Source organism: Gymnoscopelus microlampas (assembly GCF_963454915.1).
Source record: "Gymnoscopelus microlampas genome assembly, chromosome: 21".
NCBI lineage: Eukaryota > Metazoa > Chordata > Actinopteri > Myctophiformes > Myctophidae > Gymnoscopelus > Gymnoscopelus microlampas.
In genome coordinates, this window is record NC_139958.1 from 25,566,999 (window position 1) to 25,620,057 (window position 53,059).

The window sequence follows — 53,059 nt, forward strand, 5'->3', positions numbered from 1 at the left end:
CAACGTATACTATAGAGCACCGAAGTCTGACGTAATTTACACATCCTAGGTTTGTCTACCTGGTTCGTGGTTTTCCACCCCTTTTCTGAATCCCCATAGACGTATTTAATATCGCGTCAAATAAGAACTGTGTTCCAAAAATAAACAAATGACCCTGGCGGTTTTACTCTTATGGATATGAAGCATCAACTGATACTTCCGCCGAATTAGTTACATTTTCGCCAGAAACAGACTGTATCAAATATAAGGGACTGACTATCATAAACGATACAGAACCTCCTCCCTGACAATATCGCCAGGACAGTTTGTTTATTTTTGGACCACAATTCACAATTCAAAAACAAGACGATTCTATGATGACCCAATGTTATTCTCCATAGCGAAATTACTTTACGAACCTGGGGATGAACGAGTGATGTCAGGACTTCTGTACTGTAAAATATGGATAAAGTGGTTAAAGTTACTGTGATGCTATATTAACACATTTAGCTGAGGAGCTCACAACACGTCGCTTGCCGAAGTGTTGTGAGCTTGTAGATCTGCTATTTTCAAAGTTGTTTTTATACATTTTAAAACTTGTGAAATGGGACATTGTGCATAATGAGTAATTTTATTTTTATTATTTTGATATTTATTTATATTGATGCCAATACTTTTGTACTTTTACTCAAGTACATTTTGAATACCGGTACTTTTACTTGTAACAGAGTATTTCTACATTGTGGTTTTGCTAATTCTACTTAAGTACAAAATGTGAGTACTTCTTCCCCCACTGGAAATGGACCATGATTTTCTGCAGCAGGTTGAATTTCTTCACCTGCTGCAGCAGGAAGGTCATCCTGTGTTGGTGACGGGAGGTGATGTTCTCCCACTTGAGGTCCTTTGAGATTACTGTTACCAGGAATTTGAATGACTCCACAGTGTTATCCTGAAAGCCACACAGAACAAGAAGGTCGTTATTCATATGTTATTGTAATGTATACACTCACCAAGTTAGTTGAAAATGTTGCTTTTATGTTGAATTTAAATACATTTGTCAATTTGATTGTGTAGAAAAGCAACACTGCTCAAATGAATGAGAAACACTATAGTATGGTTAAATTAAAGGTACATCTAATTTGATGACCGGCTCCGGTAGGAGACTCAAATGGTCAACTCTGAGTCTCCTACCGGAGACATTAGCATCTTTCCGCCGGTCATCAATGTATTGGCTTAGGAATGAGACAAAAACTAAAATGTCTCCGTGAATTCAAGGCTTCATGGGGTGTGTAATTGATAGAAATAAAGTATTTTTGGGGGTGAACTATCCCTTTAAGTACTGTGATTGGTACAAGTGTAACAATGTTGAATAGTGGAATGAATGCTGTGACGTTGCACTCCCTGGCTGTAAGAGTGGTGTAACTACTCCTGGAACCCAGAAGGCTCCTTACAGTTGAGATGATGGTCAAGCTCAATGGTTGAGATTCCATAGCCCGGAGGGTTGGTCGTGCTGTGATTAGCTGATTAGTTGCTAGGCAACTGCTGACGCCTGCTCCATTTAGTCTTTCCTGCAAATATAATTTGATCAAATACATGACATTCCTAGATCAAACATTTCGAGAAGACAATTTTGTCCGCATCCATTCTGTAATCTAGTAATGTACACACAGCACAGAGTGGCCAGATAAGGGATTATTTTCTCTGTGAAGTCTTCTTAACTATAATTTCATCTCAAAATGGTCTTTGAGGGGGTTCCAGGGAGTCCCCAGAAAAATGAGCAACACACTTTAACCCTTATATTTGAACATAGCCGATCTACAAAATCACAATGCATAGCGAAGCCATGCGAAGCATTGTGAGCTTGTAGATCAGCTATTTTCCAAATATTTTGAATAATTTTGAAAAACATTTACACAACTCTTACCCTGGCATATTTTCAGATGGGGGTTCTCGCTCAAATTGGGGGTCCTTCCTTGACATGGAAAATGTTTGAGAACCACACTGTTTACTTTCACACATTCCTGACAGTGTGTTTTCTATGTATGGTATGTTAACTTTACGCAGTAGTTACCCGTGACAACCAACTAGCCAATCACAGCCTTGACCGTCCCTCTGGGATATGGGATACAGACTACTACTACCACCAGCGTTGCCATGTCCGCTTATTATAAGCGACTTTGTGCTTGTTTTTCTGTAAAGTTGTTAGTAAATATTGGCAGTTGCGGGTTGCGTTTTTTTTGGGCTTGTTTCTGTGTAGTCGCTTATTTGGGCTTGTTTGCTAAATGTTTTTTGAACCAGTGTTTCTCAAGCATTTTCAAGTCAAGAACCCCCAAATTGATATATATTTGTCGATCCCCATCCTAATTCATTTCATGCCAGGGACCCGCAATCCATACAAGATTTATGTTGTTAAAATGTCAAATTGTTTTCAAGATTTTTTTTTTGGGGGTGGCAGATCTATAAGCTCACGACGCGTTGTGAGCTTGTAGATCGGCAATTTTCAAATAATGTTTAAAGGGCGAAGGGCTCTTTTGGTTTCTCTTGTTTCTCTCTCAAAACCTGGCAACGCTGACCACCACCACCACCACCCTACCGCAGCAGAGGGCCTTGTCACTGCCGGGTGGAAACTGCCGAGCGGCGGGGTTCACTCTCGGTCGAAGAGGCGTAGGGCCGCATTTCTCTGACACAGCCTGCAAGTCCCGCCCCTCTCGACAATGTTGCCATGTCCGCTTATTATAAGCGCGTTTGGGCTTGTAAATATTGGTGGTTGTGTTTTTTCGGGTTTTTTTCTAAAGTGTATAGTCGCTTATATTTGGGCTTGTTTTCTAAAGTTGTTTAAACCAGTGGTTCTTGAACATTTTCATGTCAAGGACCCCCAAATTAATTAAACTCGACCCCCCCCATCTGAAAATATTTTGTGCCAGGGACCCCATACAAGATTTGTGTTGTTAAAATATTTCAAAAATGTTCCAAAATTATTATTTTTTTTCCCAAGATAATTTGTTTGTGTGTGTGTGTGTGTGTGTGTTTTTTTTAAAATAGCAGATCTTCATTGCGACGCGTTGTGAGCTTGTATCTCGGCTACTTTCAAACAGCCGTAGCATAGTCGCTTCTTTTTGGGCTCACTTTTCATAGACCTGGTTGCCTATTTCTCTCGCACAATCTGGCAACGCTGCCTCGGATGCAATGTGGATAAGAAGATTTGACTTGGCCGCGCATCTGTCCGTCACCGCCTCTTCCGCAACACACTGGTGGACGTTGCAGTGGTGGGCGGGCGTTGTGCTAAGAAAATTATAAGGTCATTTGAATTACTGTGTGGCGAGCGAGCTTATCGGGTACAATGAAAGAGAAAAAGGCGATAACGGCCATGGCGATGACCAGACCATGTTAATAGGGGCAAAGTCGAACCGTGGGAGCAGGAGAATTTGATCCCAATCCCCATCACCGGAGGGGCGACCGTTCGCTCTTATTTATCAGGAGATCCCGGTGTGTGCGTGGTGTGTGTGTGCGTGTGCGTGCGTGCGTGCGTGCGTGTGTGTATACGTTTCTGTGAGTCTCTCTGTCAGAGCAGCAGAGAAGCTGGTGGACCAAGGCTGGCCTATAAGCCGATCATCAAGGTGGAATCGCACAGGACGGGGTTCCGCGTCTGGAGTGTGTCCGTGTGACCCGCAGTGGACCCCATTACAAGGTAAGGTCTATGTACAAGCAACGGTCACATCCAGCGTCAATGGAGGGATTCCACAATGGTCGCTTTCCCCCGGATGGGTCCGTTATTATTTACTATAGCGTGGCCGATGGGAGAAAAGAGGCGACGCTGCTGGCTCCCTTGTCCTCTGCCAACCTAACCTTGCCCCACGATCAGTCTATAAATGAACGGATATGGACACAGCTATTGCGATGGCAAACGACTGGAATGTTACGATTGACCAAAAACGGTCATTTCTGAAGCCAGCGTACTGTGTATGTCAGCTCATTTTTTTAAAGAAGCTGCCTCTGTCAAAACTGCTATAAGCCGATGCGCGCAAAAGGCTGCGCATCCAAATTGCCAACCCCGCTCCTGTTACAATAGAACAATCAGGGATCCCACTGCACTATGATTAATGGGTTTATATGTTTAAAGAGACACATCAAGGCGCACATGGCATTGGTTGGTGGTGAGGTGTTCGCCTATAACCAACAGTGTGGGTTGAGCCATCATCTCTACGCTTTCTCCTTCCCCAGCAAACTACCCACTACCGCAATATGCTGTTGGTACGCGCTGTTTAAATGTCCGGGGTGTAGCAACCGTGACTGATGATGATTTTTTGTATTTTTCTTTGTATTGGTCTGAGCATTTTATGATCATTTTGTTTACTAAATAGGCCTATGTTGTCGATCTGTTGTCTGTTTAAGGTTACAGTAAACCAAACGCATTACCCACCGCTGTAACACTCTTCATTTTACATGAGTTGATACACAGTCATTCATCCACTGAGAGCAGCTTGATGTGCCATCATAATATAGGCTACTCCCCTAGCATAAGAAATCAGCCGTTAAATGACAGATAGGGTGATGATGAATGCATAGGTTTTTTTTTCTTTCTCTCCCTACACTGTAATAAATAGATAATAGAGTGGCAGTCACCTCTTAAGCCTATCGCTTACTAGTTGTGGGCTCATCTTCCTGGCTATCAGGTAGCATGGTCACTCGACTCATGCCATGTAATGTAAACACACTGACTCCAGTTCTTATGTGGCCCTGTCTCCAATACATTCCATTTGAGATTCCTCCAGGTTCTTCCATCTAGGACAGGGGTCTTCAACAGGGGGTCCCGGAACCGTAAGGGGTCCTCAAAGTTATTACAGGGGGGGCACCAAATCTTTGTCTGATAGGATTTTTTCATTTACATTAACCACTTGAACCCTGGCATCCCGTAGTATTCTGAGAGGAACATTAGTCGAAATTAGCAGATCTACAAGCACACAACACCTTGCGCTTGTAGATCAGCTATTTTCTAAAAAGTGGTTTGGTGATGGTGTAGAGGGGGAAAAGAGCAGATCAAGTACAGAAGCGATGGTGAAGTTTACTAAGTAGCCTATTAACGGTTTAAAAGGTTAAATGGCCCAAAATACACTGATGACAGTGCTGTCAAACAAGTCTATGAAGCTATCTATGAAATCTACCCAAAAAAAAGTTCTGCTTCATCTCTCTCTCTCAGCTAAGGGGTCCTTGGCCTGAAAAACGTTGAAGACCCCTGATCTAGGAAGATGTTATAAACATCAACTCAATGTTGCCACTAATTAACAGCCCCATCCTAAAATAATAATGTAATAGATTGTCAGTGGACTACATTGAGCGGGATGTGTAAATACAATCATAAACATTTACTTGTTATGCTGTTACGCATAAGAGCATCAAGATTCCGGGCTCGTTCCTCTAAACTCCAGATTCTATATTTAAAATTACATTCAGTGTTTTTCCCTGGCAGCTTGGACCAACTCCATTATGCTTCCTTTGTCAAAAATTAACTCTAATAATACACTGATATTGAAACTGAGGCGAAATTGGTTGCCGTGAAAGAAGCTAAAAATATGTTTTTTTTAAATGAGTTTGTGTCTCATGGGTGAAAAGGTAAATTATGCCTATACTGTAACTGAAATGTAAACGGACCCACCCCACCCTGCCAAGGTATGACCAGGCTGACTGGGTTGACAAACCTGACAAATCAGGTTTGGTATGACTTAGTAATTTATCATCTCTTTGAAAGTTGACAGCAACTCTTCTGTACTATTGCCAATAGAATTTTGACAAGTGCTATCATTTGATTGAAGTTGCTCTTATTTCAGTTAAGGGAGATAATTCAATGCTTAACCTCTTTATATTTATATCTTTAATTATATTCTGAGATGACATGTTAATGCTGCTCTATGCTTATTTTTGTTCTACCAAGGTCTAGTATGTACTGTATAGGCCAATATTTATGTAATTTTATCTCTCACTGTAGGGTGAAGTGCATAGAAGGTTGCAGAGTCCTTTGCACCATGCAATTATACACTTTATCTACAACTACAAGTACTGGAATAGTGAGCTAGTTTTAGTTTTCTTTCACTGTTGATTTAACAGTGTAATATGGGTTGAATTCATATTAAAAGAACAATATGGAGCAAAGCAACAGACACATAGGTTTTATTTGTAGGCCTATTCATAATATTTTTATTTAAAATATTTAATTTAAACAAAAAAGACCTGGTTAATCCTACCCTTTTCTTTTTCCATCTCATGGCATAGTTCTTAGTACTGTACCTCAATTGTATGACATTTTTATCAAATGCACAGTATGTAAAAAAAAGTTTATCCTAACCCTAATCTAAACCTTAACCAAAATTGAATTATAGGGGGAAATGGTTATGTAATGAAACAACAGTTCCATAGTTTAAATTACAAATCCCATTGCCATTACTTTTCATGGTGGATACTGGGTAGTGTGGCGAACGAACAGCCCTACTGCTTTTGCTGATACACCTGTACCCAGGCAGGTGCCAGGTGCTGTCCTTGTATTCAATTTCTAAATCAGGTGTGTGTGTGTGTGTGTGTGTGTGTGTGTGTGTGTGTGTGTGTGTGTGTGTGTGTGTGTGTGTGTGTGTGTGTGTGTGTGTGTGTGTGTGTGTGTGTGTGTGTGTGTGTGTGTGTGTGTGTGTGTCTCTCAGGATGATGCGTCTAGGATGCTGCACAGCCCTGCTGTTTGTGCTGAGGCTGCCGCTGGGCCTGCCTTGGTACCAGGTGCTCCCTGCCACCCTCATCTTCTACCTGGGATCTGGAGGATGGAGTTTTCTACAGATCTTTGCAAAGACAATCGGCAGAGACTTACAGTGAGTCTGTTTGTGTGTGTGTGTGCACTCGCACTCACTCCTGCATGCGTACCTGAAGCAAAGTGAGAGATGGCACTGTAGGCTTTAAAGGATTATGGGAACGTTCAACATGTCAAAAGTTTTGTTAATTTGTTGATTTAAAAACAAAGGCAGAGTCATAAGTTACAAATACGACCATGGAAATGTATTTGTGTGACTGAGGAATCCAGTAATGCGTGTGTGTGTGTGTGTGTGTGTGTGTGTGTGTGTGTGTGTGTGTGTGTGTGTGTGTGTGTGTGTGTGTGTGTGTGTGTGTGTGCGTGCGTGCGTGCGTGCGTGCGTGCGTGCGTGCTGAACGTTTTCAAACAACACTGATAAGAGCGAAGGCTCCTCAAGAAGGGATTTAGTTTCATTATGTATCATGAATTGCAAAAGTCAGCAGTCAGTTGTATTATTAGAATTAGAAACTAAAGAAAGAGGCTTTCCTGTAATAACACGCTTCACTCCCCCAGGTGTGTTTTAGAAGGAAGCTTTGTTGTCAATATCAAAGGGAAAAAGAAGGAAGAATGAGGGTGGGGGTCTCTCTACCATATAATATTTACTGTTGTGGGTTACCAGGGTAAACCTTTTATCACCAGCTTCCTTTTTGTTAACCAGTAGTTTCACTGATGATGAAACAGGAAATAGTAAAAGCCAAGCTCACTTGACCTGCCCCCTGAGAAAGCTACAGAAAGGAGACAAAAAAAAAAAGCAATAGTCTTTCTTGTCCCATAAAAGGAAAAATGCAGTATCTGGCATTTAAGGGGGTGGGGGGGGGGCAGTTATTTATTCAGTAATTTTGATCATAGGATATTAGGATTTGAATGCAAAGAAACAATACTAAATATGTATAAAATATGCCCTTTTATACAACTACCACTACCCCTGGAGACTTCTGCAAGATCCTTCAATGTAACAAAACTAAGATAGGAAGAAAAAACAAGCAAGATGGCAACATCATCAAAGGTACAAAGGACCTGCCAATAATAATAGAAAACACGGAAATCACCCTTATCTTTACACCTGCATCGTAAAAGTAGTTTTAGTGAGCTGTGGGTATAAAATGTTCTACTTTGCCCGGTGGACACACCCAACCATCTTTGTTGTAACATTTTACAACTCCAAACTCCACCACTTGACAAATAAATATTCTGCATCGGGATGAGGCTGGTTACACGGTTAACTGTGCACACAGAAATAAATCACTGTCCATTTAGGACTGATTAACCAACATTTTAAAATAACTCATAATGTATATGATTAAAATTAATGTAATTGTAACTCATAGCATTCAGCATTACACTGTCGGTAGTTAGCAGACTGGATTTAACACATTAGTTCTACAAGTGCTTCATTCTAATAGGGTCGTGCTCTCTAAGATGTTCTGTTTGGTAGTTTGCCAACAACATGCGATGACTGATAATGCAAATTAATAATGCAAATCCCAGAGTTCAATTCCAGTTAGCAAATGACTAATGAGCTAGTAGCAGTAGCTCATCTTCATTCTTGCTACTGCCAGAATATGTTAATAATGCGATTTAGATAGTTACTTAAAAACTGTAATGGTTTGTTTAGGTGCGCTCTGGGCCGTTAGCCTAGTCGTTAACCACCGTCTCTTCTCTTCCGCATTTCACATAGCCTACTTTATTTCCTGTGCATGCATGCATCATTTCCTGTGCAAGCACTACATTTGCACATCTGTTGGGATTGCACGGGGCAGGCAGATAGTCACAAATATAGTTTAGACTACTGACTAGATGTCCCGGTTTGTCCAAGTTTGTCCTGGTTACAAAATTGCTGTCTCGAGTCCTGACAATATCTGTTAGACTCTAAAATGTCCTGGTTTTCAAAATTCATCACCAAATTGTCCTCATTCTCACCATAAATATAATAACAATAATAACACTAATGGCAATAATTATAATAATATACTTGTTTTCAGTGCTTACATAGACATTTACCGTGTTCTGTCCCACTGATAATGACCTAACCACTATCAATGGTGTTGAAAGATGCCGTCACCAGGTGTGCTAAGTCCTGATGAATACGCTTATGGTGTGTACACCATGACATGACATCACTCTAAGGTTATCCTTGGATAATCTTACTTTAGTACTTACCCATGAGTACTTTTATTATAGAGTTGTGTAATTAGTAATTTGATTGAGGTCAATTTCCACTCATGTCACTTAAATGAGTAGACAGACTTGGTCATCTGCGCAAGCGAAGGATGAACATGAGTTCTGAGGATTTGATCTGTTCTGCATATGTTCATTAAGTTAACATTGTCTGTATTTCATTATTTCACTGTTTATTAATGGTATATCAATGTTTACAGATATTTTTTTCTAGGCGACTAAAAGAACCTTTAGCCAAGTGCCTACAGATGAAAAAGAAAAGGAAAAGGAAAAAAGGGGGGGTAAAGGTGGATAGGCCAGGGTGCCAGTTATACTTTGATTACACTACTGGGAATGTGCAAAGCCTAATGTTTACCTTGTATGTTGACTACTGGATATTAATTGTATGTCTTCTCTTATTGTTCTCACAATTCCCTTATGGACAGAATCACTACTTGTACTTTCTCATTAGCTTTCTCTCTTTCCTCCACCAGTGCTGCAGGAGTATTATTGCAGGTGAAGATGAATGTCAGACGCCACCTCAAAGAGAAAAACACCATCCCCAAGATCTTTGCAGAGACTGTGCGTCGCTACGGGGATAAAACCGCTCTGATCTTCGAGGGTACTGGAGAGACAGAGAGGTGGACTTTTAACCAGTTGGATGAATACTCTAACAAAGTGGCCAACCTGCTGCTGGATAGAGGGTTTCAGGTAAACATTTGATTTATAAAGCATAAAAATGTGTGTTTTGCCAAGAATTGTTGTGGAACCATATTTGGTTATGATCAAACTGTTGTACAATTTGCAGTCAGTTGTGACTTACAATTTACTAGTAAATGTCCATTATAAGTGCAGTGCCATGATGTGATCTAGGGTAGATACAGTAACATTAACCTCCATGCTCATTATGCTCTCCCAGGGAAGCTCCTTGCTGTCAAGGGGAAAGAAGTAGCTGGGGATTAATATTTGTATTGGAGGAGACACATCGTGGTAGTCTACAGCTTGCCCAGACCCACAGTGAAAGATGGCAGTGACAGGGACCAATTCGCAATGACGAAATTGAGAGAAATTGCAAAAAAGAAAGAAACAGGGCGAGGGGTAATGGGATTAGAGTGTAATGAAGACATGCTAAGATGGTACAGTACATTAGCAGATCCATAAACGTTCTTAGCAACTAAGCTACATTTATGACAAATACTGTACAAGTGCAGATGCACACAGTAAGTAAAGACAGGACAAGGTAGAGGCGTGGTAGGAGGGAGGAAGACTGAATAGAACCCTGGCTTCCGTTTAGGGGCGTAGGCCGGTGATGAAGTGAAGTCAGAAGAGGTGAGTTTTCGGGCTGTGTCGGAAGCTGGGGACTGACTCTGCAGTCCGAGTTCATTTCACAGCTTGGGAGCCAGGAGGGAGAATAATTTAGGTTTCCTGGAGCGTTGGCAAGGTTGTGGTAGGGAAGAGGGGGATGAATGACCAATAGTGGCTGATTACAGAGAGTGGGAGAGCATGTATCGTTGGATCATGGCCGATAGGTATGTGGATTGGCTGCCTTGTAGGTTATCACCAGTGTTTTGAATCGGTAGTGACTCTAGTGAGTATAGTTGCTCTTTGACCCAAAACCGCTTTTGTATATTATATTACTATTTGTATAATGTGCTTGAAAATAAGCACTTGTAGCAACAGTTCTCCTCAGATGACAAGCAAAGAAATTCTGAATGACAACTTATTCTAGGGATTATTTTAAATATTTATTGCATGATTCGATTGATTGATTGAATATTCCAGTATTTTGGTTAGGGTTATGGAATTATGTGACATAATACTGTTTTGTTGTTTCAAGATTCAAGTGGTCAATAACGGGGTAACTTTGAAATGTACTAGTCCATGGCTATATCTGTAAGAATGTTCCATGGTGCAATGGAAAGGTCAGGATGAATTAATAGACAGAAGGTGACACTGGGCTCTCAGAGATGCCCATGTGAAGAAAGCATGACCAAATAGACTATAATAAGTTATTCTGGTAATGATATCTGATTGGAAGGGCAGAGCATTGTTCTGGGAGGAAAGGTGGGGAACTTTCACCTATAAGTGTCTGTCACACTTGAACCAAATCAGCTGACATCGTCGCCAACTGTCCTTGGACTTGCTTTGGCACTGCTCTGTAAATACACTATGATTAATCTACAAGGTTTGTCTGTCATATATTTAACCCATTAAGACCTGAGGCCGATTCTTCAAATGCCTTCTGAATCAGTGGTTCTCACATTTTCAAGATTTTCCAAACATTTTCAAAAATATCAGATGTACAAGCTCGCAGCGTGGCATGAAGTGACGCGTTGTGAGCTTCTATATCTTCTATTTTTGAATAGCCAAAATGACACAGATGCTTTCCTGGTTTTAATGGGTTAAGTCTGAATTTTTTTCCTCAAAAGATCATCAACAGCTGTCACACTTTTAATATGAAAAAGCCTTAAAGGATGTGGAATCAATCACTATCTGCAGTTTTATGAAAATATATTATCAGCCGTCAGCTCCCATTGGACAATTGCCAGAAACAGTCAGTCAAGACTGGGTAAAATGTATATATATATATTTTTGGGATGCCTCACGTGTCTAACCATACCATACTGACAGTGACCAATGTTAACTTAAATTAATGAATTAAACCACTCCCAACCCCATGTCTAAACAGTTACTGTACCTAACCTGAAACTCAGGTGCAAGCTATGACCTTGTAATTGCCCCTGACCAATCAAAGGGCATACATCGTGGTGGGTCTGATGGCTGAACATCCTCTATATTCGAACAAGACTCTTGACTGATGTTTATTTTCTAGGACGGAGATGTGGTGGCCCTGTTCATGGAGAACAGGAACCAGTATGTGGGCCTGTGGCTGGGCATGGCCAAGATTGGAGTCGAGGCAGCCCTCATCAACTTCAACTTGAGAATGGAGGCGTTAGTCCACTGTGTCAACATCTCCAATGCCAAGGCTGTGGTGTTTGGATCAGAGCTTACTGAGGGTAAGAGTGAGGGTTCTTTACACAAGGGATGCGAGCACGACTGCAACTCGTTTCAACATGTTACTGAGCTTTCTTACCGGGTGCATGGTCTAGAAGAGTTACTTTACAATAATAGAGAATCCCAGCACTCACGGAACTGTCCGTTAAGGCAGTGGTTCCCAAACCTTTTAGCTCGAGACCCAAAAGAGAAATTATGTCTCAGCGGGATCTACAAGCTCACAACAATTCGCAATGCGACCTGTTGTGAGCTTGTAGATCTGCTATTTTCACTACTTCTAGTATTTTTTCCCCTCTAATTAATGGATAACATTTTTTTTATGTAATTCTTTAGAAAAAACGTTTGAATTTGTTTTTAACTTTCTTTGGGAATATTTTGAAAATCTTTAGAAATAACGATAATTAAAATCAAAATGTAGGAAACAAAAAATAAATGGGTGTTTACTCGCAACCCATAAAAATTGTTGCGTGACCCACATATGGGTCCTGACCCACTGTTTGGGAAACTTTTTATTTATATGTTGGCATGGTAAACTATAGACCAAACAACGTACACGGTCCGGCGTCAAGCCTTCATCAGCGCTGTGTCTGTGATAAGTGTGGTTTCACATACATACATGTATCCCATACATGTCAAATGGTTAGGATTCCTGGTTTTCAGCCAGGCAGTCCTGGTTCAAGTGCTGTATAATTGAGTTTGGGTATAGCCGGTGCACTGGTGGCTCAACCAACTAATGATTCTAACATCCAGGGAATTAAACCCAAATTCAGTACCCATGCTGATGTTATCGCTGCATGTTATCCCTTCTCTATGCCCTCACCTTGTCACTATTTACGTTCCTATGTCAAAAAAGTTAAAACTTACATACTGCAAGTAAGGACTCACACACAGAGAACCACATTTTTTTTAAACTACTGTCTGTCTGTTACACGGTGCAAAGGTGCATAGAGTAAAAAGAACGAATGTTTTAGTCCATGTTGGACTTAGCACTGAGGAAATTTCAACAACTCTCACACACATACGCCTACTCTAGATATTTAGTGAAATAGATGTTAATGTTATAAACTGTGTGTGTGTGTGTGTGTGTGTGTGTGTGTGTGTGTGTGTGTGTGTGTGTGTGTGTGTGTGTGTGTGTGTGTGTGTGTGTGTGTGTGTGTGTGTGTGTGTGTGTGCGCGTGTGTGAGAGAGATAGAGGGAGCATGAACGAGAGAAAGATACAGAGACACAAGTTATGTTATGAAATTACTTTTGTAACTTTAGAATCTTTTTTGATCTTTTTGACAAAAACTGAGTGGGTTATACAACTTTTTCATGCTTCACTTACTTCGATTGTAAGTTGTTATGTCGCTCGGTGAAGAAAAAGCTTCAATACCAGAGAAAATGAAAGAAAAATCATCTCTGTATGTACTTTATGCATTTCTTTGTACAAAAAATACTGGCAGGGATTTGGTTGCCCCACTACCAAACTGAACACATTGTCTGTCTGGTATTCTCAAAGGTGATTAAGTTATTTCAGATGCTGCAACAATACCTATCTACACGGCATGAAATGAGAGATTTGTCCCTTTGTTGAAAACAGTTAAACGTTACCTAAGGACCACCATGGGGGATGGCAGACTAACTCCCATCTCATTCTCAAGTTAATGGCTGTGGAACCAACTGTTGTCAAATCTCTGAATCCTGATAAACTACTAGTGAATGACTTTGATAATTTGAGGCCTTCATCAGATCAATTATTTTTGCCTCATCAGATCAATTCTTCAATCTGTATTTGTTGTGTTTGGACTTTTACCTGGGGATCTTGTTTGCATGGATGGAATCAGTCAAATTGATGACGTTGCTCGATTACCGGTGGCCCTTGCTATGTTTAATGTGTTGCAACTGAAATGGGCATTGCAACTGATTAATGACTAATTGAAAAAGAAGGGTGGAAAAACGTTTTCTGTAAAAGCAATTCCCCACAGTGAAAAACCTTATTTCTCTCTCTTCTGCTCTCTAATCATGACACTCATTGTCCATGGTGTTGAAAGCCGCATATCAAAGAAAAGGGCAATTATTATTGTTTAGCCTACTACGGTACATGATTTACAAACCATTCATAGTAGAAGGATGAGACTGCACATTTGTCATGTTACGTTGTAGCCTGTGCAATCAAGCCTATTACTGTATAGCCTATGTCGGAAATGAGTGTTTGCTAGCCTTAGATATATTGATGCTGTTAGGCGACCTTGCCACACACCTTAGCGTTTTCTGAATTGATGCCACTGTTTACAGCATGGGCCACCTTGAAATGTTTGGGTGAACTTAGAGGATGCGCACTTCTCCAGACAAAACTACACCACTTTGATATACTTTTTTTTATCCTTGACTTTAAATACATTTTTTTTAAACATTTATAGTGATTAATTCCTTCAGACAATGCAGCAACATAGGTAATAAAATAACAACAATAATAGTAAAACTGTAAAAAAGGAAAAAAAAGAGTGCAAAAAAATAGCTGTGTGTGTATATATAGTGAGCCTATATGAACGATCCTACTATTAGTTGTTGGCCCTTCCCCTGACCCAATCTCGACAATTTTGCCATTTGTCTCAGGATTGATGTCACAGACTTTGCACTGCATCCTATATTTGTCATGTGGTTTATGTCTTTAAGTAATTGGAAACCCAGCTTCCTTGCTACTGAGCAAGCCAATGCCAGTCAGCAGCCTTAGCACTGAGCCAGCATAGTGAAAGGCTTTTACATTAAGCAAAACTGTCTATTTGCCCCCCCCCATTCTATTGTGTTGTGAAGCAAGGACTTAGGCCTTCTAGCCTGCCAAATAACCCATTTTAAAGCAATATGTTATGCCTATGAAATTCGTGCAGTTTTAATATAATTCAGCACTCTGGGTTTCACATTTCAATCAATTGTCCATTTGTCCATTGTATGGCCCTTCATGTTTTTTGGGCGGTGCAACCGCCCCTATATGTGAGGTTTGGACATCGACACCCATTGCACCCCCCCCAACCCTGCGCTGTGATTGGCCACCATTGTACCCCCCTAACCCTGCACCGTGATTGGCCACCATGACTCTATTCAGGACTGTGATTGGCTAGAAACACATGACACATGTGCATAGCCCTATAAATAGGACTATGCACTTAAGTGAATCACTTCCATCACTGTGATGACCACTGTGACCACACCGCCCACTTCACACTGGGTGTGTTTTTATTTTTTTTATATTGTTTTATCTATGGTCAAATGTGGATGTGGTCTTATTTTCATCTTCCTCTCTTCGTGCACACTGGGCCAAGGGTCAATCTGTCTGTTTCTTGCATTCCTCCCCTCTGTCGTGCTTCACCTCTCTCCCCGGTGACCTCCTCATCACCCTTTCTGTCCTAGCAGTTTGATCTGGGTCTCACCTTCTGTCTCCCCCCCAACCCTCCACTGTTCTGCCTCTCTCTCTCATCATTCTCTTTGTTGTTTATGGCATGTGCCCTCTCTATCCTTTCAGACTTCATATATATCCTCATATATATCCCAATAATTATCTTTTTCCCTTTCCCTTTTTTGTTCTCCATCCCTTCTGTATTCTCTTCTACACTTCTACCCCTGCACCCTCTTCTCACCGTTCCTCACCCTCCCTTTACCTCACTTCCAACCCTTTCGCATTCTCTTCTCTTCCCATCCCCTTTTCCCCTTTCTCCCTTCCTAACCTTTATATCAAGTGGGAGACCCACTGTGCATTATCAAGCTATTTGTACTATGTGTAAACATCATCTTTGTTCGCCTATTATGACATGCCCAGGGTGCTAGGGTTCATGTGGTTTCAAAGTGGAATAATGCAACAGATCTATTTTATTCTATTCTGTCTCCCTCTCGCAGCGATTTGTGAGATCCATAGTTCCATGGGGAAGACCACTCAGATGTTCTGCTCTGGGGATTGGGATGCCAAACGGGTTCCAGCGGGAACCGAGTGCCTAGAACCCCTGCTGGATGCCAGCGCTACACATCTGCCGAGCCGGCCAGACCGCTGCTTCTTAGGTGAGCGCTCATGTCTGTCAAAACTCTCAGCACCAACCAGGTGCTGGTCTTCCCAATAAAAGCAGTCTTAAGATGGTATTTTAAGAAGAACCTTTTGAAACAAACCAACAGCTATAGTGTGGGCTGTCTGTGCTAGAACCATCAAGGCAGCATGTCAAGTTAAAGTTTGCAAACCATGGACCAATTGAGGTCACTGTCGATGCATCTGGTGGCCAGTTTGCTTTTGTTACAATGGAAAATGTTGGTATAGTTGTCTTTAACTACGTCTAAAATAGTATGCTGTGTGAAAGCATGCATGGGGAGGTTTACACGTATCGTTTTTGGGCAAGTGAAGAGACTTTTTTTTTCTTCTGCAAAGTTTGTATGGAGAATCCTTAATGGAGCAGCACAAGAGCCTTTAAGAGAGACAACCAAAGGGGTCTGTAACACCAGGGCAAGGTGGTACTCACTAGGCGAGCATCACAAATAGAGAAAGAGCATCTGTCAAATTCAATATGTCTGGGATAAGAGGTGCTCAGAGTAAAAAATGAGTGATGTTTTCTCATTTGATGCTCACTCACTACATATGCAGTTACTAGGCGGTTAGGTGTTTCTGTCTCCAACCTCTCAATGACCTCCACTGACTGTCCTAAGTAATTGGTATTATCACTTGTTAACTTTGTAAAATGCTTTAACTATACATGCTACAGTAGGAAAGCATTATTTATTTCTTTAATCTGCAATCAAAATTGGCCATGGTGCATTTGCTGATGAAATATGACTCTGACTTTGGACACACAAAGAAGTGCCAGAGAGAAATTCCAACAATTATTTTGTAATACAAATTACCACAGATGTGTGCTTTGCAGAAGGTTTTCCAATAGTATTTTTGCACCCTTACACAACTACCATTCATCCACCAGATGTTGAAAACACATAATAAAACTATATGCAGAACCCTTTTGTAAAATCCAGCCCTAAGAAATTAACCTTATTTTCAAGTGGGTATATCCAACCGGCCCGGACACATTGCATACAGAGAGAGATCAGCCAAACGCTGAAATGGAACAAATTACTCTTCAATCCGTGCTTCCTGGTATAATAATGATGTTATTATGATTCATCCAGCATGCTAGCTCATAACAATTTGAATGGCATGCATAGTAGGGGCTTGTTTCCAGGGTGATGTGTGTGTATGAGAAGAGAGACAGACAGACGGAGAGGGAGAGAGTTCCCTATCAGTTCATCTTTGCTTCATCTTTGACACAGATTAGAGTGCTGTTGTAGGGTTGCACAATCAAGGCTAAAGTTGACAGAAATTGCCCCTACATGAGATAATGTGCTGTGCAGATATCTTGACCCATGAACCATTTACACAATCGTTTCCTTATATTATAACTGAACAAAGATAAATGTGTCATAAACACTATTACTATGTCATTGCATTTCGGTAGAGCCTTTCATCAGAGGCTTGCACCTTGTGGGTGGGTGGGTGTTTGTGTTGTGTTGGGGGAGGGGTACTTACTGTAAGTCCCAGTGCATTCTTGCTGATGTGAAAACATACTGCAGAATAGTAAACCATCTCTATCCTCATGAGGTCCTGTGAGGTGGTGGCTAATCCTCTCACTGTTCTGTTCTTTATAGTCACTATCATAACTGTTAATAGGCTCTAATAAAGGATCAGACCTAATCATTTAAGGTACTTTGGCAGTCTGCAAAACCCAGCCAGTCAGAGGTCAGAATCTTTTGATTGTTTAGAAAAAAGACGCCTTTGGGGCAACCACACTAATAACACTCCCATGTGGGTCTTGGACTTCATTTGGCCAGTCTATGACATCAGTCATGACATACAATCTATGATGTATGACTCCAAATCTTGGCAAGATTTCTGCCCGATTTGTCCTCCATTGACTTACATTATAAAATTTAAGTTGAATATTATAATATATTTTAATCGATGAAACATATTTGAAGAAAATACATGAGGTATTTCCTTGGTCTACTGACAGCGTGCACAAGAAACTTGGCCACTGATCAGCTGGCCTCCTACAGAGCCACGCCATAAAAAATAAGATGGGGTCTGTCAGTCATCTATGGCCTATCTATTATGTATGACTCATATTTGGGATTCCATGGCCTACTTCCAGCGCACACAATAATGTTTTTCTGATTGGTCCATCAGTTTGCAATATTAGCCCCAGACATACAAACACACTGTCATTTACTTCCATTATAAAAAGTTATGTATAACATTTTATATCATTATACACTTGGAATGCATTGTTGTTGTCACAGTGCATAGTACAGTAGCTTGGTCTGGAGTTGCACATGTTCTTAGCCACTTTAGATTAAAGAAAGAGCTAAATGCTTAAAATGTGAATTATAATTTAGCAGAATGATGATACACTGCAAAATAGTCTGTGTTGATTTTACTCTGAGAGCCCTATTAAGCACGTATTAATTCCACGTCTTATGTGGTAATTAAGTGATAATGCCACCATCTTATGCGCAATCCCTATTATGCAAGTTGCGCTGAACGCAAACACTTAAGGAATAAGACTCGCCAGCATATTTTACGCATGGGTGAGTGTTCATATGTTAATTAAGGGCGCAGTGCGGTATCTGCTATTTTGCGCTTTTCACCAAAAAACGCGGTCTGGGAGAAGAAATCCGAGCTAGATGTGCTTTTCTAAATTTCATAACATTGGAGCGAACAGAGTGACTTTCTTTGGGATATCGTAATTTCCGGTTCTAGCCTTCACTCGCAGTCAAGGGATCATTCATAGGTTGGCGAAGAGAGCCCTCTAGCATAATCACTAAAAACATGTTTTTTTTTTAGTTGACGAGATTGTTGGATTTGAAATGACGGAGATCTCCGTCAATGACAGGGAATGTGTTAATAATACGCAACTGAGAATGGGAATATTTGTTGGTTTGTCAAGAGATATCAATGTGTTTTGGACATGAGACAGTCACATAATTAGACAGAGGCTACAGTGGTAATGACGGCCATGCCTGCATTTGGACACTGGACATCTCTCCTTTCAATTTGAAGTTTCTTTCTCTTTTGGTCTCATGGCTTAACGCGGAAAATAGCACTGCGTCTTGCGCTGATCTTAAAGGGAATGGCAGTGGATACTCTGATTGGATTGATTAAAGTAATGCCACATAGCGCCTTGGCGCAGTGCGCAGATTACCACACCCATAATAGCAAAATGGCATTGGTCACGCCTCCACGTCTTAAGTTAAGTAATAAGACCTGGTAATTAAGACGTGCTTATAGGGGCCTGAGAGTGTAAAATTCAATACTATATAATAATCTGTAATATCTACTGATGCTTGTTTGTGTGTTACAGATCGCCTGTTCTACATCTACACATCAGGGACCACTGGGTTGCCTAAAGCTGCTATTGTAGTGCACAGCAGGTACTATCGGATGGCAGCCTTGGTGTACTACGGCTTTGGGATGAAGCCTGAAGATGTGATGTATGACTGCCTTCCACTCTACCACTCTGCAGGTGTCCAAACTTTGTTTATGCTTATCTCTGTCTGTCTGTCTGTCTGTCTGTCTGTAGAGAACATTGCATGTTATTTAAACATATCAAGTATGCAACTCTGTATAGTGGAAGTAAGATATACGTATATATATGTAAGAGTTCATATTCAATTCAATATTCAGTTCAGCTCGAATCAGAGGTGTCACAGTTTGGTACATGTTCAATACAACAAAAAAGTAAAAATGCCAAGAGAAATTTCCTTGATTTCGCTCAATTGACTTTGGGAGGGCCTCAGCAGCTAATGGTCTGCCATAAGGTCAGGTTAGCTCATTTCATTAGCTTGTGAGCTCCTTGACAATGTCTATTTTGGTTTTAACCAGATACAAACTGAGCCCATGGATATCATACAGGCAAGTTAAATTGTGGACTTGTAGATGTGTGACTTGACGTTCTACATTGACATTCAATTAACTGAGGATTTATGTGCCCAGATGTCCGCTTTCAAAATACTGGTTGAGTTTTTATGACTTGTTGCTCATCTCAGCCTAGCCTCAGTGTATTAAGCAAACATGAATATGATGGACTAAATAACAGCTTCACATCAAATCAATGTTTTGCAGAATGCTGCTATAGTACAGATTATGGTTACCGTATGTGGCCCTGAGCATTGACAGGTGCGGCACCTAAACTGGCAAACCATAGTGGACGGAATAGATCACTTTTTTCAATGCTCATATTTTAAGTCTGCACTGTTTAGAAGAAATGTATTCTCACCCTACAGGCCTTTTTGTTTAGCCTGTAGGAAATTGAATACACCTGTTATGTACTGTACTGTATTCATTGATCAATCGATGAATGATCTGTGTTCATGATTAAATGTCATGTGGAATGATGATTTCTCCCCAATTTCCTAGTGAGTTTTAAAACTCCTTGGTCTGCTATAAAGTTTAAACATTCCCTTGTAAGTTTTAAAACTCTCTGGTTATCCACATTCACTGTGACTTCATACAATTCATACTGTACGTACTGTATAAACGAGAAAGAGAGGCAGAGAGAGAATAAGCAGATCAAAAGCAATCCGCTCATGACCGGATCACATTTCTACTGTGCTGGCACAGCACAGCAACTTTGTTCGCATTTTTCTAACATCTGTGTCCTTCTGTGACCTTCCTCTCGTATGGCTTTGTTGCCCAAGCCTAGCCAAATATCTCCACATCTTACAACATGGTGATTCTGTATAATACTGTGATCTGAACCCATTATATCTCCATGTTTTCAGGTAACATCGTAGGAATGGGACAGTGTCTAATCCATGGCATGACCGTTGTCATCAGAAAGAAATTCTCTGCCTCACGTTTCTGGGACGACTGTGTCAAGCATAACTGCACGGTGAGATGATACCCCTGGCTCACACTTAGAGAAAAAAACATGTCAACCGTTTTTATAGTTTTTCCATTTTTTGTTACTATCTAACTAACATGTTAGACACATTAGTCCGTTAAAACATTTACCTTTATTTTCTTTCTTAACATCTATCTTCTGTCATTGAGCTGATTCTTTCTACTGGCCCATCCACCCACAACACATCCCCCTCTAGATCATCCAGTATATTGGCGAGCTCTGCCGGTACCTGTTGAACCAGCCAATTCGCGACACAGAACGGCAACACCGGGTGCGCATGGCACTGGGCAACGGCCTGCGGCAGTCCATCTGGGAGGAGTTCACCAACCGATTCAACGTCCGACAGATTGCAGAGTTCTATGGAGCCACAGAGTGTAACTGCAGCCTGGGCAACTTTGACAACAAGGTGTAACTGAGTGCTTAACTGTAGACTAGACCATAAAAGTGTTTAAATACATACATTCTTTTTGCGCGTCATACGCACACAGTTAATTAATTAGCAAAGCAATTCTGGACAGAAAAAAAACATATTTAGTGCATTTGTTTGTATACGACGATTTTGATTAAGACAATACAGTGCACTCCTTCTGTTGCATACATTTTGACAGGGCTTTCTCAAATTAAACTAAGGGCAACACTAAAGTAAAGGAATGGGGCGGTTTGACCTGCAAACACATTGACATTGTGCATCTGTTAGAATTAAGCAGAAATGTGTGGGTTTAATTGCCAAGTCCCTGCCATTCATTTATCATCTCAGACTGTTAACATTGTGGTTGCTAACCATTTTTGTTTGTTTTCTTTTCCTGCTAGACTGGAGCTTGTGGTTTCAACAGCCAGATCCTTCCATACATATACCCCATCAGGTTGGTGAAAGTGGATGAGGAAACTATGGAACTGATCCGGGGTCCTGATGGAGTCTGTATTCCTTGTAAACCTGGTAGGCCTACCATATACTCTCTGTAATACATGTACTATAGCGGTGTCTACATCCCTTGTAATCAGTCATTTACTGATGATTTACTATTCATTATTATTGGTAACCCTATTTGCGGGCAATAACTTCACTCTTCTATGTAAACATGTACTGTATGCCAGTTCATATGACAATGAACTTGAATATTAGTTTGAATTAAGCAGGCATACCTGCCTGTTTACCCCTTTCGTAATTTGCACTCTTGAAGCTTCGATGTATCTCTACCCCTATCTTTATCTGTCCTGCGTTTCATACTGCACATACAGTGGTGCTACAGTATGTCGACTGAATTTCCATGCTGAATCATTCTTCTTTCTGTCTTTTTGTCTTTCTTTAGGTGAGCCTGGCCAGTTAGTGGGCAGGATTGTTCAGAATGACCCTCTGCGGAGGTTTGATGGGTATGTCAACCAGACGGCAACCAGCAAGAAGATTGCCGAGAGTGTCTTCAAGAAGGGAGACACTGCTTATCTCTCAGGTAAAGCTGTCCCCACACTAGAGGATAATGTGCCCGATTTTGTGTCCAAAATCCTGAAATGTGAAAGGAACAATGATGTAATGTTGAGCAGAAATCTGAAATAGTCAATCAGTGCGAGATGTGGGAAGTGTCAAATAACATATAACCTTTGTCTATCATTCACCAGAACTGAAATCTGCTGACAATGTACACAATAATGCCTTAAATCATGTTATTTCCTCCTGTCCATTATTTCACAGGGATTCTGTTAAAACATGTCAGTTCTTATTGGTTTCATTTGTACACTCTGATTTACAAATGGATTAAAACTGAGGATTTTACTATGTGGGTTCCTGTGAGCTGATCAAATAGATAGTAAAGATCAGAGATGGGAAGTAATTCCAATTCCAATTGCATAAAATACACTCTTATTTTGAAAGCTTCCCAGTTGTAGGAGAACATTTTATTGAATCCATTTGACGCTTCACATCACAAACAAGCAAAACGATGGACCTGGATTAAACGCAAGAATTTGGAAAAGCGTCATATTTACGATAAGAAAACCATGTGCTTGTGACTTACACAATGTAGATACATTGAAAGTGCGTTCTCTCTTTCAGCCTACGGAGTCTGCTTATCTCATCTGGTTGACTTAGCCTTACGTAGCCTTAGTCTTGCGCTCAGAACTACTGTGTGTACATAATCTGCACACAATCTGGTGCATTGTCGTCAATTATAAAACAAACTGTCTTAATGAATGATATTGATATTAAATGCTCAAACAACAATATTCGTGTGGCTCTGATGCACTTGACAATGTAACGTGAAATTCTTGCAAATGTAGGCTATATTGTATATTTTGTCATAAAGATAAGATAAAAATCCCAAATCTGATTCAACCTCTTAAATTCTGATTAGGGTACAGCACTAACTTTTTGGCAAAACAGACAGAAATTCATTCAAATGAATTTGCCATTGATTTCAATCTGGAGTGGACCCAAGGTCCATTCTCATCAAAAGTTAGTTGGCGCTATAATAACTACTGTGCTGTACACATGTAAAGAACGAAACATAAAACCATAGCATCCCAAACGGCATCTTACAACCAAACACAAAGTGCCGATAGACAAATCACTCGATTTATTTTTTTTATAACATTTTTATTGATTTATGACAAAGACGACACAAACACAGACAGCTCAGCTCAGACACGTTGCAATTCAAAGGACACAGATAAAAATCGGACCATAAAGTACAATATTATTATCTACTCTAGTCCATATACCCGTGGATGTGCGCACTCAAATGATTTATTTGCAGACTTTGGGTTATACACAGTGTTATGCTTAGTTAAACTTTGGGAGAGGAGGCTGCCACTGTCATGTACATGGAATGCATTGCATTTGTATTGCTGAAATCCCTAATCAAAGTAGTAGTAGCAACTATTAGCACCATTCAGGTGAATGAAGAAAGCTTAGCCGATTGAGCACAGCTGGTGGTGAGACAGTCTAGGGGAGAGAGTTGTTAAGAGTGCCTTGAAGATCGTATGGTTGATTTGAATAGAAGGAAGCCAGGAGTGAACTTATGCAGCGGGGAGATCAGCTTCGGATGTGCTCTATCTAATGAAAGAAATGTGTTTTAGTTTTATAAATACAAATAAATTAACCACAAAATCAGAAGCAATGCTAGTTTTAAAACTAAACTGACCCATTTACATCCGTAAAGTGGAAGAGTGGAAGTGATTGAGGCATTGCTATGGAGATCCATATTGTTTTTTTTAACGCGCTTCTCAATTATTCAATGAATCAATGATCGCCAAGATGAATAATCACTAAGAAAAGGATGGATAGTTGCAGCCCTAATGATTTCTCTGCCCCCTCCCCCTGTGTCTAGGCGATGTACTTATCATGGATGAGTGTGGATACATGTACTTCAAGGACCGCACAGGAGACACCTTCCGCTGGAAGGGAGAGAATGTCTCAACTACTGAGGTGGAGGGAACTCTGAGCAGGCTGCTAGACATGAAAGATGTGGTTGTGTACGGAGTGGAAGTACCAGGTAAACGGCAAGAATTGTTTTATTGTAGTTGAAAGAGTTGTCAGTGTATCGGTCTAAATCAGTGGTTCTCAAACTTTTTCATGTCAAGGACCCCCAAATTGACACTTATTAGCCCGCGGACCCCCATTTCAAAAGATATGCCAGGGACCCCCATAAGAGAAGTTTTTTACGGCTCTAGCAGTGATTCTCAACCATTTTAATTTCAAGGACCCCCAGTTTGACATGCATTAGGGCTACAGACCCCCATTTAATGGCATTTCTATCACTTGGACCGCAATTTATATTGTAAAATCTATGTCAATTTAACTCTGAGAGTGTACAAATGGAACCAAATGGACCCGTTATTTGTTCCATTTGTACACTCTCAGAGTTACAGACCCATAAGGGTCCATTTGGTGCCTAATCTATTATTTAACTGGGGACCCCCTGGAACTCCCTCAAGGACCCCTGGGGGTCCCCGGACCCCACTTTGAGAACCAATGGTCTAAATCACATCTGAGATGTTTGTTTGTTTGTTTGTTTGTTGTATTTATTTATTTATCTATTTATTTATCTATCAATTATAACATACCTGTTAATGGGTTGGCTAAAAGTACAGTATAGCGATATTGAGGAGAGACAGCGATTTGCTGGAAACACATTGTAGTTTATGGAATAAAGACATTACATTACATATAATTATATTTGATGATGGTAGTGAAATGTGTGATAATGCATAGAATTGGAGATCTATACTGCAGATTTCCGTACATAAGACAATGTGGCCACTTCACATTACCGCAAAATATAGAGTAAATGTGTTGCAGACACAACAGACTGATGGAAAACATTTGTTTTAAATGTTTTATTGTTTTTGCTGTTGTTGGTTTTGTGTTTAACCCTTTTGAAGCAAATTAGGGACCTTGGAAATGTGTTTTATGTAGTTTTACTTAGGTATATATTATAAATGTAGTATTAGTTAGTTATTCACTTTGTAGTTAAAGATAGTATGTGTTTTCTGTCTGTTTTTCGGTCCATTCCCAGTATGTAATGGGTGAATTCTCTGACACTGGTGATCTCTGTCCTCACAGGAGCGGAGGGTAAGGCTGGCATGGCCGCCATCGCTGACCCCACCCACTCCTCTGACCTTGAGAAGTTTGTTAAGGACATGGAGAAGGCTCTTCCTCCCTATGCCAGGCCTGTCTTCCTCCGTTTCCTTCCGGAGGTCAACAAGACTGGTGGGTGAAAAAGTCATGTGTGTGTGTGTGTGTGTGTGTGTGTGTGTGTGTGTGTGTGTGTGTGTGTGTGTGTGTGTGTGTGTGTGTGTGTGTGTGTGTGTGTGTGTGTGTGTGTGTGTGTGTGTGTGTGTTCTGCATATAAACACATATTTCCAGATCTATAAACAAATTCACCCAAACTATACTATTTATATACTATTTGCTTTAAAGAAGTCAAATTTGTCTTCCTGATAATGTTATCAGAAGGATGCATTCATACAGTGTTAAATCCACCTCAGTAAAATGTTTGCCAATTTTAGACTTACAGTATACTATAATTAGCCTCTTACATATCTGTTGTACTTGCAGTGAATATTAGCTCTAGAGTCATCTGTCAGTAAACATGATGTCCTGTTTCTTTCCAAACAGGGTATGTCAGAATAGTTCCAAAAGAGCCAGTCTGTGAATACATGATATACCAGACCTTATATTCAAAACTAGATCACACAACCATTGCAGTCTGTGCTGCTGCAAAGCAAAATAGTTCTGTGATTTCATGATTAGTAAAACTGTGCCTGATGACAGAACTGTCATGAAACAGGAAAATAGTATTTTATTATACATTATGATTTATACATGTTTGTATGTACTTTGCTATACATTTTTGCTTGATTCAAATCAATCAACCAATCAAACTTTACTCTTAACTCCCCTGTCGAGCTTACAAATGGTGTTTTTGGAACTATTTGGACTAGTCTGACCTTAAATGATCCCACTAGAGAAATAGAACCACACAAATAGATCATAAGAACACAGCAGATAAGAAACCAATCTAGCCAGCGAGATAAAAAAGATGAGAAGATAAAAAGATAAGGAGAATTTTTAAAAGTCACAGCGTGAGCAAGAGTCCTTAGTTCACGGACTGGGCGGAATGCCTGGTTTTTATCTTAACCCATTAAGATGTGAGGCCGATTCTACAAATCCTTCTAAATCAGTAGTTCTCAAACTTTTTCGTGCCAAGAGACCCCAAATTGATATTAATATTTGGCTGCGGACCCCTATCTGAAAATGTTAGTGTCAGGGATCCCCAGAAGAGAAGATTTGTGTTTAAAAAATTCCAATCCTAACTGTTAAAAAATAGCAGATGTACAAGCTGAGCTTGTAGATCTGCTATTTTTGAATAGCCAACGCTAAAATCTAAAATGACAGATGCTTTCCCGGTTTTAATGGGTTAAACCGGAGTAATGTTTCTACACAAAAAAAGAAACCTTAAGCCAGAGGTTGCTCAGACTCTTCTCTCGTCTCTGTCTTTCACTGTCTCTTCCTCTCAACCTCACTGACTCCTTCGTCTTCCTCCAATTTCTCCTCACCCATGCTGTCCTTCCTCCTTCTCAGGCACATTCAAGTTCCAGAAGACAGAGATGCGTAATGAGGGCTTTGACCCCAGTGCGGTGTCAGATAGACTGTACTTCCTGGATCCCAGCAGAGGGCGCTATGTGGAGCTAAATGGGGAACTACACGGCTGCATAGTCTCAGGGAAACAGAAACTCTGATGACCAGAATGGCTACCACACACACATATACACATTTGAATGAATCCATAATAGAAACAGGGCATGAAGACAGAGACAAAGAGATCAGAATTCAGATCCCTGTCCTCATACACGCATATATTCAGCCATACACTGCTGCACACATGCAAATGAACACTGAGATGCCCACTGGCTGCCTCACACACACAGATGCACACACATAACATGCACACCTAATTACCGTACTCTTCCCAGCACCACCTTTCCCCCCGCACCACCCTCTAAAAAACAAACTAAACCATAGTTCCCATTCCACACGGCCCAATAACTACACCTCCCCACTCTAACTAAATTTCATGACCAGGTCTCCTCTTACCTCAGCAAAATACAGAAAGGGGCAGCAACCAGGTCATGTTGGGTCTCACACCACATGACGAGTCCGATATGCAAACTTGAAACACCCCTCCCTTCATAGACCTTCACGGAATCCCTCGACAACGACAATAACCCCGTCCTTTTTCATTTCCACCCGGATCCCCCAAAATCAGATGCTTTTTCCTGCTATGAGAGGGGAGAAACCATGGGGCATCTTGCATCCAGATTGCAAAAACTAAGAAACTGCAGATAACTACAAACCTAATGGATGTTGAGGAGGACCGTGGACACAGTACACACAGTATGTGACAAAATGGAAGGACCTAAGAAGGACCTACACTGTCTGTCTGTCTGTCTGTCTGTTTTGTTTGTTGTTCTCTTTGTTCTTTGAGAACAGACTGGGGATTTAACCTGCACAATTACCCAGCAGTGACAGCCTTATGTAGGTAGCCACTTAAACCCTCTATACTTAGTAAAAAGCGGACCTGAGTTAGCTCTGTACTTGGTCTGCTCTTGTTTCCTTCTGCACCAAATCGCTTTGCCAGAAATAGCCCATCTACGAGCTCAGAAAGTGACGCGTTGTGAGCTTGTAGATCGGCTATTTCTGGCGAATGTTCCCCCAGAATAGGGGGCGGGGGCGCTTGGGTTCAAGTGGCTAGTATGAACTGCGTACATCCTCTCTCTAAGTGTCTCTCCTATTTCTCCTCATCCTCTCCTCATCTGCTTGCGTCCTGTCTTCTCTTTGAAGACCACCTGTGACTTCAGCCTGTCTGTAGAGTTTGCGAAAGACATGAGGAAAGGAGAGAGGGGTGTTTTTAAAAGGAGAACAAAAAAAACGAAAGTTTCAACTCGGGAGTCAGAGAAGTGATACCAGCGCAGTAGCTGAAGGGTTATTATTATAATCAATATTATAATTAAGTGCAATAGGGCTTCAGCATTGCCTGTGCAATAATCAGCCACACAATGAGCTGATGTGAAACAAAGCTTTGTATTTAAATGTGTCTGCATCATACCAAATATATTTAAGTTTACATATTTTAACACATGAAAACAAAATATACAATGCTTATGTTGTTGTAATCATCACATGCATCAAAGCTCTTGAGCTTACACGTGAAGTTATTTTTGACTTTCATAACATTTCTGCGTAGCTTAGTTATAACTCATAACTCATATACTCCAGCAACACTTACAGTAGGTGTCCTAAAGGAATGACAGCATATACAGTGCAAAACAATATGTGCAGTATATTTCTGTTGTAGCTGCTGGGGTGCTTAAACTGACTGTTTCGACTTTGGTATAAAGATGTTGTTTTATATTTCATAGTCATAGTGTATGTATGAAGACCATACATTTTTGAGGGATCTTGGCTGAAATTCTAAATGTATGAAAACAGATTCAGATTCTACATAGTCTGGTACCCTGGGTGTATTGTGCAGGTTTGCTCTAAAGGGTTGATTTTATTTATTGTAAGGTGTGTACATTATTTCTAAAACCATATGAAGTGGACCTGACTAAAGAGACGGCTATCTCCTGTCCCACAAGAACTGTTGTTTTCAACGAGTGCAATATTGCGACGGCGCAGAGGGGATAGTTTGTTTTAATTTAAAAGAGCCAAATGATCCAAAGATGTGAAGGGATGGATAGAAGGAGGGAGTTGACGAAATGGGATGGAAAGAGTCCCACTAGAAGGGAAAATATGCTTCTTACATCTATGTGTTAATCTGTGGTTTGTGGTAGTTTTCCAGTGGAGGTTTCAGAAGCATGAATGATCATTATTATTAATCACACGCAGAGCACTGTGCCTTACTGTGAGATTCACAGGCCCTGGCCTGCACATAGCATCCTGACTGGCCCCTTATGGTTAGACCCTGTTTAGTCGCTAATCCTATCATATTCCACTTTTGTCTCCTAGTGCCCTATAGATTTATACGATTCCCTGTCTTTGATTGACCCTTACTGTAAATGTCACAGTCCTGGAGTATCTACTCGGCTTGCTTCGACTTCTTTGTTTAATTGTGCCCCCTCACTACCTCTGTGTCTAGAGCCCCTTTCTCCCTTCACTTATTCTCTATTAAATCAAAATTCCCACATTTTCAACCATTGTCAAGATTTTTCAAAATGTTTTAAAAAATAGCAGATCTAATGCTCACAGAGCTTGTAGATCAGCTGTTTTTGAATAGTCAAACTATAAAATTGGGTTAAAGTGGTTAAACTGTTCCTCTTTTTGCGCAGAGTTATTAGGAGTATACCTTAAGATAAGATATTACTAGTGTGATGTCATAAGATACCTTAGTACCGTAGTATCTCCTAGTTGTAAGGTACTATGGGGGTATCTCTTAGTAGCCTACCTAAAAACTTGCTCTTATAATATCATCACTAGCTTATCTTTTTTTGACTATTCCACATTCCTTAAATCCCTTCTTCAATCTCTTCTCTTTCGGTTTTTATTCCTCATTCCTCTTTACTCCCTCTTTTAATCCTGGCCCTGTGCTCCTTTGATCAGGCACCTGCTTAGTCCTCATTGTCTTTGTCAGGAGTCATGCCTCAATACTTGCAATGTCTGCTTTCACATGCTCTGTTAGATGGTGCAAGACTTGGGCAAAACAAACAGTGGTGAAATATTTCAATCATTTCAAAATGAAACATTGGCTTTGGACGTGACGTGAGACTCCAGGTGGTATCTTGTTAAGATACCCAGATCTGTTGTGTGTGCGTGTGTGTTCTAGCATCACCCCTTGACCTTCAACCTCTTGAAAACTAGAACTAGCTAGGCCACATCGCCCCCGGCGCCCTCATTTCAGCCAGGCAGATCAGTGCCCAGTGGTTGGTTATATGACCAGAAGATATCAACCCTGTTTCAAGCAAATGTACACAGTAAAATCCGGAGAGTTACTTTAACTCAGAGTTAAATTAAATTAAATTAAAACTGTGGATTTGTACAGTGTGCATACGATTGATGTGCTTTATTGTCAAAAATCTATCCAGCACTGCAAGATCTGATGGCTGCAGCGAGGATGACTAGTCTGTCCAAGTGAGTTGTACTGTGGTAATGCTGAGGTTTGTGGTAGTTGTATTTTGCAGGCTGAATCTCAATGAATTCCCCCCTTTTTTTATATAATTTGCACTGACTGACACTGGTGACCCCAAGGTGCTTTCTGATTCTTGTCAATGATTATTCGCATTGTGGTCACCAGTCCTTTCTTGTTTTTCCTTTTTGTGGAAAAGGATAATATTTTGAAAGAAAAAAAAAGCAACAAAGCTATTTCATAGATATTGAGATTCATGCTTGTTTCCTCTGTGCAGTGTGCACACACCTGGCAAGCGGGTGTTCGTAGCTCCAAGAGTCTGTCTGTCTCACTTTATTTATTCTTAACGATGAGTGTGAAATGTTCTCACAAATGTTTGAAAAACAAATGTGTGATCAATGATGATGGTGGTGTAAGCTAAAGACTGATTACTTTAGGGGAATACGGCTTGGCTCTTATGATGCTTCTGACACTGAGGCGTTGAAGTTAGCAACCCTGACCACCAGGGGGCGCATGATTAAACAGCCCCAACAGCACAGCAATTTGAATTCCATTATCACTTTCTTTTTTTAAATAAGTTTAAATTATTGCTTCTTTTTTTTCAAAGAAATATTAATTAATTATAGTTTGATTGTTTCACTGCAATATGTTTATGTTGTTTTCTCTCTGTGAAATCATAGCTTTGTAATTGTGGTATAAAGGGAGGTTTGTGCATGCATGTGTCAAGGTCAATGCAGCACAGCTGTCATAGCCTGGAGTTTAATGGGAAATGCAACCTTTTTTTTCTCTACACAAGGAAAGGAAAGGGCTTACCTCTTGAGAAGGAGAAGGCTCAAAATATAGGGATTTCAGTTCCTCTACTAATGATTAAGGTCTAGGAAAGGAGGTGGAGAAACTGAATACAGGTCACTGCTAGAAACCTTAGAAGCTACAGACCTCTGGGAATGATTAGGGGACAAGTTATTTATGTTCTGAATAATTGTCTATTTATCCCGAAATATTGCAAAATAACGTCTCTTAAACAATACAAAAAACTAAATGTTGAAATATCATTGCCTTACAGTGTGTTCTGGGAATACTAAGACCCCAAAAAAGAGGTACATTCTGATTACAAAAAATAATGCAGCTTCAAATTATTAAGCATTGCAAGCAGATATTTAATGAAAATGAAAGATTTGCCCATTCCACGTGGGATGTTATATGTGTAAAGTGAGGAATGTGTTTCCTCTAGTCAAGATTAAAAAAAGATCTAAATGCCATATCAAAGTAAAAAAAAAAAAAAAAAAAAGGAAAGGGGAAAAAATTATATTAATTGCCATGTGCTTGTTTCATTGGTCTCAATCCTGATATGGATTTTGTGACATGGAATACCTCACTGGGTCTGCTAGACCACTGTTGCACTGTAATCAGACTGAATCATATGATTGTGTTCATGTTCACATTGAAGTAGTGAATGTGTCAGGGTATGGTTATTGAGATTACTCTATTACAGCTGTGTTTTAAGGTGTTATCAGAGATTCCAGTGTTGTCTTATGATTGGTTTATATAGATTGTGGTATATTTTAACCAATCATGGGAGACCATAGTCCCATAGGGACCAGCTTTGTACAAAAACAAGAAGCCATTTCTTTACGTTTCTGATTTCTTTATCTTTGATTTACAAAACCACTACAACAAGCAGTGCTGATCTCCCATCAGTCTCGGATCATACTGAGATATTAGGAAGCAGATACAAGGGCCAATATTTGTTAAGCCTAATTTATATTTATTTTCGGCATGCGATTAAGTATACATTAGGTTTTAAGCACCTTAGAAATTACTTCTGATCAAAGCCTGGCTAACACATTGATCTTCATTAGTGGGTGACATGATTGGTGATTTTCGACCAATGCGCTCCAAATCCTACAGCCGATGCTTGTTTTGCGTTATAGCCGTCAACAGGTTTATACGCAGACTGAATACTTGCCCAACAGAAGATGTGTGTATGAATCTCTCTCTGATTTTTCTGACTTTACAGTATGCCTGTGATCCCGCCCCTCATCTCATCCACCTGTTCACACATAATTATATTACGCTTTTTGTTTGTGTTTTTTTTTTCTCCTGTTGTGGTACTCAGGAACATCAAGGGAATGCTTGTGTACTTGTCTGCGTGTGCGGAGGAGTATTGTTTTTTTTTGTTTTTGTTTTTTTTTTGCAGGCGGCAGCTCTTAGCATGTGCAGAGTGTGTGTAGGGGAGGTCTGTGAGGTGTGCTGTGTGTGTGACACACACACTGATGTCCTCTTGTCCAGAGATTAATTGCTGTATAGACCATGCTTTTGAAGAAAACTGAAACAAACAAAAAAAAAAAAAACAATGTTGCAAATGGCAAATCAATATTAATAAAAACTATTTAAATTGTTGGCTTTGGGGTGTTGTTGTAAACATATTTTACTTGTGATTAAGCTTGTTCAGTGTACAAATGGAATCAAATGGACCCATAAGGGTCCATTTGATTCCATTTGTACGCTCACAGAGTTACAGTCATGTAAGGGTCCATTTCGAACCCCCTCAAGGAACCCTGGGGGATCCTGCTGGACCCCACTTTGAGAACTGACAGTGTTTTTCCAACTTTGAATCTGAAGTAACCACTGATATGCTTTTAATCTTAAGTAACCACAGGAAGTAATGTACCTTATCTTAATGTATCTTACCTAACTCGTTTACCTTCATCTTGTCTTTCACTTACAGTGGGGCAAAAAAGTATTTAGTCAGCCACCATTGTGCAAGTTCTCCCACTTAAAAAGATGAGAGAGGCCTGTAATTTTCATCATAGTTATACATCAACTATGAGAGACAAAATTAGGGGGAAAAATCCAGAAAATCACATTGTCTGATTTTTAAAGAATTTATTTGCAAATTATGAGGAAAATAAGTATTTGGTCAATAACAAAAGTTCATCTCAATACTTTGTTATATACCCTTTGTTGGCAATGACAGAGGTCAAACGTTTTCTGTAAGTCTTCACAAGGTTACCACACACTGTTGCTGGATATGTTGACCCATTCCTCCACGCAAGATCTCACCCCGTAGGATCAATTTTTTTTTTTTTTTTTTTTTAAGAACGGTGAGCAAAAATCCTTATTGTCAGCTTGGGCTTATTGTCAGCAACAGCCAAGAACACAGGAGTCTATCCCTATTACAGCACTAGACCCCAGGGAGAAAGACACATGCTGATTTGCCATTTCCAGGATTTGAGTCTTGATTCCCAAGACTCAAGACCCAAAAGAGTCTTGAGTCGAACGCATTAGATCCAGGGAGACATCAAATTTCTCTTTGAGGGTTAGGGTTACCCTAACCCTAACCCTAAAAGAGAAATTTGATGTCTCCCTGGATCTAATGCGTTCGCGGGAGTAATTGGTTCGACTCAAGACCTTGAGTCTTGGGACTCAAGGCCAAAAAGAGAAATTTGATGTCTCTTACAGGCTGTAACCATCAAAAAGTCAGACCTCGTCGCAAAAACACGCTGATGGGTTTACTGGAAATGTATCAAGAAATAGTAGAATACATTCCCTCACTTCAATAAATCAAAGATATGATTGTTATTAACTAACTACCATAAAGAACATAATAGCGTGGCACTCGTGCCGCGCTATGAGCTTGTAGATCTGCTATTTTTGAATAGCCAAAGTATGAAAGATTAAAGTGGTTACAATTATTGTGATGCTATAACACTTTTTGCAAACTGAAAAATGAAATGATGAGAAATGTGCATCAACAGAAGCAGCTATTGCATGCAAGCAATTGTGAGATACATGATTATATTGGGAATTGAGATGCATGATTATTCCATTTGATACATTATTGTATTTCATTTCATTTAATTAGGATGTTGTTTACATTATTCTGTGAACTGTGGTTAAAGCGTGGCACATAAGATACATTTACTAAAGCTGTGAAACAGTTTATCATTCTGGGTATTGCATTTGGGACAGGCAATCTTTGGGCAGCTAAACACTCACTGTGCAAGGCACATGTTGGCCAGCAGGGGTCCTGTGTTCAGATTAGGACCAGAGTTGGCAACGAGTGGAAGTGTTGCTATAATGTGCCTTTGTCTGTATGTTTACAGGTGGGAAATGATGAGATAAAGTGTATAAAAGTGACAGTGAACATGTTAAATGAAGGTATAGACAGAGAAGAGTATCTGTGAAGCAAATGTGTGTGTGTAATGCACATTAGATGTCATTAGAAATGCTTACCTGTTATGATACCTACTGTGACCTGTAGTTGGGCTAAGAAGCTCATCTGTGGCCTGGAATGAATGAGATGTGAATGGTGTGTTGTGTAAAACGTTTTCATTATGGTTCTAGCAACCAGAGTAATGTAATGCAGCTGATATATTTCGTTTTGGGGAACACAAATATTATTTTTGTAATGTGAGCTTTGATGCATTTACTAGCTGTGATTATTTTTATACAAGAGAGGGATTTCTGTATACTGTTTACCAGTAAGAGTGAGAGTATTGACTGTTGTAGTGTCAGATGCAAATAAGAAGATGCACCTTATTGATATTATTGATATTGTGATATGATGCTGTTCAGATTAGGACCAGAGTTTGCAACGAGTGGAAGTGTTGCTCTAATGTGCCTTTGTCTGTATGTTTACAGAGATAAATAAACCACCTAAATTCCTGCACACTGGAAAATGATTATTTCTATCCAAGTGTGTAACACAATCAAACTCATCTGTGTCACATACTCCCCCTTCTTAGAAACGCTAGTTTTAACATTTCAGTGCTTTTTGAAAATATTCGGATACATAATTGCTTGCAGCAGGATTTTACATGAAGCAGAGAGCAGTTGAGAGACACACTGCCGTAGTCGGGTCTTGAACCTGTGACCCTCTGCTCACCAGACAGACACTGTGCCCAATGTAGCTCTAAGTGCAAATTCAATAAAGAAGATCTAAGGCTGCATGGGAGCGCATCGCTATTGTCTGCGTCACTTCCGTTCCCACGCTGTCAGTATCTTTCCATTCACAAATCTAGCGAGCACGCCCAATCTGCAGCCAGCCAATCAGCGATCGGGCTCCACTCTATCAAATATCACTGCCGCTAAACTGTCATTCTCCTTTCAGTCGGCGAACAGCAACCCACCTCCATCCCCAGCTCCACCTCAGACGTTCAAGAGCCGAAGGGAGGTCGATTCTTCTGCACTGCCACCACCAGCGTCTAGACTCCATGGGGGCTTTCCTTCCTATTCATCTATGCACGTTAAAATGCGATGGAGTCTAATCGCCAAATCTGTTTAAAGTTTTGTAATAAACATTTTCTTGTTTCAAATTGGCGTGATCTCTCTTTTATTGAATTCACCTATGGCTGCCTCTTTGATCACAGTGGTTCTCAAACCTTTTCATGTGAAGGACCCCCAAATATTTGGCCGTGGACCCCCATATGAAAAGATGTAATGCCAGACAGATTTATATTTAAAACTTTTTAGAAAAATCGTCAAGGAACCTTCTTTTTTGTTGTTAATCAAAGCAGAGTAAAGACTGTAAGAACACTGTAGTGGAGAGAGGTAGCAAATAGCTGAGCCTGTTAAGACGCTGTCTACATGAAACAGACGATGCGGGTTCGAACCCCACTCTACTCTTTATTAACCTGAGGCTGACTTCCAGAAGAACAACCATTGCTCAGTGACTCACAGCAGATGTCTCCAAGTATTGTTGAAACATTCTGTTGTATGTTAGCCTTCAGTTAGTAAAGTTGAATACTTCAGCATTTAATTATTAAATGCGCCATGCATGCAATGTTGAGATTACATGGAATTCATCTATTTATATATCTGCAGGGGGTCGCCGTTACTCGCGGCGGTAAGGGGTGTGTTTTTGGGACGAGCGTTCCTTTAAAAGTCGATAAGCAAACTCCGAATCAGGCTAACGACTAGCCTGAATTAACATGCTGCACGCGCTGAAGCTGCGTAATGCTATCGTCAAAGATGTTTACAGAAACGGGAGTTTACCTCCCGTTTCTGCGTGACGTAGGTGAACACGCCTTTTTAGGAGACCGGAAGCAAGTTGGAGTCCAGTACGCAGAAACGGGAGGTAAACTGGAGATTGCGTATCGTGCAAAATTAACCATCTTTGACTGATAGCATTACGCAGCTTCAGCGCGTGCAGCATGTTAATTCAGGCTAGTCGTTAGCCTGATTCTGAGTTTGCTTATCGACTTTTACGGAACGCTCGTCCCAAAAACACACCCCTTACCGCCGCGAGTAACGGCGACCCCCTGCAGATATATAAATAGATGAATTCCATGTAATCTCAACATTGCATGCATGGCGCATTTAATAATTAAATGCTGAACAATACTTGGAGACATCTGCTGTGAGTCACTGAGCAATGGTTGTTCTTCTGGAAGTCAGCCTCAGGTTAATAAAGAGTAGAGTGGGGTTTGAACCCGCATCGTCTGTTTCATGTAGACAGCGTCTTAACAGGCGCAGCTATTTGCTACCTCTCTCCACTACAGTGTTCTTACAGTGTTTACTCTGCTTTGATTAACAACAAAAAAGAAGGTTCCTTGACGATTTTTCTAAAATATCTCCAAAACTACAAATGATTTCAAAAGAAAAAATCTCAAGCATGCGTAGTGTCTGTGTCACTGTTGGCTTGGCAGGTCCAATGCTCCTAACATTATCAGAATGGCAGCTGCTAAATCCTCTGATCTCTGATGACCATAACATTCTCCTCTTCAATACCTTCGGTTTACCCCCCAACTTGGAAGCACCAGGAGGTTGTTTGTTTATAATTATTCACAACGTGGTCACTGGTCGCTATCACTTTTTTCTTCTTCTTTTTCCTCGGTAACTTTCACTGTTTTAAAATACTTAAATATGCACACTTATCTGTGCAAAAGCTGCAAAGTGTCGCAGCTTTTGCACAGATAGCTCTTGTATCCTCTTATATGTTGTTGAGCTGCAGATTATTTTCTTTCCGACTTGTAGTCCACCAGCAACACTGCTCGTTCAACGCGCCCGCGCGTCACTGTCAGTCTGTCTCTGTTATGATGTGTATGCTGCCCCCAAGAGGTTGGTGGTGTGTATTGGTCTGAACGCAGCTAATGTGCGACCCACAGGTCTCCTATCGTTTGCATTGAAGAGGAGCCAATGCGCATGTCCAACTTACAACGAGAGGCACTGAGTAAAGATCTCTGCGCACAAACATGTGACAGTCTGTAACCTATCAGTAACGTTATACAACGTAGAACATTTTTATCAACATTTGACATTTAATCAGGGCAGATTATACCTTTTACCCACTGGTTAGGCCTACTTGCTATTATATATTTACCTTGCTCATTTTAAATAAATTACAGGACAACGCAGATATCAAAGTGAAAGTGATTTTTATTCAGACCGGTGGGGGTGGTGGTGCGGCGCACTTGCGCCCTCTATGGACCAGCCGCCACTGAAAGCCTGCCTTTAAATGTCCATTGCCGCATCGACAATGAATGGGGCGCTTAAAGTTAAATATCTCCAAAACTACAAATGATTTCAAAAGAAAAAAGCTCAAGCATGCATGTCCACAGTAAGGTGGAATTTTTGAACTGTGAATGGAGTTTCTAGGTGAACGTGTTTTTTTGAGGTCCCTATACCCTAACCCTAACCTTCCATCCGCCTCCATTCTAAATCTCTGAACTTTTAAAGGAGTACAATTCTAAAACTATGCAACATTTCAAAGATTCCTTTTCAGGCAAACATGTCCAGAGTAAGATGAACATTTTAAAGTATGAATGAGGTTACTAGGCGTAAGTATGTAGTTGTAAGCCTGCCTTTAAATGTCCATTGCCGCATCGACAATGAATGGGGCGCTTAAAGTTAAATATCTCCAAAACTACAAATGATTTCAAAAGAAAAAATCTCAAGCATGCATGTCCACAGTAAGGTGGAATTTTTGAACTGTGAATGGAGTTTCTAGGTGAAAGTGTTTTTTTGAGGTCCCAAATTCGTCCATCGACCTCCATTCTAAATCTCTGAACTTTTAAAGGAGTACAATTCTAAAACTATTAAACATTTCAAAGATTCCCTTTCAGGCAAACATGTCCACAGTAAGATGAACATTTTAAAGTTTGAATGGGGTTTCTATTCTATATATGACATTTTGAATCATTACAGTCAGTTCACCTTCTTTTGGGTCTTGAGTCGAACCAATTACTCCCGCGGAGACATCAAATTTCTCTTTTGGGCCTTGAGTCTTGGGACTCATGGCCCAAAAGAGAAATTTGATGTCTCCGCGGGAGTAATTGGTTCGACTCAAGACTCTTTTGGGTCTTGAGTCTTGGGAAAGAAAAAAAAGTGTGCCAGTTGGATTTGAACCAGGAATCTTCTGGTTGCAAGTCCTGTATCTAAACCACTGCACCACAGAGGTCCTTACATGTTCTGTTGACTTGCGTGGAATTTGTCTGAAAGATTATATAAAGGTAAAAGCCCCAGGTAAAAGTTAGAAAGATGTCCTTGCGAGATTTGAACTCAGGACCTTCAGTGTGTAAGGCCTGAATCTTAACCACTGCTCCATCATGGTACATACTTTCTATGGTGTCTTACACGCTTTTCAGTGAAAGATCAGATAAAGGTGCAAGAGTCAGGTATTTGTTGGAAACCTCTCCTGGTTGGATTTGAACCGGTAACCTTCTGGTTGCAGGTCCTGTATCTAAACCACTGCACCACAGAGGTTCTGACTTGTTCTGTTAACTTAGCCTTGAAAACTTTGTACCCTTTTCCCTTTAAATATCCATTGCCATTGACAATGCATTAGGCGCTTAAAGTTAAATATTTCAAAAACTACAAATCATTTCAAAGTAAAACATCTCAAGGATGCATGTCCACAGTAAGGGGGAATTTTTGAACTGTGAATGGAGTTTCTAGGTGAAAGTGTTTTTTTGAGGTCCCAAAACCTTCCATCCGCCTCCATTCTAAATCTCTGAACTTTTAAAGGAGTACAATTCTAAAACTATGCAACATTTCAAAGATTCATTTTCAGGCAAACATGTCCAGAGTAAGACGAACAATTTAAAGTATGAATGAGGTTACTAGGCGTAAGTATGTAGTTGTAAGCCTGCCTTTAAATGTCCATTGCCGCATCGACAATGAATGGGGCGCTTAAAGTTAAATATCTCCAAAACTACAAATGATTTCAAAAGAAAAAATCTCAAGCATGCATGTCCACAGTAAGGTGGAATTTTTGAACTGTGAATGGAGTTTCTAGGTGAACGTGTTTTTTTGAGGTCCCTATAGCCTAACCCTAACCTTCCATCCGCCTCCATTCTAAATCTCTGAACGTTTAAAGGAGTACAATTCTAAAACTATGCAACATTTCAAAGATTCCTTTTCAGGCAAACATGTCCAGAGTAAGACGAACATTTTAAAGTATGAATGAGGTTACTAGGCGTAAGTATGTAGTTGTAAGCCTGCCTTTAAATGTCCATTGCCGCATCGACAATGAATGGGGCGCTTAAAGTTAAATATCTCCAAAACTACAAATGATTTCAAAAGAAAAAATCTCAAGCATGCATGTCCACAGTAAGGTGGAATTTTTGAACTGTGAATGGAGTTTCTAGGTGAAAGTGTTTTTTTGAGGTCCCAAAACCTTCCATCCGCCTCCATTCTAAATCTCTGAACTTTTAAAGGAGTACAATTCTAAAACTATGCAACATTTCAAAGATTCATTTTCAGGCAAACATGTCCAGAGTAAGACGAACAATTTAAAGTATGAATGAGGTTACTAGGCGTAAGTATGTAGTTGTAAGCCTGCCTTTAAATGTCCATTGCCGCATCGACAATGAATGGGGCGCTTAAAGTTAAATATCTCCAAAACTACAAATGATTTCAAAAGAAAAAATCTCAAGCATGCATGTCCACAGTAAGGTGGAATTTTTGAACTGTGAATGGAGTTTCTAGGTGAACGTGTTTTTTTGAGGTCCCTATAGCCTAACCCTAACCTTCCATCCGCCTCCATTCTAAATCTCTGAACTTTTAAAGGAGTACAATTCTAAAACTATGCAACATTTCAAAGATTCCTTTTCAGGCAAACATGTCCAGAGTAAGACGAACATTTTAAAGTATGAATGAGGTTACTAGGCGTAAGTATGTAGTTGTAAGCCTGCCTTTAAATGTCCATTGCCGCATCGACAATGAATGGGGCGCTTAAAGTTAAATATCTCCAAAACTACAAATGATTTCAAAAGAAAAAATCTCAAGCATGCATGTCCACAGTAAGGTGGAATTTTTGAACTGTGAATGGAGTTTCTAGGTGAACGTGTTTTTTTGAGGTCCCTATAGCCTAACCCTAACCTTCCATCCGCCTCCATTCTAAATCTCTGAACTTTTAAAGGAGTACAATTCTAAAACTATGCAACATTTCAAAGATTCCTTTTCAGGCAAACATGTCCAGAGTAAGACGAACATTTTAAAGTATGAATGAGGTTACTAGGCGTAAGTATGTAGTTGTAAGCCTGCCTTTAAATGTCCATTGCCGCATCGACAATGAATGGGGCGCTTAAAGTTAAATATCTCCAAAACTACAAATGATTTCAAAAGAAAAAATCTCAAGCATGCATGTCCACAGTAAGGTGGAATTTTTGAACTGTGAATGGAGTTTCTAGGTGAACGTGTTTTTTTGAGGTCCCTATAGCCTAACCCTAACCTTCCATCCGCCTCCATTCTAAATCTCTGAACTTTTAAAGGAGTACAATTCTAAAACTATGCAACATTTCAAAGATTCCTTTTCAGGCAAACATGTCCAGAGTAAGACGAACATTTTAAAGTATGAATGAGGTTACTAGGCGTAAGTATGTAGTTGTAAGCCTGCCTTTAAATGTCCATTGCCGCATCGACAATGAATGGGGCGCTTAAAGTTAAATATCTCCAAAACTACAAATGATTTCAAAAGAAAAAATCTCAAGCATGCATGTCCACAGTAAGGTGGAATTTTTGAACTGTGAATGGAGTTTCTAGGTGAACGTGTTTTTTTTAGGTCCCTATAGCCTAACCCTAACCTTCCATCCGCCTCCATTCTAAATCTCTGAACTTTTAAAGGAGTACAATTCTAAAACTATGCAACATTTCAAAGATTCCTTTTCAGGCAAACATGTCCAGAGTAAGACGAACATTTTAAAGTATGAATGAGGTTACTAGGCGTAAGTATGTAGTTGTAAGCCTGCCTTTAAATGTCCATTGCCGCATCGACAATGAATGGGGCGCTTAAAGTTAAATATCTCCAAAACTACAAATGATTTCAAAAGAAAAAATCTCAAGCATGCATGTCCACAGTAAGGTGGAATTTTTGAACTGTGAATGGAGTTTCTAGGTGAAAGTGTTTTTTTGAGGTCCCAAATTCGTCCATCGACCTCCATTATAAATCTCTGAACTTTTAAAGGAGTACAATTCTAAAACTATTAAACATTTCAAAGATTCCCTTTCAGGCAAACATGTCCACAGTAAGATGAACATTTTAAAGTTTGAATGGGGTTTCTATTCTATATATGACATTTTGAATCATTACAGTCAGTTCACCTTCTTTTGGGTCTTGAGTCGAACCAATTACTCCCGCGGAGACATCAAATTTCTCTTTTGGGCCTTGAGTCTTGGGACTCATGGCCCAAAAGAGAAATTTGATGTCTCCGCGGGAGTAATTGGTTCGACTCAAGACTCTTTTGGGTCTTGAGTCTTGGGAAAGAAAAAAAAGTGTGCCAGTTGGATTTGAACCAGGAATCTTCTGGTTGCAAGTCCTGTATCTAAACCACTGCACCACAGAGGTTCTTACATGTTCTGTTGACTTGCGTGGAATTTGTCTGAAAGATTATATAAAGGTAAAAGCCCCAGGTAAAAGTTAGAAAGATGTCCTTGCGAGATTTGAACTCAGGACCTTCAGTGTGTAAGGCCTGAATCTTAACCACTGCTCCATCATGGTACATACTTTCTATGGTGTCTTACACGCTTTTCAGTGAAAGATCAGATAAAGGTGCAAGAGTCAGGTATTTGTTGGAAACCTCTCCTGGTTGGATTTGAACCGGTAACCTTCTGGTTGCAGGTCCTGTATCTAAACCACTGCACCACAGAGGTTCTGACTTGTTCTGTTAACTTAGCCTTGAAAACTTTGTACCCTTTTCCCTTTAAATATCCATTGCCATTGACAATGCATTAGGCGCTTAAAGTTAAATATTTCAAAAACTACAAATCATTTCAAAGTAAAACATCTCAAGGATGCATGTCCACAGTAAGGGGGAATTTTTGAACTGTGAATGGAGTTTCTAGGTGAAAGTGTTTTTTTGAGGTCCCAAAACCTTCCATCCGCCTCCATTCTAAATCTCTGAACTTTTAAAGGAGTACAATTCTAAAACTATGCAACATTTCAAAGATTCATTTTCAGGCAAACATGTCCAGAGTAAGATGAACATTTTAAAGTATGAATGAGGTTACTAGGCGTAAGTATGTAGTTGTAAGCCTGCCTTTAAATGTCCATTGCCGCATCGACAATGAATGGGGCGCTTAAAGTTAAATATCTCCAAAACTACAAATGATTTCAAAAGAAAAAATCTCAAGCATGCATGTCCACAGTAAGGTGGAATTTTTGAACTGTGAATGGAGTTTCTAGGTGAAAGTGTTTTTTAAGGTCCCAAAACCTTCCATCCGCCTCCATTCTAAATCTCTGAACATTTAAAGGAGTACAATTCTAAAACTATGCAACATTTCAAAGATTCCTTTTCAGGCAAACATGTCCACAGTAAGATGAACATTTTAAAGTTTGAATGGGGTTTCTATTCTATATATGACATTTTGAATCATTACAGTCAGTTCACCTTCTTTTGGGTCTTGAGTCGAACCAATTACTCCCGCGGAGACATCAAATTTCTCTTTTGGGCCTTGAGTCTTGGGACTCATGGCCCAAAAGAGAAATTTGATGTCTCCGCGGGAGTAATTGGTTCGACTCAAGACTCTTTTGGGTCTTGAGTCTTGGGAAAGAAAAAAAAGTGTGCCAGTTGGATTTGAACCAGGAATCTTCTGGTTGCAAGTCCTGTATCTAAACCACTGCACCACAGAGGTTCTTACATGTTCTGTTGACTTGCGTGGAATTTGTCTGAAAGATTATATAAAGGTAAAAGCCCCAGGTAAAAGTTAGAAAGATGTCCTTGCGAGATTTGAACTCAGGACCTTCAGTGTGTAAGGCCTGAATCTTAACCACTGCTCCATCATGGTACATACTTTCTATGGTGTCTTACACGCTTTTCAGTGAAAGATCAGATAAAGGTGCAAGAGTCAGGTATTTGTTGGAAACCTCTCCTGGTTGGATTTGAACCGGTAACCTTCTGGTTGCAGGTCCTGTATCTAAACCACTGCACCACAGAGGTTCTGACTTATTCTGTTAACTTAGCCTTGAAAACTTTGTACCCTTTTCCCTTTAAATATCCATTGCCATTGACAATGCATTAGGCGCTTAAAGTTAAATATTTCAAAAACTACAAATCATTTCAAAGTAAAACATCTCAAGGATGCATGTCCACAGTAAGGGGGAATTTTTGAACTGTGAATGGAGTTTCTAGGTGAAAGTGTTTTTTTGAGGTCCCAAAACCTTCCATCCGCCTCCATTCTAAATCTCTGAACTTTTAAAGGAGTACAATTCTAAAACTATGCAACATTTCAAAGATTCCTTTTCAGGCAAACATGTCCAGAGTAAGATGAACATTTTAAAGTATGAATGAGGTTACTAGGCGTAAGTATGTAGTTGTAAGCCTGCCTTTAAATGTCCATTGCCGCATCGACAATGAATGGGGCGCTTAAAGTTAAATATCTCCAAAACTACAAATGATTTCAAAAGAAAAGATCTCAAGCATGCATGTCCACAGTAAGGTGGAATTTTTGAACTGTGAATGGAGTTTCTAGGTGAAAGTGTTTTTTAAGGTCCCAAAACCTTCCATCCGCCTCCATTCTAAATCTCTGAACATTTAAAGGAGTACAATTCTAAAACTATGCAACATTTCAAAGATTCCTTTTCAGGCAAACATGTCCACAGTAAGATGAACATTTTAAAGTATGAATGAGGTTACTAGGTGTGAGAATGAGCCCTTTTGCGGCTGGAAGCAGTACAGAGGCGTTTGTAAAGTGAAACCAAAAGGTGTGTCTATTCACCGACATCAAACAAGACAATACAGGAGCTCCAATACAGGTGACAGACATGGTGTTGCCTGGCTTTCATTCTACCTCTAACTAAACAGGCTTGTTACTGGCAGCATTTTATACTCAGCTGGAGCAGCTCAGGCAATTAAGACTCCACCATGTCAAGGGGTAGATAAACAGATATACAAATACAGAAATATATAAATACAGAAATACATATAACATTAACTCATAAAATATCTTAAAACTCCATGAACTACACCACTAATGATTCTCATACTACAACTTTACACAAGATCCCTCACAATTCCAAATACACATTATAACCCCCCTCTGCCCTTCTGACTTTCTCCAGCCCAATTACACTGGCAAACAGAACAGCCCACTTTGGTACATGTTAAGTTTTCAATCATTACTCAGCATTACCCATATTGCACCTCTCACACATTCCACTTAGTCTCTATTGCACTCATATTACACCAATTGCACTTGCCAGATATCACCAAACATGTTGTCTCCATAGGTGGACTAGTTAGCTGAGTGGCCAGCTCAGCTGGACAGGACACATCTCAAATGTTCAGTTAAATGTAATCAACAATAAAATGACTGCATTCCTTTCTGTGCAAACTACAATGTGCAAATTATGCCGTGCAAATACTAAAGTGACCATATGCTATGCAATTAATCCATCCATAAATAAAGGTTACAATGTACATGTGCAAATGGCAAGTAACAGAGGACCTCTCTGTTACACTAGGCGTAAGTATGTAGTTGTAAGCCTGCCTTTAAATGTCCATTGCCGCATCGACAATGAATGGGGCGCTTAAAGTTAAATATCTCCAAAACTACAAATGATTTCAAAAGAAAAAATCTCAAGCATGCATGTCCACAGTAAGGTGGAATTTTTGAACTGTGAATGTCCTGAGTTCCAGAGCTCGATGAATGTTAGGGACCAAAAAAAGTGTCACTACAAAGTACTACCAATCAGCTCTAAATTGCCTGAAACTCCTAACAGGTTTTCGGGGGGGACGATTTTGGCCTCCACACTTAGTGATTTTTTCGGATTTAACTTTCGTTTCGGTTTCGTTTCGGAAGTGACACAATGGTGAAAAAATACATTTACTAAGTCCAGAGCTCGATGAATGTTAGGGACCAAAAAAAAAGTCACAAAAAAGTCACTACCAATCAACTTCAAATTGCCTGAAACGTACTCCTAACAGGTTTTTGGGGGAACAATTTTCTTTTCGTTTCGGTAGTGTCACTACCGAAACGGGAAAAAAATGTCTAAGTCCAGAGCTCGATGAATGTTAGGGACCAAAAAAAAAGTCACAAAAAAGTCACTACCAATCAACTTTAAATTGCCTGAAACGTACTCCTAACAGGTTTTTGGGGGAACATTTTTTTTTTTCGTTTCGGTAGTGTCACTACCGAAACGAAAAAAAAATGTGCAAGTCCAGAGCTCGATGAATGTTAGGGACCAAAAAAAAAGTCACAAAAAAGTCACTAACAATCAACTTTAAATTGCCTGAAACGTACTCCTAACAGGTTTTTGGGGGAACATTTTTTTTTTCGTTTCGGTAGTGTCACTACCGAAACGGAAAAAAAATGTCTAAGTCCAGAGCTCGATGAATGTTAGGGACCAAAAAAAAGGTCACAAAAAAGTCACTACCAATCAACTTTAAATTGCCTGAAACGTACTCCTAACAGGTTTTTGGGGGAACAATTGTTTTTTCGTTTCGGTAGTGTCACTACCGAAACGGGAAAAAAATGTCTAAGTCCAGAGCTCGATGAATGTTAGGGACCAAAAAAAAAGTCACAAAAAAGTCACTACCAATCAACTTTAAATTGCCTGAAACGTACTCCTAACAGGTTTTTGGGGGAACACTTTTTTTTTTCGTTTAAACGGAAAAAAAATGTTTAAGTCCAGAGCTCGATGAATGTTAGGGACCAAAAAAAAAGTCACAAAAAAGTCACTACCAATCAACTTTAAATTGCCTGAAACGTACTCCTAACAGGTTTTTGGGGGAACATTTTTTTTTTCGTTTCGGTAGTGTCACTACCGAAACGGAAAACAAATTTCTAAGTCCAGAGCTCGATGAATGTTAGGGACCAAAAAAAAAGTCACAAAAAAATCACTACCAATCAACTTTAAATTGCCTGAAACGTACTCCTAACAGGTTTTTGGGGGAACAATTTTTTTTCCGTTTCGGTAGTGTCACTATCGAAACGGAAAAAAAAATTCTAAGTCCAGAGCTCGATGAATGTTAGGGACCAAAAAAAAAGTCACAAAAAAGTCACTACCAATCAACTTGTCATTTGTCAGCTTTCAATTGTGAGAAAACATGATCATAGTTTCAGAGAATCAAGAGGGATTTATTTTGTCACTTATACTGACTTATTGAAATGTTTATGCCATATGTTTTGCAGAGACTGCTAATGCAACACAATACAAAAAGATAATAAAAACGTAATAATTCTGGATATAATGAAATACAAATATATATATATATTACCATAGGGAGGGGCGTTGGCATATCTCTCATTTCTTCCTCTCTGCTGTCTACCTATCCTTCTCCATGGCATAGAAGGAGGATTGTTGGAATTCCTTCCATGACATCTCCTTTGCCATGCCTTTGTACAATAAAAGCACTTTTGATGGACAGTAAATGTACTTCCCAGTCACTCCTGGAAACGCAGTATGGATATGCGGACTGTTTGGGCCCTGCTTGAGCCCCTGGCGGCAGAAACGGCAAAGTCGTCCGCTAGGTTGAGTGTCTGGGAGTTTCCTCTTTCTCTGGGCTTTGGCCTCCACTCTCTGTTTTGTTGAGACCAGTTTGAGACCGGAAAGTAACATGTACTCTTCCAGGGAAATAGGACACTCTTCTGTGCATGTTTGCCTATCACAAATGAAGAAGAGAAAGTATTAGATTCATACATTAGACATATTTATTTTGAAACAAGTTGATATTCTTAATTATATTATAATTATATAGTGTGTGAGTCAAGCCATGGCTCGTGATTCATAGCTCTGTAAATGCACAGGGCTATCAGAGATGTCTTGTGTCCCACATTATAGTTTATTTAGGCTTCATTCACAACACAGCTTATATCATGGGCCTCAACAAATGGTAAACTCACTGCTGGCTTGTGTGAAGTGCTAAGGGCTGAGGATGAGACTGAAGAGGTGAGTCTTCAGATTACGGCAGAAGATTGGGAGTGATTCTGCAGTTCTAACTGCAATGGGGAGTTCGTTCCACAGTTTGGGAGCCAGAAGGGAGAAGAGTCTGGGACATGTGGAGCGTTGTTCCGGATATTTTAGCGAAGGTTCTGTTAGCTGATCTGAGTGAGAGGGAGGGTTATAGGGTTGAATCAGGCTTTGAAGGTATGGGGGGCTATGACTTTGGTTGCTTTGTAGGCCAGCATCAGTGTTTTGTACTCTGAGCGGGCAGTAACTGGGAGCCATTGGAGGGAGTGAAGAAGGGGAAATTATTTTTGCTGGTTCATCAAAACCAGGCATGCCTTATTTGCTGGGGCTTAAGTGCACATGCCGGGAGGCCAGTAAGGAGCGAGTTGTTACAGTAGTCAAGTTTCGATATGACTGAGATCTGGATAAGGAGCTGGGCTGACTTCTGGGTGAGGAAGGGTCTGATCCTTCGAATGTTGTGGAGTGTAAACCTACAGGATCGAGTGACCGCTGCAATGTGTGCCTAGAATGAGAGCTGACTGTCCAGGACAACACCAAAGGTTCTTGGCTGTTTGAAAATAGACAAAAAGTTGTCTATGGAAACAGTGAGATCCTGTGTGGGGCAGGACTTACCTGGGAAGAAGAGAAGCTCGGTCTTGGATTCAGCTTGAGGTGGTGAGAAGACAAGACATCCACTGTGAGTGACAGGGGTGGAAAAAGAAAAACTGTTTTAGTGTTTTAACGGTTACAATCAACAAATAGTAAAGAAGTATATGGATCAGATCCTAGATCAGTGACTATGGCTGTCACGATCATGCAGAAAATAGCAGATCTACAAGCTCACAACGCCTCGCAACGAGAGACGTTGTGAGCTTGTAGATCGGCTATTTTCATTTTCATTTTTATTTGACAATTTGGCCAATGTTTGACCAGTTTTTATAGTATAGTTTGTTGATTAATTTTGATGGAGTAATGGTCTTTTTCTTTTCTTTCTTTCTTTTTTTTTGGTATTAAAAAGGTCTTAAAAGTCCTTAAATTGACACTTCACTGTCATCTGGGGACCCCCCCAAAAAATCACAGGTTGAGAACCACTGTGTTAGTTGACCAGCCACAGCTCACTTTGTAGTTACTAATGTCAGCTGGTTATGGTGGAAATACTGAGTGAAGGTGTATGGGGCGAGTGAAGTGCTAAGGGCTGAGGATGAGACTGAAGAGGTGGGTCTTCAGATTACGGCAGAAGATTGGGAGTGATTCTGCAGTTCTAACTGCAATGGGGAGTTCGTTCCACAGTTTGGGAGCCAGAAGGAAGAAGAGTCTGGGACATGTGGAGTGTTGTCCCGGATGTTTTAGCGAAGGTTCTTACAGCTTCCCTATGTTAGCTGATCTGAGTTCTATACTGTAGGGTTGAATCAGGCCTTAAAGGTATGGGGGGGGCTATGACTTTGGTTGCTTTGTAGGCCAGCATCAGTGTTTTGTACTCTGAGCGGGCAGTAACTGGGAGCCATTGGAGGGAGTGAAGAAGGGGGAAAAACTTTAGCTGGTTAATCAAAACCAGACATGTCTTATTTGCTGGGGCTTAAGTGCACATGCCGGGAGGCCAGTAAGGAGCAAGTTACAGTAGTCAAGTTTTGATATGACTGTCTGAGATCTGGATAAGGAGCTGGGGCTGACTTCTGGGTGAGGAAGGGTCTGATCCTTCGAATGTTATAGAGTGTAAACCTACAGGATCGAGTGACCACTGCAATGTGTGCCTAGAATGAGAGCTGACTGTCCAGAACAACACCAAAGGTTCTTGGCCGTTTGAAAAGAAGCCACCAGGGAGCTGTCTAAACAGAGAGATCCTGCGCGGGGCAGGACTTACCTGGGAAGAAGAGAAGCTCGGTCTTGTCTGGATTGAGCTTGAGGTGGTGAGAAGACAAGACATCCACTGTGAGTGACAGGGGTGGAAAAAGAAAAACAGTTTTAGTGTTTTAACGGTTACAACCAACCAATAGTAAGGAATATAAGGATCAGATCCGCGATCCTAGATCAGTGACTATGGCTGTCACGATCATGAAATTCCACTTGACGATTAATTGTCATACAAATAATTGCGATTAACAATTTAAACAATTCGAACAATTTAAACACTAAAGTAGTGGAAATAGCCGATCTACAAGCTCACAACGTGTCGCATCGCGATGCGTCGTGAGCTTATAGATCAGCTATTTCCACTACTTTGGAAAAGTTTGAAAAGTTGAAATCTGAAATCCTCAATGAAAGTATTGTCTCTCAGTTCCTTTGAACTGAAAACTTTAGACAGCTGCTGCAAACAGTTTCCCAACAAGATGAGCTGGAGAACCCATCACTACCCCCCACATTGACCTCGGGCCTATTTCATGAAAGCAGAATTAGGGGTTAAACCTGGATTTAACACCTATCCTGGCTTAAATTAGCCAGGATTAGCGATGAATCGGTTTCATGAAAGCTAAAGATAAAGATAAAATCTGATGTCCACAGTAAGGTGGAATTTCTAAATTGTGAATCAAGTTTATAGGTTAAAGTAGGTTAACTGTCATCTGTCAAGAAACACTCCATTCACACGTTTTATAATTCATCTTACTGTGGACACAAATGCTTGAACTTTTTACTTTGAAATGTTTTGCAGTTTTTCAGATATTTAACTTTTAAAACATACATCTGAAAACTTTGGCACCTCGCTGTTCCTTCATACTTTAACTCTGCCCAGCAAAGGTTTTACAGAAAGACACCTCAACCCATTCAGTGCCATTGATGTGTCTCATGTGTTCCACCAGATGGTGCTGTTTGCAAACCAGCGATCACCATGCAGATGCCAGGGTGGAGCTCACAAAACTTGAAATGTCTTTCTGTAAAACCTCAGCTGAGCAGAGTTCTTTCAGACATAACCTTTAACTATCAGGAAACAGGGGAGGGACGCAGTCCCCCCGATGGTCCTCCGTGCGAACTGCAAACTGTCTGTAGCAGAGGCAACCAATCAAGATCCAGATAAACCGAACCCTACCACTGCACCAACGCACCTTTGGGCCCTTAACAGGTGTCTTCTAGTGCTTTTGAGTTGCTAGTAGGGTTGTTTTTATAGCGTGATGTGAGGACACTGAGGTTAGAGTGTGCACTGACACGTCTGTCTGTCTGTCGTGCATGTGTATGTTGTAAGCTGAACATACAGTACAGTACTTATTGTGTTGGGTAGGCTAGGTGTAGACTAGCCCTGGTTCAGAGCGTTAGTGAGTTAGAGGGAACTCACTAACGCTCTGAACCAGGGCTAGGTGTAGACCTGTAGTCTATATTTAGTAACCTGCTGGAAGGGAAACTGTTACTTAAACCTTCTATTCTTAGTAAAACAGATCTGAGTTGCAACTGTATTGGACTGTTTTTTTCTGTCTACACCCAATCTCTTTTCCAAAAATAGATGATCTGCAAACTCACAAGCATTTTATGAGTTTGATTTGGTTTTAGTTTTTTATAGGCATTTGCACCAGATCTTTTGTTTTGTTGTTTTAGTTTTGAACCTAGTACCTTTGGTTTATAAACCCTGACTTTATTGCTTGTGCCACACTGGCATGGAACATGCAAGCGAGAACGAAATACTTAACCCTATAGAATTTAGACGGAGAGTGGAAATGTGAAAATGTGCCTAATGGTGACCTTAATCCCCAAACCTTCTGCTTATAAACCACTGACACAGCTCCTGCACCACAGAAGAATGCGAGATTTACTTACTTACTGCCTTTTATGCCGGCTGGCATGTACAGTAGGGCAACAGCAAAGGATCTCCACTATGTCTGTTCTAGGCCTGTGTCTTTATAGAACCCCAGGTGTGAGTCTTCAGCTCTCCCTCCACTGTCCTATGCCAGGTGCTCTTGGGTCGGCCTCTTTTTACGTTTACCATCTAGTGTCCAGTGAAGGGCAGTTAGGGTGATATTGTCCTGCTCTCTATGTATTACACCCAAACCCAATCCAATTCCACCGCTTCTCATAAGGATGGTAGCCATGTTGTCCTGTTTATACAGGGCAGGCTAAGAAGATGTTGGTTGGATATGGTTTGGGGTCCGAATATTCTCAGTATTTTCCGAAGGCTTTTGGTGTGAAAGGTTTTATGCAAGATTCATGTCATATTTCAGCGTGACGATCATACAAAAGGTGGATTTGAACCAACTACCTCTGCAATCTCTTCTATAAAGTTCTATACCTTTCCACTCTACCACAGTGGTTCATAATTGATCAGTTATCTTGTGTGCTCTTCACTGAAAGAATAAAGCAGGGTACAAACTTTGAAAAAATACTCAACCTTGGTTTTGATCCAAGAACCTTCAGTATACTTTACGTGTGTATCCTTTATTAAAACTGGCTAATGGGAGGGCCGGACTCTGACATAACCGCATCACTATGACTCGGACATAACCATATATAGAGGCCGGCCAGCGGCATAAAAGGGACAAGGAATGCGAGATAAAGAGATCTCCATATGGGCATATCGTCGGATCGGCAGTGCAACTTGTGTGAGGGCCGCTTAGTGGCCCAAACTCTAGCTAGATTTGAGGCCTGAACCTATAGTAATATAATCATTTTATTGGTTCCTACAACTTCCTAGTTCCATGTTGGAGCTGGGTGCTACAGTAGTTGCACTAGTTTAACCTCTGCATGCAGATTTGTAATAGATGCTGAATGGGATGCAGGAGAGAGTTCAGTATGTCCTAATCATGCTCCACGGTGCAGTACATGTGTTGTCCAGAGTCCAAAATAAACTCTCCACAAAGGGCGTAAATTACATTGTCAGAATTAAAAACAACATTAAAAAATAATATTGTGAAATACATTAATTCAAGCCTAATCTGTATTCAAGTATAGATTGCTTAAATATATTCAATAATTCAATAATTACAATCAATGGAAAGCTGTCCTGTAAAATTCTGAGAATTTCACTTACGCACTTTATGCTCCAAGCCCTCAATATTGTGTACTGTGTATTGTGTGTACTGACTGGTTAAACTACTCTAAAGCTGCAACATAAAATGAATGATATATAATTAATATCACATAGAGTGAGTTAGAGTGGCTTTTTTTTGTGTGCATCCAATAATTCTTTATTTTCTTTCAGAATTAACTTTATAGTATAATGTAATGCCATCTTAACAGAATGCACAACATCCCCAGGGTGCATTTAACTCAGTCTGGACGTACAGTCTCAAATTTAGACGAACCTTAAAGA

The 53,059-nt window shown here is 40.2% G+C and overlaps 1 protein-coding gene across 1 annotated transcript; it reads left to right on the plus strand.

Moving 5' to 3' along the window:
- Nucleotides 1-3,237: 3,237 nt before the first annotated feature.
- slc27a4 (solute carrier family 27 member 4) lies at nt 3,238-29,571 on the plus strand. The gene is made up of 13 exons (XM_084047777.1): nt 3,238-3,667; nt 6,666-6,827; nt 9,457-9,673; nt 11,796-11,979; nt 15,848-16,006; nt 19,342-19,503; nt 20,762-20,871; nt 21,080-21,289; nt 21,694-21,820; nt 22,194-22,331; nt 24,204-24,368; nt 25,439-25,585; nt 26,960-29,571. The coding sequence occupies exons 2-13, from the start codon at nt 6,667-6,669 to the stop codon at nt 27,115-27,117; spliced, it is 1,938 nt and encodes a 645-aa protein (XP_083903903.1). The 5' UTR covers nt 3,238-3,667; nt 6,666; the 3' UTR covers nt 27,118-29,571.
- The last annotated feature ends 23,488 nt before the right edge of the window (nt 29,572-53,059 follow it).

What these genes read in the sequence shown, in the direction of transcription:
- slc27a4 (XM_084047777.1), top strand. Translation starts at nt 6,667, where the DNA reads ATGATGCGTCTAGGATGCTGCACAGCCCTGCTGTTTGTGCTGAGGCTG. An exon ending in TCCACTCTACCACTCTGCAG is followed by an intron (nt 19,504 to 20,761) that starts GTGTCCAAACTT and finishes CCATGTTTTCAG; the next exon opens with GTAACATCGTAGGAATGGGA. An exon ending in TGGGCAACTTTGACAACAAG is followed by an intron (nt 21,290 to 21,693) that starts GTGTAACTGAGT and finishes TTTTCCTGCTAG; the next exon opens with ACTGGAGCTTGTGGTTTCAA.